This window comes from Vulpes vulpes, chromosome 7, assembly GCF_048418805.1.
Source record: "Vulpes vulpes isolate BD-2025 chromosome 7, VulVul3, whole genome shotgun sequence".
NCBI classification, from domain to species: Eukaryota; Metazoa; Chordata; class Mammalia; order Carnivora; family Canidae; genus Vulpes; species Vulpes vulpes.
Genome location: NC_132786.1, coordinates 65,766,257 through 65,832,415, shown reverse-complemented (window position 1 = coordinate 65,832,415; position 66,159 = coordinate 65,766,257). Strand labels below are relative to the sequence as shown.

The 66,159-nt window shown below is 51.7% G+C and overlaps 4 protein-coding genes across 11 annotated transcripts; 2 read left to right on the top strand and 2 right to left on the bottom strand.

Moving 5' to 3' along the window:
- Positions 1-6,517: 6,517 nt before the first annotated feature.
- On the bottom strand, positions 6,518-8,052 carry H2AC25 (H2A clustered histone 25). The gene has a single exon (XM_025988712.2). It carries the CDS (start codon positions 7,998-8,000, stop codon positions 7,608-7,610), a length of 393 nt encoding a protein of 130 aa, XP_025844497.2. The 5' UTR covers positions 8,001-8,052; the 3' UTR covers positions 6,518-7,607.
- Positions 8,053-8,287: 235 nt separating this feature from the next.
- LOC112911984 (histone H2B type 3-B) lies at positions 8,288-38,241 on the top strand. Of its 8 annotated transcripts, XM_072763950.1 has the most exons (6): positions 8,288-9,439; positions 9,581-9,861; positions 18,077-18,378; positions 19,389-19,528; positions 36,476-36,680; positions 36,774-38,241. In XM_072763950.1, exon 1 carries the CDS (start codon positions 8,309-8,311, stop codon positions 8,687-8,689), a length of 381 nt encoding a protein of 126 aa, XP_072620051.1. In that variant the 5' UTR covers positions 8,288-8,308; the 3' UTR covers positions 8,690-9,439; positions 9,581-9,861; positions 18,077-18,378; positions 19,389-19,528; positions 36,476-36,680; positions 36,774-38,241. The 8 variants fall into 8 exon arrangements, with proteins under 8 accessions (XP_072620051.1, XP_072620054.1, XP_072620053.1 ...); XM_072763953.1 differs by lacking the exons at positions 18,077-18,378; positions 19,389-19,528; positions 36,476-36,680; positions 36,774-38,241 and adding an exon at positions 10,954-11,314 and having other exon boundaries at positions 8,288-9,175; positions 9,292-9,439; XM_072763952.1 differs by lacking the exons at positions 18,077-18,378; positions 19,389-19,528; positions 36,476-36,680; positions 36,774-38,241 and adding an exon at positions 11,426-11,903.
- On the bottom strand, positions 12,556-16,162 carry LOC112911986 (histone H2B type 1-F/J/L-like). Its single transcript, XM_072762707.1, has 2 exons — positions 16,109-16,162; positions 12,556-13,174 (listed from the first exon to the last, which is right to left on the bottom strand). Exons 1-2 carry the CDS (start codon positions 16,160-16,162, stop codon positions 12,737-12,739), a joined length of 492 nt encoding a protein of 163 aa, XP_072618808.1. The 3' UTR covers positions 12,556-12,736.
- RNF187 (ring finger protein 187) lies at positions 30,385-45,335 on the top strand. Its single transcript, XM_072762706.1, has 7 exons — positions 30,385-30,429; positions 36,985-37,243; positions 37,594-38,067; positions 42,447-42,973; positions 44,184-44,276; positions 44,470-44,691; positions 45,064-45,335. The coding sequence occupies exons 1-7, from the start codon at positions 30,385-30,387 to the stop codon at positions 45,259-45,261; spliced, it is 1,818 nt and encodes a 605-aa protein (XP_072618807.1). The 3' UTR covers positions 45,262-45,335.
- The last annotated feature ends 20,824 nt before the right edge of the window (positions 45,336-66,159 follow it).

Genomic DNA, 66,159 nt, shown 5'->3' with positions numbered 1-66,159 from the left:
AGAAGGCAGTAGCAAAGCAGTCTTATAAAGCCATTAACACGAGCAAAGCATTTAGCCAGACTCCTGGTGTACTGATTTGTTAGAGTTGATGTAACAAATCCCGTACCCAGGGCAGCTTGGACCACAGGCATTTATTGTCTCCGGGTCCCGGAGGCTGGGAGTCTGCACTCCAGGCGTGGGCAGGGCTGGTTCCTCCTGAGGCCTCCCTCCCTGGACGTGTAGATGGCCATCTGCTCCCTGTGTCCTCACCTGGCCGTCCCTCTGCATGTCCCCATCCTACACCTCTTGCTGCAAGGACATGGATCCTATGGGATCAGGTCCACCCTAGTGACCTCAGACTTCCTTTAGACAGACCCACACTGTCAACTCTTTCCTGGGTCCCCAGCCTGCCAGAGGATGTCAGATTCACCAGCACCAGTCAGGGGAGCCAATTCCTTAAAATGCCTCTACCTCTGTATATTCTATTGCCTCTGTTTCTCTGGAGAAGCCCAGCTGATAAAACTTGGAATTACCTACCATTGTCTCTCATCTTTCACACCTGGTTGTAAATAGGCCAAGGTCTTTTCTGAGCTTATTATTATTACTATGATTATTACTATTTTGGTAATACTTTGGCCTGGGCAGCGAATAGCACCTACTTATGCTACTCACGCTCCATGTTAAAACGGACGAAGGGCTTGTTACACGAGAAGATGAGCAGGCTTCCTGCCATGGGATGTATGGACCCCTTTTGCCATCCATCGTTTCTTCTGTGATAATGCTGCCTAGAAACAGCTCCAAACCTCGGGCTCCGTGGCTGCTGGCTCCAGGCTGCCCTCCGACGCGCATCTTCTCTTACTGGGCTCAGGGAGCAGCAACTCCCTGGATGTGCAAGTGTCCCATGCAGGGCAGGAGGGAACGAACGACTGGCAGTAGCTCGCTGCACCTGAAGCTCTTGCTCCAGAAATGAGGTCCCATCCCTTCCACTCACCTGCCATCAGCCAGTGGGACACACAAACTGGCGGAGGCTTATGACAGGGGGTAACGATCTTCCCATCCCCCACTCAGTTCCTGAGCCGGAGGCCACAAGTCCAAGGTCAGGTGTCACAGGACCATGCTCCCTCCTCCGAAGGCTTTGGGGCAAATCTCTTCCTGCCTTTTCCAGCTCCGGGGCCTCAGGTGTCTCCTGGCTTGTGGCCACATCACCCCAGTCTCTACCTGCATGTTCACCTCCTTCTCATTGTGCGTCCACACCCCCTCTGCCTTCCTTCTACAACAGATGAGTGATTTGGGCCTAGGATAATCCAGGAGAAGCTCCTCCTCTCAGGATGCTGGATTTCCTCTCTTCACCCACACGGATTAATAGTCACAGGCTCTGGGATGAGGAAGAGATTATGTTGCTGAGTGGCAGTGTTAAGAGCCAGCCACACACTGCCACACCCAAGGTCAGCGCAGCAGGTGGCTGGGGGTGAGGCCTGGGGCTCTCCACAAGGGGACATTTGCTGAACTTCAAGCAGCACACAGAGATTTAGTGCAGGGCAAACCCACCTCCTCTCAGGGAGCGGAAACGAAGCAAACAGCACATTGGTGACCTTTCTTAAACTTGTATTGGTAAATGGAGTGACCCTGATGGGAAAGCTGTCCAGGTGGCCCAGCTGGCTCTGCCACAGAGAATGGCCACAGAAGAAAGGAATATTACCATTGGTGGTGGCTCCAAAGAACATGTGTCCTTACCCATTGTTGGTTGTGGAAACCGCAGAGGACCAGCCATGATCAGAGGACTCTATAGATCGGTCTGTATGCATAGGAGGGACACACACCTGTGTCACCCTGAGGAGAGAACAGTGGACAAGAAGAGCAGACAACACTTACTCCCTGCCCTGTCCCCCATGGCCACTGCCAGGCCTGTGCCCAGCTCACCCAGCTCTTCAATGATGGCCAATACTAATTTCCACCAAGAGCAAAACAAGCCCTGTGGAGTGTGGTTGCAGTCACACCCTGAATGCAAAAACCAAAACCAAAATAGCCAAATTCATGTGGTTTTTTTTGTTTGTTTTTTGTTTTTTTTTTTAAAGATTGTACTTATTTACAAGAGACACACAGAGAGAGGCAGAGGGAGAAGCAGCTCCCCACAGGGAGCCCGATGTGGGACTTGATCCCAGAACCCTGGGATCACCCTGAGCCTAAGGCAGATGCTTAGCCACTGAACCACCCAGGCGTCCCACCAAAATCATGTTTTGAGTAAAAAACAACAAAAAAACCCATCCTAAATCCAATGTGTTTGGCAAGGTCACTAAACATTTCTCCAGGCCTCAGAGGACATTGCGTGTCCCACTGGTTTAAGTCAGTTGTGACCCCATCTACATGGAGATGGCGTCACACCCCACAGGCTTGGGGCTCAGTCTCCTAAGAGCACCTCCATCTGCCCCCCATCAGCCGTCAACGGCAAGTCCAGGCCCAGGGGTAATTAGAATGTTCAGTTTCTACAAAGAGGAAATAAGGTTGTGTTACATTTTTACATATTTTGTTTGACATATTTGGCTATTTGGTTCTTAAGCACGCCCACCGGGACCCGCACGTACCCCGGTATGCAGGGAGGACGGAAACAACGTGGCCGGTGATGGGAGGTGCACCGAGTGGAGGGCAGGGGCGAGGGGAGAGCCCGCAGCTCCGGGGTCATCGCACGCCACACCGCTGCAGGCCAGAGCCAAGGCCCGGGTGGGCTGCCAGGGCGCAGAACACAGCAGGTGCCCCAGATTCTTAGCCAGGGCAGTAGTGGGGAGGCGGGGTGCCACGGGAGCCCCTCGGTCGCCCTAGGAGCCTGCGGGGCAGTGGCTTGCATTCTGGGTCCCCGATTTCCTTGCCTTGGTGACTCCTTCCCAAGCACACCTGGAGTTGGCCGTTCGCAGCCCCTGGGCGGTTTCCGGGCAGGGACCTGACAGCTAGAGCTGCTCCAGCCAGGCATGCACGGGCCTGTGAAGACGGCAGGTCACAGTGTCAGCCAAGTGTCGATCACGTGGACGCACACCTCGAGTCCTGCACACTGGTACGGTCGCTTGCCCGGCCGCACCTCTGTGAATGCACAGCTGTCCTTGGGCATCAGGGTGGATTGGGCTTGTCTTGCCGTGTGTGTGGGGGGGTGGGGGGTGGGGGGGGAATTGAGAGTCCCGCATAGCATCCCTCACCATGAGGGGTGGGGAGCAGAGCGGTGCCATGGGGAGCAGCCTGTCGGGCTTGCCTGCATAAGGGGGCCTCCAACTGCCCGATGGAGGGCATGCTGGAGGCTGATGCGCCCTCCAAGGTCACGATAGGCCTTGGCCGGGAGGGGCTCATAGGCCCATCAAGCCCAAACCAGGTGGTTTATTAAATCCATTTAAGACTCAGGGCAGGAGCAAGGTGGAAGAGATGGGGTGAGCTGCCAAATAGGACAGGGCTCTCTGTGGAGGAGATCCCATGCACACCTGTGTCCAGTCCCCCCAGGTGCCTCAAGCCTTCCTGCTGACGGTGGGGCCTCCCATGCATGTTTGAGTCCAGTCTCCACCCCAGAATGACCTCCTCATCTCAAGATCCTTTAGTTAGCCCACATACGATCACACTCACAAGTTCTAGGCATTAGGACAGGGCCATGTGTATTTGGGGTGGGGAGCACATTGCAGGTGGGAGCCAGAACTAGGATGTCTCCAGTGACCCGGAGAGGATCTGCACCCCGACACTCCCGATTTGCTGATGGTCTCCTGGTGGGCGTCCCTGGCTAGGGGAGGACCAGGAGGTGCTGCTGTGGGGGTGTGCCTGGGATGCAAGGGGCAGCCTGGCACTGGGAGAAAGGAGAGCTCCCAGGTGGAGTGGAGACATGGCTGCCATGGACCACATCAGGCCCCACTGATGGGCCGGCTGGAAGGAGAGCAGGAGGACAGAGGAAGCCTCTTGTTGCAGCACAGGACCTGTGTGCACCACAGCGTGGCTCTCACGGCTGCCCCATGTGGAGGTTTCCCCATCAGGGGACCTATGAGCCCCAGCATGGGGCATGAATCCTGGTGTGCAGGCTGACCCTCAGCGGTCCTGGGGACTTTTTTTCCCCCGGAAGGTGTAAGGAAGCCTGAATTGTCCTTGGAGAGACACTATATGTCAGAAGAAACAAGGTGCCCAGCCGCGGGAAGGAGGCCCCCAGACCAGTGCCTTCCCGGCTGACTCCACACTGACCCACCAGGTTAATCCACCACCCCCCACCTTCCAGCTGCCCCCCTAGGTCATCCCCCTCAGTGAACCCCCCCCCCAGCTGATCCCCAATACCCACGAGCCAGCTTCCAGCATGGTCGGCAGCCACCAGCTTTCCTGGGGAGGCTGGCTCCAACCACTGACCCTGAGACCCAGCACTTGGAACATTTTGGGCTGATCCATCATCCCTCAGGAGGAAACAGTCAAGACAGAACCCCAGAAGGGCTGCCCCCTCTGGGGCAAGCTGAGGACGGGGCAGTGGGTAAGAGAGGGTGTCCTGGAGGCCTGGGGGCAGTGTTGACAAGGAGGGGTGATCACAGCGCCAGGATGCTGAGTCCCCGGAGAGCACTGCAGCCAAGCCACCTGTGGGGAGGGAAGTGGGCACGGGGCGGGGGTTGGGGGGAGTGGGATTTTAAAGCTTTTGCTGGGCGGGCATGGGAGAAAAGCAGAGCCTTGGTGAGGCTTGGTCAGAAATGCAGGGAAACAGACCCTGCTGGGAGCACGAGGTCAATTGTGATGACCAGGCCTAGGAACTCCAGGCGACAGAGCCCCTCAGCGCAGCCCACACCTGACAGCCCTCAAGCTGGCTGGCCGGGTCCTCCTCAAGGCGTGTTCCCTAACGGCCTAATTCAGGGTCTAAGGGAACACAGGGGTTCAGGGAGTCCTTTATGCTTGCCCACTTGGGAGATTTTTTTTTTTTTTTAAATTTATTCATGAGAGACACAGAAAGAGAGAGGCAAAGACACAGGCAGATGGAGAAGCAGATTCCCCAGGGGGAGCCTGATGCGGACTCAGTCCCAGGACCCCGGGGATCATGACCTGAGCTTTATGGTATCATAAAGGTATGACTTTATTGACTGAGCCCACCAGGTGCCCCACTTGGGAAATTCTTAAACACGTTGGTAAAAAGATGAGACTGAACGGAGCAAGGAGGAGAGAGCAAATGTTGGGCTGGGGCAGGGTACAGACCCAGGCCCAGGGCAGGAGCCAGTCAGAGTGGCGGAGAGTTCTGGAAGCTGGGACCACTTTCCAGGCAATGGGCCTGGGTGGTTCTGCATTCTTGCTGTGGGGCTTTGTACCTGTTTGGCTCACCTCTCACAGGGATAGGGGCAGAACAGTGGCAATAATCCCAGGATAGGGGAGGGAGTGTGTCCTGCCACAGCAGTGTGCCCCCCTCCTCGCCCAGCCCCTGACAACTGAGGGAGCTGCCTCCACCTCTGTGGAGCTGCCCATTCCAGCTGTTTCTTATAAGGGGAGTCACCCCTACATGGCCTCTTTGTCAGGTTGTCTCACCAACGCATTTCTCAGGCTCAAACATGGCTGACGGGCACTCTGTTTGGACAAACCACACGTTTGTGTGTTCACCTGCGGGGACATCGGGGCTGCTCCCACCTTTGGGATGCATGGCATCGTGCTGCTCAGACTGTGACTGGCCCCTGCGTACACTCGGGGGGTAGACTTGCTGGGCCAGGTGGCACCTTCCCACTGAAGCCAGGGTCTGCTGGCCTTTGTCCCACAGTGGTGGGCTGGCTCTGATGTTTCTTCACCTTTCTGAACCAGGTAACTTCTGACAGATGATGAGATGGCAGGCCAGAGCTGTCCAGTGGAACCTTCCCAGTGGCGGAGCTGTTCTGTACCCGTGCCGTACCACGTACTGTCAGCTGGCCACCTGTGGCGACGGCGGCTGAAAACCTGTGTCCCTGCCTTCAGTGCTTAATCATGGAAAACCTAATGTCCCTTGGTGTTTGGTGCTCTGTATGGGGAACAGCTCAGCTGTGGAGACAACAAACGAAGGCTGCCTCTGAGGGCAGTGTCAGCCACCTCCCTGTCCCCCTCTCAGAGTCTCACTTGAGGAATGAGGGAATTGGGAGCTCTGCGGAGATACCCTGGCATCCCAAAGCCCCCTGCACCCTGGAAAGTGTTTCTTAAACACCACTGAGGGGGGTGAAGACATTTAATGACCTACATCAATACTGATGCTTAGACACAAATGTGGGCCGGAGTTGAAGACTGTCACTGGGAACCTAATGGCCAGCTTGATTTCCAGAGGCTCCATGGTCTCCTGGACAGTCCTTGTGGCTGCACAGAGATGGGGCTTGCTGGGTTGTACGCTCTGGACCTACCTCACTGTGGGGAGTCCTGTGCTCGGGTCCACGCGGACAGAGCATGCGTGCACATCCCTGGTGTGAACTACTTTCACAGCACTAGGATATTTTTTTAGGCCCAGCAGATGTGCGGTTAGCCCCAGATGGTGTCTGGGGAGCCCTGGTTTGAGTAGACCTAATTTTAGTAAGTCAAATACAAATTACATAATATTCCTGAATTCACTTACTGGCCTCTCTTTATTGCTATAAAATTAACAAAAACAATGACATTGATAACAGGAATAACAAACAGTTATCAGGCCTTTCTGTGGCATTGTTTTAAAGGAATTATCACGAATCAAACACTTAACCCCTCCTGCCCCATGAGGTGGGTGCTAATTCTCCAGACTTTGCCAGGACCCTGGGGACTGTCCCACTCCCCCTTTATTGCAGAATGTAGAGCTCATGAACAGGCGTCCTCCTAAATAGCCACACGTGTATTACATAATCCGATCCTCAGTGTTGACTTTCCATGCACTAAATTCACAAACCTAGTTTTCCTGACCAAACTCAATGGACAAAATTATCTTACTCTGATTTTAGCCATCCATCGGGTTAAGGGATTCGGATTTACGTGTGACCAACCCAGATTGAACAACTGAATGGCTTTGAACATTTTACTTACATTAAGATTTAAAAGTCTACGTTTTTTAAAAATAGGATTTTTAATAAAATGCTGCAAATGGTTTTCGAACACAAACCCTTTGCAAGACATTCACGCCCAGATTAGATCATAAACTCGGATGGACCTCATGTTTCTAGTTTGCAATGTCCACTGGCTGTCAAGCATCCTTATGTTTGAAAGTGTAAATGGTTAAGGTTAATGTAGGGCCCCCCCAAAAGCAGGTGCTCTGCATAAACTGCCCATCTGCGACACAGGTGAGCCCTCGTGGGAAGCGGACAGCCTGCATTGAAGTCTACAGGGGCCAGAGGATCACTCTAGGCATCCATCCAGAGGCAGTGATCTCCAGCCATGGCTGACCCTTCCCGAAACTACCCGGGGCGCGGGGGAGGGAGGAGGCTGGGTGGAAGGCCAAGGCCGCCCACGTGTCCCGCGCAAACCCGCACAGGCGCCCACCAGGTGCGCGAGCGCACCCAGGTCTTGCCCAGCTTCCCCGTGCGCCTCGCAGCAGGCGGCGGCGCCTGGACAGGCTCAGGCTGCGCGCTCAGTGCGGCTCTTTTGCGGAGACTGTGGGTGGCTCTTAAAAGAGCCTTTGGTGTCACGGGGCCCCCGGGGCGCACAGCCGTGGCCGGCCCGCCTCTGCGGCCTCACTTGCTCTTGGCCTTGTGGTGGCTCTCGGTCTTCTTGGGCAGCAGCACGGCCTGGATGTTGGGCAGGACGCCGCCCTGCGCGATGGTCACGCGGCCCAGCAGCTTGTTGAGCTCCTCGTCGTTGCGGATGGCCAGCTGCAGGTGGCGCGGGATGATGCGCGTCTTCTTGTTGTCGCGGGCCGCGTTGCCCGCCAGCTCCAGGATCTCGGCCGTCAGGTACTCCAGCACGGCCGCCAGGTACACCGGCGCGCCCGCCCCGACCCGCTCCGAGTAGTTACCCTTGCGGAGCAGGCGGTGCACGCGACCCACCGGGAACTGCAGCCCCGCCCGCGACGAGCGGGACTTGGCCTTGGCGCGCGCCTTGCCACCCTGCTTGCCTCGGCCAGACATCTCCGCGAGGGGCACGAAGAGAGAGGGAACCGGGAGAGAACGCCCACAGAAACCGCCCTGCCCGGCCCGCCGAGCGCTTATATATGGTCCGGGGGTAGTGGAGCGGCTTCGTCCCATTGGACAGCGCCGGTCACCAATCAGAAGCGCAGGCCGCCATCCCCTGATTTGCATGCGCCTGTTCCGGGGATGACGTTGAGCAGCATCCAAGCCTATCAGGAACGAGCAGCTTTGGATCCTTCATTTGCATACGGGATGTATAAATGCCGGCTGCACACCTCTGCTCGTTTTGTTCGGAGAGGTTTGCGACCATGCCTGATCCGTCTAAGTCGGCCCCCGCGCCCAAGAAAGGCTCCAAGAAGGCCGTCACCAAGGCGCAGAAGAAGGACGGCAAGAAGCGCAAGCGCAGCCGCAAGGAGAGCTACTCCATCTACGTGTACAAGGTGCTGAAGCAGGTGCACCCCGACACCGGCATCTCGTCCAAGGCCATGGGCATCATGAACTCGTTCGTCAACGACATCTTCGAGCGCATCGCCAGCGAGGCCTCCCGCCTGGCGCATTACAACAAGCGCTCGACCATCACGTCCCGCGAGGTGCAGACGGCCGTGCGCCTGCTGCTGCCCGGCGAGCTGGCCAAGCACGCGGTGTCCGAGGGCACCAAGGCCGTCACCAAGTACACCAGCTCCAAGTGAGGCGCACCGGCCACCCCGGAACACAAAGGCTCTTTTCAGAGCCACCCACACAATCGGAAAAAGGGTTTCGAACACGGTGAAGGGTTGTCCTGTGAACTCGTTTGGTTCCGGGACCCCAGGTGGTTCTCCTGGGTATGTGCGCGCGCCTGGGTGTCTGAGAACGGGATTAGGGGGTGCGGATCTGCGCTCACAGAGGTGTGCGGTGTTAGCAGGCCACCCACCCCCCCAGTGACCAGGGCTGTTGACGCACCGCCAGTCCAAGCGGGCGTCTCGCGCTCCACGTCCCTTGCTGACCTCCGAGTGCGCCTGCGCGCGGGAACCCCCCCCCCCCCGCCCTGGCCTGTTCGCGCGTGGACCGCCTGAGGCTCTCGCTTGCCTGCGCACGCAGTGCGCCCGTGGGGGAGGGGCGCGGGTCACCTTTCTCAGGAGGACATCTTGCCAGTTCCCCCTCCCACCTGCCACGTTCCTGATGAATGAAACCCGGAGGTGAGCACTTGGTCGCGGCGCAGCCCCGGGAGGCGGGGACGGGGGCGGGGGGCGGGACCTGCATCCGCCGAGACCCGCGTCCCCCCCCCGGACCAGAGATCTCCGTCCTCACGCAGTGAACATTTCCCGGAGGATATGTTAGTGGCTGGATCGTGCAACTGGCAAAATATAATCCGAAAGCAAGATGGAAGCGTTCCCTGAGTAGGAGGCAGATGTGCTAAGCCGACCCCTGCTGCGGCAGCTTTAGACTAAATGGGGCCGGGGGTAAGTCGGTTCTAGAGGAAAATTATTCCTTCTGTAATTCCTCTCATTCTGGGAGCGGGGAGGGAGCCCTCTCCTGTATCAGCCACATTGTTATTTTCTGGGAAGCGTTAGTGACGCAGAATTCTCTCTCTTTCTTTAAAGATTTTATTTATTTATTCATGAGAGACAGAGAGAGGCAGAGACAGGCAGAGGGAGAAGCAGGCTCCATGCACCGGGAGCCCGACGTGGGATTCGATCCTGGGTCTCCAGGATCACGCCCTGGGCTGAGGTCAGCGCTAAACCGCTGAGCCACCCGGGCTGCCACCCTCTCTCTTTGAAAGAATTTACGGCATTTATTTGGAAAGTGTCGCCTTGCCTTTGGCGCGAAGAGTCTTCAATTGCGAAAGGACGTCGCTTTGCCTTTTCCTTTGGTTTTGTTACGTGTAAGTCAGCGGTTTGCTAGCAATCACTGTCTTGAGCCGTTCTGAGACTCATGTATTGAGAGGCCATGTCCTCGTCCCAAGCGGGGGACAGAGCTCAATGAAAAAGGATAAATCCTCTCTCTGAAGGAAGCCGGTTGGGTGGTCGATGCCAGGCTAGGCAGGAGGTCTGGGCGGGAATGTCCCACGGAGCCCTCCCCACCGAGCCCTCCTTCCTTCGCCCAGCGGCTGGAAGCCCAGCCACCCATTCCTTTTCCCACCTGAGTCCAGTCTAAAGGGATGTAAAACCTCACACATTTTTCATCTAAAATATTTTTATCCTTAGTTCTGATAGTTACAAGGACGCAAATCCCAACAGGATGTTTTAAGAAAGCAAAATGGCCCACAACAATTTTTAAAGAGAATTTGGAATATTTTAAAAGTTCTTGATCTTTTATACATTTTCAAAGTCATTTTTATTGAGAGGTGGTTGACACACGATCACATCAATCTTTTCAAGGTATATATTGTAATAGCAATTTGATACCATAATCAATTCATAAAACATGATCAGATTTCCTCATTAACAGTGAGATGGTGTAGATGACCCTTTTTTTCTCTCGGAACTCATTCTCATTGCACTTGTCTCAGAATTTCACCCAAATGTAAGATATATTTTAACAGTGTCTTATCTACTACTTATCAAAAAAATTACAAAAATGTATGTAAATTGAAATTTAAAAATACTTGTAGGGGGGCAAAAAGTGTTTAAAAAATCATCTGAACAGTATGCGATCATGAAAACATACGTTTTGGTAGGTAGCAAAGATAGACAATTGTAAGTAATTGTCAATTAGAATTTTAGGGAGACCTAGGTCTTCAGTGAGATTGATGGTGGTTCTCTACCCTACTGGCTGTTTATGCATCCATGGGCACGGATGGTATTGTTATGATTACAGTGATAGCGGTGTGCATCATTGCTTTCCCTTTATTTTCTTTTTTAGATACATGCTCTGAAACAATATTTACCAAAAAGAAAAGCAAAACCAAACCCAAACAAACCCATAGATACGGAAATTTTGGCATGGGTATTTTACTCAATTCTTTCCTTTCTAGTTATAATCCCCAAATTTGGAAACAGTGATGTATCATCAAAATCAACGCCTTGAATCCTAAGAGATGTCTAATTCATATGGAACACCACAGAATCCAGTCTTCCACTTTGAAGCAGGGGCCTCCTGATGGGCCTGAGCCCCTAGCCTTGTACCCAGGTTGATCAGGAGTCAGTCTCTTCATGAGCACTTCTGGTTACAGGAATGTAGTCTCCCAGAGCCACCTAATTCTCTGCCTGGCTTAATTTCACTACAATGAGACTGGTCTCCAGCAATGTGTGACTGTGCTAGCAGTAGGCAACAATACTGTTTATTTAGTTCCAAAAATGAAATCAAGAAGCAAAATAAAGAGTTCCCAAATACAATAGTATGAACATGTTTCATTGTGGATGAAGCAAAATGTTAATTTCTCAGTCCTTTGGCTGTTCTGGCACACAGAGGTAAAAAAATAAAATAAAGACTGCCTCTGTTTACAGTATGGTGGAGGCTGCAGAGGCAGCCAGCAGCAGCCCCAGGCGCAGAACGGACCTGGCTGGCCCTCTCCGACCAAGGAACCCATTCAGGGAGATGCAGGGTGACACAGTCTCTGCTGTTGAGAATTTATCATCAGGAAGATGGAAGGACACTGAATGCTGAGCCCACCTCTGTAAATCTGCTGCGACAGAGGGACACGTGATTTACGATTGGCTGGAGGCTGCTGAAGGGGTGTGCTGCGCACTGGCAGTGCACAGGCTTGGAGAGTGAGGACCCAACACAGCTGCAGAAACCTCTGGGTTTGAGATAACGGGGAATCGCTCAGATCTGGAAGCCCTGAGGGATTTTGCAGGGATCCCATGTGAGCCTCTCCCCACCTCAGCTAAAAATCTCAAGTCAAATTTGCTAACTGCTCTGCGGTAAACCAAAGATGCAGAGGGAGGGGCTGTCCCTTTCATAAAAGCTACACAAGCAAAGAAAGAACTGACTATAAGTGGTGAAATGTTTTTGGAGATGGGGGAGTCCCTGAGGTACAGGACTGGCTCGGCCCAGCCCACCGCGGGCACCCAGGCGCACCCAAACCCAGGGAGGTCAGAACACTCTGGGTGGTGTTCTCAGAGATGTGGCAGTCTGAGGCACAGGGGGATGTGTTCAGGGTGATGGCAGCCTGGCCCAGCCTGTCAGGCCTGCCCTTGTGCAGCAGGCTGATTGCACCCACTTTGCATGTGCTTTACCTGTTTTTTTTTTCTTTCCTTAAAAGCCCTCCATTCCTTCCCTGAAAAAGGCTTTTGCCCTTTGGTGGGTTTATAATAAAATTATTCACGATTTTAGGGGGGGGAAAAAAGCAAACAACCATGTTCTAATAGGAAGAATTCTAGGGGACCAGGAGGATGGAGCCACTATGCTCCCACAGTCCTGCTCTTTTCAACAGAAGCGCGCAACGCCCGAGAATAGCTGCTTCAATTCATCCCCGGGTTAGGGGCTACGGCCACACGACAGCACTCAGGGCCTAGCGGAGGTGGCGCGCAGCGAACCTTGGTCTCACCCACGAAGGGACACGGGGCGGGGGGGGGGGGGGGGGGCTGGTGGGGAGGTCGCCCGAGGCCTTCCTGGAGGTGGTGTGCGTCCTCACCTCACCGGGCCCCGTCTCCGGGGTCTGGCTCGGGGAGACACCCCTGTACAGGAGCTCGGCTTCGGGCCAGGTCCCGCCGTCCGCTCCCCCAGGCCGTCACAACCAGCCCGGGTGGCACGCTCCTTTGTGAGCACAGGTGGCTCTGAAAAGAGCCTTTGTGTTCCGGGGTGGCCGGTGCGCCTCACTTGGAGCTGGTGTACTTGGTGACGGCCTTGGTGCCCTCGGACACCGCGTGCTTGGCCAGCTCGCCGGGCAGCAGCAGGCGCACGGCCGTCTGCACCTCGCGGGACGTGATGGTCGAGCGCTTGTTGTAATGCGCCAGGCGGGAGGCCTCGCTGGCGATGCGCTCGAAGATGTCGTTGACGAACGAGTTCATGATGCCCATGGCCTTGGACGAGATGCCGGTGTCGGGGTGCACCTGCTTCAGCACCTTGTACACGTAGATGGAGTAGCTCTCCTTGCGGCTGCGCTTGCGCTTCTTGCCGTCCTTCTTCTGCGCCTTGGTGACGGCCTTCTTGGAGCCTTTCTTGGGCGCGGGGGCCGATCGGGAGGGCTCGGCAGGGCAGGGAGGGGCGGAGGCGGCGGGGGTCGGGGAAACCGCGCGGCGGGGACACCGGCCCTGGAGGCGGCGCGGAGATGCTAGCAGCTTCGCTGGCAGCGATATTTATCTATCATCTCCATATTCAAATGAAGGCTCCAAACTCTGGGATCCGATTGGCCGGCCGGCCGCGCGCGTGGGCGGCTAGGGATTTATGTAAATAGCGGACGCCGGCTCTTCTTTCCTATTGGACGGTAATCCAACCAATCCGGAGGCGCTTGTGCGGCGCGCAGGGAGGTGGCTGGAGCATCTTTGTTAGAGCCGGGAGAGCTGGGGCCTTTGTTCAGCGTAGGTCCTGCGTGGGGCAAAATGCGAATAGGGACACGGATGCTGAAACAAGGGATTAGAAGCCGGTGTAATCCCGCGCCTGCATCTCCTTTGGGCGAGGGGCAGACACATTTCTGAGGCTGAGGGCTAGGTAGGAGAAGCTGAAGCTTATTGAGCAGAATGATGCTAACTTCTTTATTTTCCATCATCCCCCTCCCCCCCAGAGTTATATCAGAATTCGTGAGTAAATCCTAATAACTTTTTAGGAAACGCAAGATTGCGTTAAGGTACTCGGATTGGAAGTGCAGCATGGGAGCCAATTCTCAGCTGGAGGCAGGAAACAAGTGGGATTCAAGGGCAACAGTCGTCCTTGGTGTTGTGTTTCAGCTCTGACTACTCCCCTTTGAAGGGGCACATGATATCACCTACTCTACTGAAATAGCCTCGGCTACGGGCACCTGCCTGGCACAGAGGGTTGCCTGGCACAGGGTTGCACTCCACTCTTGGTTTCTGCTCAGGTGCTGATCTGGGGTCGTGACCCCAGGTCATGACCTCGGTTGGTGGGGTTGAGTCATCTGGCTCCTCGCTCAGCAGGGACTCTGCTTGAAGAATCTCTCCCTCTGCCCCTCCCTCCCCACTTGCAGGCATGCTTAGGCTCTATTTTAATCAATCAATCAATCAATATAAATACATAATACATACATACTTACTACACTTAAATAGTATTACTCTCTAACCAGGCATCAGAACACCGGCTCATTGATCTGTTATAGGAAAAGTGGAGGCCTATTAAAAATATTAAGAATTTATCAGTCAAAATTGATTCGAATCGGGAAGCACCTCATTTAACAGATAGGAGCTCCAAGGAGCTGCACAAAATGAAAATCTTATATAAGAAGAACTGAGCATGAACTGAGCTTCCAACAAAGCAAAGAAAGCGTTACTGAAAGGTCACCTTCCTTTACCTGGACAGCAAGAGCCCATCAGACCAATGACCTCACTAGTGCTGATGAGGGGACTCCTGACTGACTCCATTTCTGGGACAGCTGACACTTTGAGTAAATTAAGTCTTGGTGCTTAGCATAAGGCACTCCATTTTGGACCTGTTGTCTTGTTTTTATCAGAAGTCATCAGTTGCTTCCTCATTAAATTAATTCCTATAAACACAGGTTAAGTTTTCCTATATGTTAAATGACAAGAGAGAAAAAAAGGGGGTTAGACATTCACATTTCTCACTTGTTTCAGCATCACCTGGGAAGTTTGTTAGAAATGCAGAATCCTGGGGTATTAACTCAGACTCTATATTTTAAACAGCTCTGGTCTGGGGGTCCTTCCCCCGGCCACTTTAACCATCCAGGGCATTATCCAAGCAGACCAGGAGACTTGGTGATGCCCACAAGTCGAGATGGCTTTCAGCTTCAGAGAGTTAACAAGATGCCTTCAAGATACCAACACAAATGCCCTCCACATGCAAATATGTCTTCTGAGATCCCTGGGCCTCTTGGCATTGTGGGCGCCCTGAGAGGCTTTACACATACTCAGCATTAACCATTTTATGTTTACCTTAAAAATAGGTAGTTAACTTAACAAACATTTCGATAGAGCTCATTACAAGCCAGGAAACACTTAATAAATCCTTAATTCAATGTAGTGCCCATAACAGCCTTTTCAGGCATGCACTATTATCAACTCTGTTTTATAGATGATTAGTAAAAGGCTGAGGAAAACATGTCCCAAGTTAAACAGCCTGTCAGGCGGGGGTTGACCCTAGAAATCAGGCAGATTGGCACCAAGAACCAAGACAAGTGCAACCTAGAATTTTAAAATATTTGGATAGTGAATTTCATTTCATTTTGAACAAGGAAAGACCACCATTTATGATGTGGTGTGTAGAAGAAAAATATTAAAACACAAATGCGTTGCTCTGTGTTCAAGTTTCTGGCAAAAAAATCAGAGGGGCATCTAAGTGGCTCAGTGGTTGAGCGTCTGCCTCAGGCTCAGGGCATGATCTCAGGGTCCTGGAATCGAGTCCCACATCGGGCTTCCGTAGGGAGCCTGCTCCTCCCTCTGCCTATGTCTCTGCCTCTCTCTCTGTGTGTCTCTCATGAATAAATAAATAAAACCTTTTTTAAAAAGTCAGAAATCTTATAACTTCTAATGCCGTAGAAAGATGGAAGTGCTATAGATGAAATTGCACTCACTTCCACAATTGCTGACTCCATTAAAAAAAAAAAAAAAGAGTCTTTGAATACAAGAGCCTTAAGACAATAGAAGAGCTTGTTTCTGGATCATTTATCCAAAGCACTTTTGTGGACATCATTATTTTGTTCCCCGAGAGACTTAATGAGTAATATATAGAAATGATTCATCTTGCCTCCTGGCAGCCTTGGAAGATGTCTGAAGCCTGATCTTGCACAGGAGGTGCAGTCCAAGTAGGAATCACTTCCCTTTCACCTATGGATTTAGTTGGCACAAATTTCTCTGACATTCTCGAAACAACGTTCAGAAGCAGTCTTTCGGTGTCAGCTGAGGTTCGCTGGCAGCAGATGTGAATGCATTTGCGATGTTGGGGAGGGGACAGTTTACCTCCACCCTCCTAGGTTTCGATAGCTGGTTCCATGAAGTGAGTCGACAACAGGCAGAGTAACAGGAGAAAAGGTACATGAATTTACTAATTTTTAATATTACCTGCGTGGAGGCATCACAGGGGTGGAAAGTGAGGTTGGAGAGCTTATCCACCATCTTCACAGGGGAGGTGGGTGTGGGCCTCTGAGAGGCAGTGACCAGTTTGTAGGAAAGATGACTGGGCTCTTTGGAGACCAGATGGCAGGTGTGCTAGTTTGTAATAAAGTCTGTGGTTGTGGCCTGGACCTCTTTCTTGTCTCCTGTGATGATTCCGGGAGGGGATTGATGCCCATTAGGGACTTTTGGGAGGAACTGTCTTTAGGCAGATAAGGAGGGTTCAGAGAAAGGCTCTACCAGCCTGTGTTATTTTTCGAGCATCCTCAGGCCCAAGTAATCAGTATCCCAAAGGCATGTGCTTTGGGGTGGCACATCCTGAACATCTTCAGTCCCAGACATGTGGCTCAGAGAACCTGTGACCAAGGAGTGGGAGTTCTGGGGATGACGTGCTTTGAGTATGTAACAACACCAGTGACACGATTTGCAGGGTCTGGTGCAAAATGAGAATTTTGGCATCTTGGGCCAGGACTGTTGAGGATTTTAGGAGGGGTCCAGCAGAGCATTGGAGCAAGCATGGGACGCTTCTCAGGGCAGCCCTGGTGTTGGCCCACATTGCTGGCCCTTGAAGGTGGCCCAGGTGCCCCTAGGCCTGCAGGCCCCATGTAAGGGGTGGGGGGTTCCTAGCCACATGTGCCCCTCGCAGTCCCCTCACCCGCCCTGGTTCTCTGAACCCTGGGAATGCTGGTCCTCCCACCAGGTCCGGCTGGGGTTTCTTGGCTTCCTTGTGGTTTGGGAAGCCTTGGAGGAAGACTTGCAGTGGAATAGGAGGGGAACATTTGTAGAAATGGCCTTGAGTAAGAAGCTGTGTTTCTGTGTTGGTGCTAAGATTTGGGAATTGCTCTACCCCCACAGAGTGGCTGGAAAATCAGGACCTGACTCTCTTGGGTTGCTACCATGGAATGAATGTGTGTCTTCCCCAAATTTGTATTCAAAACCCTAATCCCCAGTGGCATGGTGTCAGGAGGCAGGGCTTTTGGGAGGAGAGTAGGGTTATGTGGGGTCCTGGTGCTGGGGGCCCCTGTGGTGGGATTAGTGTCCTTATAAGAAGAGGCAGGACAGCCCTTGCTTTTCTCCGTGTGTGTTCCATGTGAGGACATGGTGAGAAGGGAACCCTCTGCATGCCTGGGAGAGAGACCTCATCAGGAACCCAACTGACTGATCTTGGACTTTCAGCCCCTGGAACCAGGATGAGTAAATAGATGCCTGTTGGTCCAGTGGCCTGGTCGGTGCTGTTTGTCACAGCAGCCTGTGCTGACTGGGAGAGCTGGTTTGGGGTCAGGAACCACCGCATATTGGCAGATGGAACACAGGAGGGCAAGCTGAGATTTCCCAAGAAGAAATGGAGGGAGGAGGGAAGGGGAGGGAGGCAAAGTGATAAGAGAAAAACCCTCTACCATCCGGACTTACAAGTCCAGGTCCCATGTCTTTGTAGGTGGGCATGACTGCTCAGACCAAGCATGCACTGTGCACCTGCTTCATGGATGAGTGGCATAAAGAGAACTTTATTTCTGTCCTGAAGCTGTGGATCAATGCTCTCACTCCCAGCACTCCTGGATGTTAAAACGTTTGATTTCTGTCTGCATGTTAGTTTATGACCTTCGTGAAGGTCAAAGGACAAAGGAGTCCTTCTGACTTGCTGACTTGCGGCTCTGTGTGCAAGCTCTACGCCCTATGGATGCTGTCCACTTGCACTTACTTTCTCTGCACAACCCACACAGGTCAATGACCAAGTTGGCTCTCCCAGAATGGACTCTTAAACCAGTGGATCAGGAATCATGTGGTTGGCACTGGGGAGGAAATCTGCTGGTGGATCCCTGCCATCCTCTCCTTAGAGAAAAGTGACCATGTAGTAACCACTGGTTTTTTGCATGTATGACTTCCTTGTCTCCATTCTCTTCTGCTTCCCATGTGCAGGATTGCATGCTGCCTGAGTTGAATCCATCTGTGCTCAAATACACTCTTACGATGTTTAATATGCCTCAGTTTCTCTTTCCACGGTGCTAGTGTCAGAAATGGGACCCTCCCCCCACCTCCAGGAAGGCCCTGATGGCTGGCAGAGCAGCAGGCAACCAGGTGTGGGTCCCTGCTGAGCCCCTCTGACCCTGCTGCCCTCTTGCCACCTCTGCTGGCCATGGCTGAGGCCCACTCAGGTCCTGGTCTGAGCTTCCGGATGGGAAATGGCTGAAAATCAGATGGGCTCCGACGTGAGGCCTCAGGTGAGTCAGATTTTGTTTAAAGGCTGAAAAAAACAGTAAACGTCACCAAAGACAGTCTTCTTTCTTTTTTAAAGTTTTTATTTTAATCCCAGTTAGTTAGCACACAGTGTGATAATCGTGTCAGGTGCACAATGTAGTGAGTCAGCACTTCTACACGTCACCTGGTGCTCATGATGACAGGTGCCCTCCCTCATCCCCATCACCTGTTTCCCTATCCCCCTGCCCACCTCCCCTCAGGTGCCCATCATTGTGTTCTCTGTAGTTCAGAGTCTGTTTCTTGGTTTGTTTATCTCTCTCTTATTTGCCCTTTGCTCCTTTGTTTTGTTTCCTAAATTCCACCTATGAGTGAGGTCATATGGTATTTGTCTTTCTCCTACTGACTTATGTCAGTCACAGCATCACACACTCTAGCTCCATCCACGTTGTTGCAAATGGCAGGATCTCACCTTTTGTTTATGTCTAAGTAATATTCCCTTGTGTGTGTGTGCTTTCTTCATTCATCAGCCCATGGATGTCTGGGCCGAATAGTCTAGCTCTTGTTGATAACATTGCTTGGGGTGCAATGTGCCTTCACATCAGTATTTTTGTATCCTCGGGTAAATGCCCAGTAGTTCAACTGCTGCATTGTACGGTAGTTCAATTTTTAACTTTGTAGGAACTTTCATCCTGTTTTCAAGTGGCTGCACCAGTTCACATTCCCACCAACAGTGCAAGAGGGTTCCCCCTCCCCCACATCGCCACACCTGTTGTTTCTTGATTTGTTAATTTTAGCCATCCTGACAGGTTTGAGGTGGTATCTTGTGGTTTGGATGTGTATTTCCCTGGTTATGGGTGTTGTTGATCATCTTCTCATGTGCCTGTTGGCCACCTGGATCTGAAAGATAATCTTGAGACACAGAACTTTTATCCTGGATGAGCTTATCCATTATGAGGTGTCCCAGAGCAAAAGGGGTCTCAGTGAAGTACTCACCACAAACGCTAGACAGAAAATTATTTTTCCTCCTTTACAGCTTCTGGTGACCAGGATGAGGCTGCTGGGACACTCAGCTAATTCCAGAACCTGCTGATGAGGTCCCAGGAGCAAAGGTAGATGCTGGCCCAGGGTGAGAAGACTTACCAGATCTCTGTGATGCATGGTCCAGGAAGGAAGGTAAAATCTCACATTGTTCCTTACTTCCCAAACTCACATTGAGGAGAAAACATTTGTAAAAATTAGAACTCTGAATGGTGACTTATGGGTTTCCTTCTGGGTACCCAGGGGTTGTTGATCCTTTCTCTCCCCAGGGACAGCTGTTGCCTTATTTTTGGCTTCTGTTGTGCCCTGGGAACTTAGTTTGACAACTGGCAGGTTGGGGACCCCAAAAAATGGCCTCCCAGAAATGTGGTTTGTGTACCACTTGCAGCTGGGGTACTGCCCACTGTCCGCAGCTTCCATGAACATTGTCCAAATCTTCCTTTCGTTGGGAGTGGCAGTGCATATTGGGAGGGCAGCATATTTTGCCTATTTTCAGGGAACCATCTTCAATCCCAAGGGTTACTTAATATCAGCAAGAATATCTATTCTTTGGCTCACCTGGAACCTGACAAGATATTTATTTTTTAATTATTATTATTTTTAATAAATTTATTTATATTGGTGTTCAATTTGTCAACATACAGAATAACACCCAGTGCTCATCCCGTCAAGTGCCCACCTCAGTGCTCGCCACCCATTCACCCCCACCCCCGGCCCTCCTCCCCTTCCACCACCCCTAGTTCGTTTTCCAGAGTTAGGAGTCTTTCATGTTCTGTCTCCCTTTCTGATATTTCCCACTTGTTTTTTCTCCTTTCCCTTTATTCCCTTTCACTATTTTTTTATATTCCCCAAATGAATGAGACTATATAATGTTTGTCCTTCTCCGATTGACTTATTTCACTCAGCATAATACCCTCCAGTTCCATCCACGTCGAAGCAAATGCTGGGTATTTGTCATTTCTAATGGGTGAGTAATATTCCATTGTATACATAAACCACATCTTCTTTATCCATTCATCTTTCGATGGACACCGAGGCTCCTTCCACAGTTTGGCTATTGTGGCCATTGCTGATAGAAACATCGGGGTGCAGGTGTCCCGGCGTTTCATTGCATCTGTATCTTTGGGATAAGTCCCCAGCAGTGCAATTGCTGGGTCGTAGGGCAGGTCTATTTTTAACTCTTTGAGGAACCTCCACACAGTTTTCCAGAGTGGCTGTACCAGTTCACATTCCCACCAACAGTGCAGGAGGGATCCCTTTTCTCCGCATCCTCTCCAAATTTGTGGTTTCCTGCCATGTTAATTTTCCCCATTCTCACTGGTGTGAGGTGGTATCTCATTGTGGTTTTGATTTGTATTTCCCTGATGACAAGTGATGCAGAGCATTTTCTCATGTGCTTGTTGGCCATGTCTATGTCTTCCTCTGTGAGATTCCTGTTCATGTCTTTTGCCCATTTCATGACTGGATTGTTTGTTTCTTTGGTGTTGAGTTTAATAAGTTCTTTATAGATCTTGGAAACTAGCCCTTTATCTGATAGGTCATTTGCAAATATCTTCTCCCATTCTGTAGGTTGTCTTCTAGTTTTGTTGACTGTATCCTTTGCTGTGCAAGAGCTTCTTGTCTTGAGGAAGTCCCAATAGTTCATTTTTGCTTTTGTTTCTTTTGCCTTCGTGGATGTATCTTGCAAGAAGTTACTGTGGCCAAGTTCAAAAAGGGTGTTGACTGTGTTCTCCTCTAGGATTTTGATGGAATCTTGTCTCACATTTAGATCTTTAATCCATTTTGACTTTATCTTTGTGTATGGTGCAAGGGAGTGGTCTTGTTTCATTCTTCTGCATGTGGATGTCCAATTTTCCCAGGAGCATTTATGGAAGACACTGTCTTTTTTCCAGTGGATAGTCTTTCCTCATTTTTCGAATATTAGTTGACCATAAAGTTGAGGGTCCACTTCTGGATTCTCTATTCTGTTCCATTGATCTCTGAGTCTGTTTTTGTGCCAGTACCACACTGTCTTGATGACCACAGCTTTGTAGTACAACCTGAAATCTGGCATTGTGATGCCCCCAGCTATGGTTTTCTTTTTTTAAAATTCCCCTGGCGGGGATCCCTGGGTGGCGCAGCGGTTTGGCGCCTGCCTTTGGCCCAGGGCGCGATCCTGGAGATCCGGGATCGAATCCCACGTCGGGCTCCCGGTGCATGGAGCCTGCTTCTCCCTCTGCCTGTGTCTCTGCCTCTCTCTCTCTCTCTCTCTCACTGTGTGCCTATCATAAATAAATAAAAAATTTTAAAAAAATAAAATAAAATTCCCCTGGCTATTCGGGTCTTTTCTGATTCCACACAAATCTTAAAATAATTTGTTCTAACTCTCTGAAGAAAGTCCATGGTATTTTGATAGGGATTACATTAAACGTGTCAATTGCCCTGGGTAACTTTGACATTTTCACAATATTAATTCTGCCAATCCATGAGCATGGAATATTTTTCCATCTCTTTGTGTCTTCCTCAATTTCTTTCAGAAGTGTTTTATAGTTTTTAGGGTATAGATCCTTTACCTCTTTGGTTAGGTTTATTCCTAGGTATCTTATGCTTTTGGGTGCAATTGTAAATGGGATTGACTCCTTAATTTCTCTTTCTTCAGTCTCATTGTTAGTGTCTAGAAATGCCACTGACTGCTGGGCATTGATTTTGTATCCTGCCATGCTGCCAAATTGCTGTATGAGTTCTAGCAATCTTGGGGTGGAGGCTTTTGGATTTTCTACGTAGAGTATCATGTCATTGGCGATGAGGGAGAGTTTGACTTCTTTGCCAATTTGAATGCGTTTTATTTCTTTCTGTTTTCTGATTGCTGACTCTAGGACTTCCAGTAGTATGTTGAATAGCAGTGGTGAGAGTGGACATCCCTGTCTTGTTCCTGATCTTAGGGGAAAGGCTCCCAGTGCTTCCCCATTGAGAATGATATTTGCTGTGGTCTTTTCGTAAATGGCTTTTACGATGTTGCGGAATGTTCCCTCTATCCGTACACTCTGAAGAGTTTTGATCAGGAATGGATGCTGTATTTTGTCAAATGCTTTCTCTGCATCTAATGAGAGGATCCTATGGTTCTTGTTTTTTCTCTTGCTGATATAATGAATCACATTGATTGTTTTACAAGTGTTGAACCAGCCTTGTGTCTCGGGGATAAATCCTACTTGGTCATGGTGAATAATCTTCTTAATGTATTGTTGGATCCTATTGGCTAGTATCTTGTTGAGAATTTTTGCATCCATGTTCATCAGGGATATTGGTCTATAATTCTCCTTTTTGGTGGGGTCTTTGTCTGGTTTTCGAATTAAGGTGATGCTGGCCTCATAGAACGAATTTGGAAGTACTCCATCTCTTTCTATCTTTCCAAACAGCTTTAGTAGAATAGGTATGGTTTCTTTTTTAAACGTTTGATAGAATTCCCCTGGGAAGCCATCTGGCCCTGGACTCTTGTGTCTTGGGAGGTTTTTGATGACTGCTTCAATATCCTCCCTGGTTATTGGCCTGTTCAGGTTTTCTATTTCTTCCTGTTCCAGTTTTGGTAGTCTGTGGCTTTCCAGAAATGCGTCCATTTCTTCTAGATTGCCTAATTTATTGGCGTATAGCTGTTCATAATATGTTTTTAAAATCGTTTGTATTTTCTTGGTGTTGGTAGTGATCTCTCCTTTCTCATTCATGATTTTATTGAGTCTTCTCTCTCTTCTTGTTAATAAGGCTGGCTAATGGTTTATCTATCTTATTAATTCTTTCAAAGAACCAGCCCCTGGTTTTGTTGATCTGTTCCACAGCTCTTCTGGTCTCGATTTCGTTGAGTTCTGATCGAATCTTTATTAACTCTCTTCTTCTGCTGGGCGTAGGATCTATTTGCTGTTTTTTCTCTAGCTCTTTTATGTGTAAGGTTAGCTTTTGTATTTGAGTTCTTTCCAGTTTTGGATGGATGCTTGTATTGCGATGTATTTCCCCCTCAGGACTGCTTTAGCTGTATCCCAAAGATTTTGAATGGTTGTATCTTTATTCTCATTAGTTTCCACGAATCTTTTTATTTCTTCCTTAATTTTCTGGTTGACCCTTTCATCTTTTAGCAGGATGGTCCTTAACCTCCACGTGTTTGAAGTCCTTCCAAACTTCTTGTTGTGATTTAGTTCTAATTTCAAAGCATTATGGTCTGAGAATAAGCAGGGGACGATCCCAATCTTTTGGTATCGGTTAGGACCTGATTTGTGACCCAGTATGTGGTCTATTCTGGAGAAAGTTCCATGTACACTTGAGAAGAATGTGTATTCAGTTGAGTTTGGATGTAAAGTTCTGTAGATATCTGTGAAATCTATCTGGTCCAGTGTATCATTTAAAGCTCTTTTTCCTTTGGAGATGTTGTGCTTCGAATACCTATCGAGTGTAGGAAGTGCTAGATTGAAGTCACCTAGTATAAGTGTATTATTATGTAAGTATGTCTTAACTTTGGTTATTAATTGATTGATATATTTGGCAGCTCCCACATTCAGGGTATATATATTGAGGATTGTTAGGTCCTCTTGTTGGATAGATCCTTTAAGTATGATATAGCTGACATGATATTTAAAAAGATTTTTCTTTTTCACATGGCTCTGTGGTCCCAGGTTGGCCAAACTGGAAGCTGATATTTGGAGTCTGGGAGGAATTTTTGTTTAGGACGTCTCTCTGTTAAGTTAAAATAAAACCACATACCCAGAGAGAAAGAAGATCATCTGGAGGCCTTTTTTTTTTTTAAATGTTTGTATATATTGCAAATGATCACAATAAGTCTAGATATCATCTGTCACCGCACAGTTACAATTTTTTTTTTTCTTGTGATGAGAACTTACAACAACTCTCTTAGCAACTTTCAAATATGCTCTACTGGGACGCCTGGGTAGCTCAGTGGTTTAGCACCTGCCTTCGGCCCAGGGCATGATCCCGGAGTCCTGGGATCGAGTCCCATGTCAGGCTCCCTGCATGGTGCCTGTCTCTCCCTCTGCCCGCGTCTCCGCCTCTCTCTCTCTGTGTCTCTCATGAACAAACAAAATCTTAAAAAAAAAAAAAAAAAAAACAAATATGCTCTACTGTGTTGTTAACTGTAGTTCATCATATTATATATTGTCTCCATGATTTATTTTATAACTGGCTTAAAAAGTTGTTTTGGGTTTTTTGTTTTTTTGTTTTTTGTTTTTACAGATTTATTTATTTTAGAGAGTGCACTAGTGAGGGGGGGGGGGGGAAGCAGACCCCCTGCTGAGCAGGGATTTTTTTCCCAACAAGGGGCTCTATCCCAGGACCCTGAGCTCATGACCTGATCTGAACCCAGGAGTTGGACACTTAGCTCAGAGTGATGTTCCTGTTTAAATGACTCTTTGATCCTTGGAGCATCAGAGTGGGAGAGAAGAGGTGGATGGTCAGAGATAGTAAAATTTGGAATATGAATTAGATTTAGATGTAAAATATTTACAAATTTGGTCATTACTGTGGGGGTTTTAGTTTCCATAATAAAGGTCCTAAAAGCAGCAAGGAAGAATAATCAAAAGTTGGCTTTGGTAACATCTAGATGACCTTCCTGCCATTGATCCTTTTTCTTCCCATTTTAGTCCATTGCTAGCTGGGCTAACCTTTAAATGCCTTCCTTTATTGTTATATAACTGTACAGGCAAATGCAAAGATTTTCAAATTTGACCTTGTTCAGTTTTTCCAAATGTATTTTACTACTACCTAGTCTAAACCCTTATGCCAGCCTGGGAAATCTTTGTCAAGCAAATAGTTGAAATAGTGAGACTAGTTGAATTCTCATTGGGAGGATAGGACTATAGAGAAATGAACTTTAGGGGCACCTGGCTGGCTCAGTTGTTTGGGTGACCAACTCTTGATTCAGGCTCAAGTCACAATCTTGGGCTCCTGAGATCAAGTCCTGCATTGGGCTTGAGCTCAGCTTGGAGTCTATTTGTCTGGAGGCCTTTTAGGGAAGGATTTGCTGAAATGTTCCAAAGACTCACAGCTGTAAATCCTGAACATAGGGGTCTGTTGCTTCCCATTGTAGTTGGGGATCTCCCTGACATCAACAAGCAAACTGAGGATAGTGCAGTTGCTTGCATGGCTGGGGCAGCCCCTTGATGTCACTCAGGCTGTAACACACCTCTTTGGGGGACTAAAAGCCACTCTCCTTATCTGACAAATCTTTGCAAAACCAGAAATACAGCTCTAGAAACAATTCAGGAACCACCTGCCTTTATGATTCCCGAATGTCCTCTGTTCGTCTCAAGAAGCCTGCAGATGCAGACGCTGTAAAAGATCAGGACTTTGGAAGCAGAACTGTCCTGCTCTGAAGGAAAAATTAAAATAATCATTACCCTAGAGTTCTGATAATAGGCAAACACACCCCAAACTCCTAGGAGGAAACTTCCTTTCTGTCTTCTGTCCCTTGAGATGACAGTCTTACCTTGTCCTTGAAACAGAGACACCCCAGGAGGTTATCCAAACGCTGCCTACAGAAGCCCAGAGACTCAAAGGGAAAGAGGGGAAGGGAGCTGTTTAAAAAACATAAAAAATAGTGAAAGGGAATAAAGGTGTAAGGAGAAAAAATGAGTGGAAATATCAGAAAGGGAGACAGAACATGAAAGACTCCTAACTCTGGGAAACGAACTAGGGGGTGGGGGAAGGGGAGGTGGGGGGGGGTGATGGGCACTGAGTGGGGCACTTGACGGGATGAGCACCGGGTGTTATTCTATATGTTGGCATATTGAACACCAATAAACAATAAATTTATAAAAAAAATAAAACACAAACCGTTATAAACATTCTCTTGCCCCAAACCAAGTCCACAGCTGCCCTGAGATTACTTGTCTAGGGCAAATATAAACCTTGGAAGTCTCTCCCGCAGGTGTTAGTGTAAAGCATTGGCAATCTGCCCTCCGAGCCCACAAGCCCAACATCTGCCAGAAACACCTGTTCCCTTATCAACTAGTGAGTTTACATGATCCTACCTACTTCATAGTTAAAATTTTAAGTTGAAAACCATAAGATCTGTTTGTATATGCGTGTGCGTTTATGTACATCTGTGTATGCATGTTACAAATATGTGATGGATCTCTACTTCTGGAGAGTGGTGCCAAAGTCAGTTTATAAGCCGCTCTGGTTAATGGGCCGAAAAGCAAACAAGCGTTGATAGAGATGAAGTACACTCTCAAAAATATACAAACTAAGCCATGTATTTTTCAACTTCATGCGATCCAGGATCATCATTGGTAATTACAAGCCAGCTTAAATTTTATTGCTTTCACTTAAAAAGGCATTTCTTTAGAGTTGACAGCATTAAATATGATACTTTTACTCTACCTCGGTTTACTAAATATGCTCATGTTATTTCTTTTACAGAATTTAGATAATGGGGAGCTGCTGAATATCTTGTAAGGTTGTCATGGCTAATCCAACCATAATGCTTAAGAGCAAGTGGATGCAAATAAGACAAAGCTTTATAAATGAGCTTTTCAACACTTATTACACTTTATGGTACATCTACTTAAAAATAGCTTCCAAGTCTTTTTTAGCAGTCAGAAACCTTACAGTGATACTGAGATAAGTTGAATGATGGGCGTTCACTGAAAATCCAGATCATTTCTAAATATGAGAAACCACAGGGCAACCCTGGGTGGCGAAGCGGTTTAGCGCCGCCTTCAGCCTAGGGCGTGATCCTGGAAACCCGGGATCAAGTCCCATGTTGAGCTCCTTGCAAGGAGCCTGCTTCTCCCTCTGCTTGTCTTTGCCTCTCTCCTTCTCTGTGTGTCTCATGAATAAATAAGTAAAATCTTTTTTTTTTTTTTAAAGAGAAACCACAGAGATGTGAATTACTGAACATAGATTTGTCCACTTCTGGCTTCTCCTTACAGAGGGATGAAGGCTGTTTGGGTCTCGTAGTAAACATGTTTGGTGCCACATGGGAAAGCTGATATGAGGAGAATACATGTCTACTAACTATGAAACAGGGATGCCTGGGCGGCTCAGCGGTTGAGCATCTGCCTTCGGCTCAGGGCATGACCCTGGGGTCCTGGGATCGTGTCCCACATTGGGCTCCCTATGGGGAGCCTGCTTCTCCCTCTGCCTATGTCTCTTCCTCATTCTGTGTCTCTCGTGAATAAATACATAAAATCTTTTTTTTTTAAATGTCAGAAAAGGACAAAGAGAATGAGCAATTTAAAAAAATGTGAGCCCAGAATAGTGGCCTGGGGATATCAGGGAGGATCAGAAAAAACAAACAAAACCCCAACACAAGACACCTTCTGGAAGGGAGAGTGGTGCTCCTGCCCTGCATTCTGACTGGGCCTCTCAGGCTGGGGTCTGGGGGGGTTGATTGTGAAAACAAGACAGCAGGCCTCAGGTGTAGTCCCTTATGCCCAGCCCCAGGTCACCAAACTGAGACTTAAAGATAGGCCACACAGGTCCCTCTCCAGAGGAAGATGTCCTTGCAATGTCCTGCTTTCTGGCCCAGGATGACTTCCTAGTTCCCACCCCATTGTCCTCTGAGTCCTTGATCTTCTAGGGCTCTTTGCTAGACTGGATACCCCCCAGTTCCAATCAGTGTTTTCTCAAGTAAATTCTTTTTTCTTTTTCCTAAGATTTTATTTATTTATTCATGAGAGACACCGGCACAGGGAGAAGCAGGCTCCCTATGGGGAGCCCGATGTGGGACTCAATCCTAGGACCCCAGGATCATGCCTGGAGCCACCCAGGTGTCCCTGCTCAAGTAAATTCTTAACATTTTCAGTAGGCCTCAATTTACCTTTTAACAGAGGACAAATAGAAAACAGAACACACGTGTGTCAATTCACAAAACTTGAGATTTTATGAGAATGATTTTCCATACTTTATATATATTTATACATTTGAGTTTTTGGTAGATGTGGTCTGGATCAGGGAAAGCTGTGGAGGGATGGGCAGGAGGGGTAGGAAAGGGAGATGGGGGCATGGGAGGGGACCTGGGGGTGCGGGGTCGTGAGGATGGGTGGTGGATGGGTGGGGGGGTCTAGGAGGGGAGGGTGGAGGGTGGGAGGGGTCATAAGGGAGATTGGGTGGGGGAGGCCAGGAGGGTGCAGGGAGGGGTCTGGGCATGCCCCAACTTCCCCCACAAGACCTCCCTGGGGACCCCAGGCCCCCACGGCTCCATCCTAGGTCCCCCCTTCCATCCTGGACAGCCACATAGCCCATGTCACCCACTGCCTGGGAATCACAAGAGGATCCAAAGACGGGGTGAAAACATTACGGGGCAAAGGTGAATAACATACAAACAATTCCAAGCTCAGAAACCAAACTGGGTGGGGGGGGGGGTGCAGCAAAGGCAATGGCATCAAGGGAAGATTCGGAAAGCACCAGAAGGCGCCTTGGCCAATCCAGGAGGAGGAAGTTTGCACTCATCGATGGAGATGGGCTGTTCCAATGAATCTCCTGCTCCGGGGAGGGGTGGGGGGCTCCCGGGACTGCATGAACCGGGGGGCCGTGAGGGGGTCCTCCACCCCCCACCTCTGCGCCTCTTGCCCCACCTGCACACCTGCCCCCAACCTCTGCGCCTCCCGCCCCGCCTGCACTTCTGAGGCCTGTGCCAGGTAGCCCTGCAGCCCACACCTCTGCACCCCTGCATCGTCGCCCAGCGGGTCCCTGTCCCTCCAGGGGCCCCCAGCACGTGCCGCACCCATGGGTGGCCAGCAGGAGAGGGTCACCCAGGTTGGAACTCTCTTCTGAGAGCCACTGGTGGCACCAATTAAGTGACTTGTATGGTTTTCCCGACGATCTTGGCTCCTCTTTCATCGTCTTTGGAGAGATGGAGCTTCTCAGACACATTGGGGAGTGAGTGCCGACGGAGGTTCAGGATTGGAATTCTGGATGCTAGGTCAGCCTGGACTGAGCACCGGGCTGCCACCAGGTGGCCCTCAGAGGCTCGGGTTGTGTCCTGCATCCATGGTCAGCCCTCTGCTGGAACACCCAGTAAATTCTCATACTGAACAGAGAACCTTCTGTCACTTCTCCGCGGTGGGAACGGTCTCCCCAAGTGGCTTTTCAGGGGCACTGGGAACACAGGGGCCCGGTGGCTGTCGGTTACTGCCTTGGTTGCCTTCGGGTCCCTGCTGCCATCCCACCTGTATGGGCCCGGCAGGTACCTGCCAGCATCCTCTGCCCCCTTTGGGCCTGGACGGCCTGCCCGCCTGTAGAGCCCCCATGGTTTCTTCCCCCTTAGGCAGGCAGGCTTTCCTTTCCATTGGTTGCTTGGCCACTGTTCCCACCCGTGATTCTAACACCACCAGCAGCTCTAGCTTTCCTGGTACCTCTTCACGGGAAACTCCAGTTCTTTCCCAAGGAAACCAATGCTCTGTTGATTCCAACTTGCCTCTGTCTGCAGGTTGATACTCATTTTCTTTCAATGGCTTGTTTCTTCCCCACAACCAGTCACTGTCTTTACAGGTAAGTGGTTTTAATGCCTTTTGCAACTTCCTCCGATCACACAAAGGGGCTGCATTCTGCTGCCACAGCCAGAAAGGTAGAAAAACCTGTCCTCTGGCCTCCCTGCCACCTCGTGTTCAGAGCCTGCTCACAACCCCCTCCTGTGTGAGCCCTGCCTATCCCCATGGCCCTTGGACATCTGCCCAAAATCCTGAGCTAGAAGCCAGTTGTGGTCTCTGCTGACTCTTGCTGGGCCTCTCCTTGCTGCTTGAACATACAGGGGTCTTACTGCTGTCACTCAGGTGTGCCCAGGCCAGCAGAGGCAGAGGAAGGTGCCCAACGCACACGTAGGGCCACACAGTGGAGCAGCTCCGGGCCCAGGAGGCAGAGGGCTGGGGAAGTGTAGGCAAGGCCTTCCCTGTGGTTTCTACCAGGATGGTGAAAGCAGGCAGAGCTGGCCAGGTGGCGGGTGGCCAGCTTGGTATGTCAGGGGCTCTGGGGAGCACGGCTGCCCCACCATCCGGCACCTGTCTGCGGCGATGTGGGCCGAAGTGGCAGCCGGTGAGCATGTGGGCTCTGCGTGGGTGAGTGTGCAGGCAGAAGGCATGGTCCTGGATTTAGGTTTCCAGTCTGGAGAACTGGCCAGCCCCACCCAGCAGTCCTTGCAGATGTCAGGGCACCAGGCTGTGGGCACTCGGGGCGCTGTGATTCCTGGTACCTGCCGTGTTCTTCCTTCCAGGGCTCCCTGTCCTCCTTCTCCCGCACTTGGGGGCTACTTCTGGGGGTTTCCAGGGTCTAGTCCACCCTGGGTCTCCCTCTTCTCTTCACGCTTGTCCAGGAGTCCTTGTGCTCTGGGAAGGTGACCCAGGAGGTCAAGCCTGTGCTGGACGGTGGTGGTAAGAGATGGGTGGTCTGGGGCATGCAGCCCAGGGCCTGGTTCTTGAGGAACAGATCAGAACTGGAGGCCTGTGCTCGTGACCCACCACTCCTTGGGTCTCCCGGTCTACAGCTGAGCTGTCCACCTGCGTGTCCCTCAGGTGTGCTGTCTCTGGAGATATAACTATTATCCACATGGGTCAGCCTGTGATCCTTGGAGTAAGAATCCCCCTTTCCCAAATGGAGCTGGGAAGGAAGTATGTTGGTATTCTTGCCCGCCATCAGGGCTGGAGTGTGACAGCAGCTGATACTGTTCCCCCCAAATCCCCCCGCCCAGCCCCAGGACCTTGGAGTGACTATGCTTGGTAAGTGGATCCTGAAACAGGTGATGAAGGTAAAACGAGCTCACTATGGTAGGTCCTAACCTACAGGACTGGTGTCCTTGTGAGATCAGGATGCAGATGCGCATAGGGATGGCAGGTGAGGACACTGGGAGCAGAGGGCCATCTACATGCCGAGGGAGGGAGGCTTCAAGAGGAATGAGCCCTGCCCATGCCCAGAGTGCAGACTCCTAGCCGCCGGGAACTGGAGACAATAAATGTCTGTTTTGACCTACACAGGCCATTGTATTTGTGTGTGAGACAAAATTTTAGGAGTTTTAGAAGAAATTTGGCAGGTGGATCTGAGTCTGGAGGAGGAGCGAGGTCCAAGGCAGCCCCTTTTGAGCTTCAGTCCATATGCTTGTCAGCATGCAGGTTACAGCAGTGACGTGCCCCGAGAGGCATGGGAGCTCTGTGCTCCTACCCCCTTGCCTAGCCCTTGTGTCTCTTCCATCCAGCTGTCCCCAAGTCACACTTTTTTAAATAATAAACCAGGAAGCTAGCAAGTGAAATATTCCCCTGAGCTCTGTGAACCACTCCAGCAAATGACTGGAGCCCGAGGAGGGGGCCGTGGGAGCCTCTGCCCATTGGTCAGAAGCACATGTGACACTTGGACTTGCCATTTGGAATGGGGATGGCCTTGGGGGACTAGCCCTGAACCTGTGGAGTCCATATAGACAGCGTCAGAATTGAGTGTGCGGTAGGAGCTCCAGCTGGTGTTGCAGCCTTGCTTGAAGTCAGGGAAGCCACACATTCTCAGAAACGTGTGTCACTGTCATGTGAGACTCAGGGGGACCCGGGAGGAAGCACTGTCCCAGGCTATCCTCTCTCCTCCATCGACATAGCCTTGCCAATCCTGACATCATACAGTTTCTCTATTTTTGTTGCTCTTATCAAGGTACAAGCTGGTTTCTCATTGTCGCATAAATCTGCATTTCTCTGGTGACCTCAGTACCGGAGCAAGCATGACCATCTGCACCCACTTCCTTTAGAGTATCCTAGTCTGCAAACCGAAGTCCTGCCCTTGGCTTATTTTTTCACTCTTGTTCCCATCTTGTTGATTTGCAAGAGTTTCTGGCATTCTCTCCATGTTAATCCCTTCTCAAGGATTTGGCCTGAGATTTGCCTTTCATCTGTCTCCAGTTTGTCAACTTTGTCAAAGTATCCTCAATGGGACAGACTTTTATTATTCTTTCTCACTGAGGCATATTCGACAGAAACATTGTCGGTCTCGGTGTACAACATCGTGCTTCAGTGTTTGGATAGACTGCGAAATGATGACCACGGGATGTCTGGCTAACACCCATCTGCCCATATGGTGACAGACTTTATCTTCTTGTGATGAGAACTTTGAAAATCTATTCTCTTAGCAACTTTCAGATACTCAATATAGAATCACTAAGAGGATGAATGTCCTTAATTCTCCTGTCATTTGTTCCAGTTTTTGCCTTCATTCTGTGCTTTCCTAGTTTGCTGAAGTTATTCTGTGCCTCTGGGTAACAAGCATACCATCCTACATTTTTGTCTGTGAATTTCATGGTATTTGGTCCTGTGACCAGTGACTGCTTCATCTTGAGTTATATCCACTTAGGACAGGACCTTTACATCACTAAGTTTTCTCTGTATCTCAGTACTGGCTTCTTCCTTGTTAAAAAAAAAAAAATCACAATTAATGCAGAACTTCATTCCTCCTCCATTAGGTGAATATAATCATAGATTTATTTATTTTTTTAATTTTTTATTTATTTATGATAGTCACACACAGAGAGAGAGAGAGAGGCAGAGACATAGGCAGAGGGAGAAGCAGGCTCCATGCACCGGGAGCCCGATGTGGGATTCGATCCCGGGTCTCCAGGATCGCGCCCTGGGCCAAAGGCAGGTGCTAAACCGCTGCGCCACCCAGGGTTCCCTATAATCATAGATTTAAAGAGTTTCCATTGTAATGTGTTGCTTTATTTTTTCTGCTTAATGATTTCTGCATTTATACCTATTTTATTCTTCATGTTTACTTTGGTGTACTCTTCCTTCAAGACTGAGTTGGATGGTATGTTCAGTGTCCACAACAAATTACCACAAAGCAGGTGCCTTGAAGTAGCACATGTTGACTGTCATGGTTCTGGAGGCCTGCAGTCTGAGATCAGGGTGGTGCTGCAGGTTCCTTGTGCATGTTCTGTGCCTCTTGTAGCGTCTCCTGGCTGCCATCACAGCAAGCTCTGTCTCCACCATCATGTGGCCTCCCCACCCCCCCCACCCCCCCCCGGTGTTTGGTCCAAGTTCCCCTCTTATAAGGACACCAGTTATTGGCTTAGGGCCACATGAGTCCAGTAGGACACCATCTTAACCTGGTTGTATCTACCAAGAACTTCTTTCCAAGTGAGGTCACAATGACAGGTTCCAGGGGTAAGACTTCTACATTTCAGGTTATCTTTTTGTTGGATACAACAAACCCATAACAAATGGGTAGTTCCTCCCTCTGCCCCATGTATGTGTTTAAAGAAACATTTCCTTTTAAGTAAAGCTCATCTGGGTTCCACATGTTAACATGCAGTAACTTCAGTATAAATTACTTCTAGGTGCTTCCAGTATCTCTCACTCTCTACAATTTTTTTAAAAAAGATCTTATCTATTTATTTGATAGAGAGTGAGAGGGCACAAGCAGGGGGAGCAGCAGAGGGAGAGGGAGAAGCAGGGTCCTGCTAAGAGGGAGCCTGATGCAGGACTCAGACCTGAGCTGAAGGCAGATGCTCCACTCACTGAGCCACCAAGGCTCTCCTTCTCCCATGTTTTTATCTTAAGCTCTGGCAACAAAGAATTTAAGGTAAAACTTGGTTAAAAAAATATCAAAGAAGGACATCACATTCTAGCACAATGAACACTATAATCTTCAGCACAGAGGCACCTCATTCCATCATGAAATATACCAGCTGCTCAAAATTCGGTGGAATGGGTAAATCCACATTGTTGCAGATTTGAACACCTGTTGCTCAGACACATATATCAGATACAAAGTAAGCTTAGAAATCCAAGGGCTGAATGATGCAGCAAAGGGCCTCTAGCTTTTAGAACTGCAGCTAGCAAGCAGGGAACTCACTTCATTTGTGCACATGAGGAGTTTTACCATCTGTTTAGTCATGTGAAACAGCTCGTTAAATTCCCAGATACCATGTTCTGCGTCCCTACTGTGGTGAAGTTACAAGTCACCAACCAAAGGTTAGTGGCAAATTCTATATATTTGGACACTAGATAATATATGGCTAGATAATATTTCAGTTAAAAACAAAATCATATTGGAGTTAAAAAATATTTAGATTCCAGGGCACTTGGGTGGCTGAGTCAGCTAAACACCTGCATTGGGCTTAGCGCGTGATCCCAGCGGGGAGCCTGCTTCTCCCTCCCCCTCTGCCTGCTGCTCCCCTGCTTGTGCTGTCAAATAAATAATCTTTTAAAAATATTTAGATTCTAATAAAAAGAAATACTACCTATAGGAGTGCACGTGATTGGGCTTACCTGAGCTTATCAGTGAATGCAACTTTATTATTTATTTATTTATTTATTTTTTATTTTTTTGAATGCAACTTTAAACACACACAGGAAATGAGTTTTCAAGTGGATGCTTCTGAAAACTTAAGAGAATTCTGGAGCATGACTCCCACAGATAATACCATGATTGCAATTTACATTGGTTACCTACGCACCTTTTTCTTTTATCAGTACTTGCAATTTGTTTGATTGCTAATAAATTCCTATCCTCATTTTTCCCTCTTTGATCCCAGTGTGGGGCAATAATTATTCTTGAAGTAGAAAGATCCAAAGGGAAATAAGGCAATATCTATTTAAGGTAGTCTTCCACTTTTGTGGAGGCCATCACCTGGATGGCCTTGATTTTCAGTGTCTCTTCTGAACCCAGAGAAACATTCTGCTTGGGATGAGCACTGGGTGTTATACTTATATGTTGCCAAACTGAAATTAAATTAAAAAAACATTAAATTTTATGTACACTTAAAAAAAGAAACATTTTGCTTACTTGATTATCAGTTTATTATAAAAGAATATAACTCAGGAGCAGCCAGAAGATTTTACCCACTTACTGAGGGCACTTGAGATGCTCTAGACGCTGTGGAAATAGAGAGGACATGGAGGTTATATACCAAGCAGCAAAACCACAGGAATAAACAGCTGTCCACTCACAGGATTGGTGGTTCATTGGCAGTTATAGAGCTCTTCTGAAGAGCACATAATCTGAGTACTGACAGCCCAGTGACACAGACTACAAGGACAAGAGGAAGGGGCTCCAATATCCAACAGACAATTATGTCCTAGTGGCCACTTTGGGTTCCATCCCTGGGATGGTGAAGCCATGTGAGGGAGCTAGGAGGGGCTCAGGGTTCTCGTCACTCCAGGGCCCGCGATGGAGAAGGGGCGACGGGGGTCCCTTCTGCCCCAAAGGAGGTTCCCTCCTCGTGTCCCATCTCTTTGCACAGGGGGCAGAGAGTGGATGGCTTCTCCCCTTGGGGATGTGCGTTTCTCCAGCGTCTGGGTCTCCCAAAGTGTAAGCGGCTTCCAGTGGGGGACTTTCCCCAAAGGATCTGGGCCAGGGAGGCCAGTGGCCAGGCTGTAGGGCTGCTGGCCTGTGTCCTCCCATTGCTCCTATCTCTCCAGCCCTTTCCTCCTCCAAATCTCTGCTAGAAGGCACAGAAGAGGCTACCTCTAGATGAGGCAGGGGAGCTTCTGAAGTTGTCTTCTGACATGTGGGGCGGATTGTGTGAGGAATGGTTGGCCATTCCAAGCCGGCCAGCCACACATTCTGGGTTCAAACTGGTATGGGCACTTAGCACTTCCTGGGAGCCTTCCTCGGCTCACCATGGCCATTTTATTATAATTTATGGGTTTTGTTTCATGCTGTCCGGTAGGGTGATGGAATTGTGACCTCTTGCCCATCTAGAGGCAAGAGACACTAACAATCCTTTGGGGCTAGAGGTGTCCCTGCTGAACCCTGAAAGTTGCCCTGAAGAGCCTGGGACCCAGAGATGTCTCTATGGAACCCTCCACTGTAGTTTCTGATCAGACAAGCAACCCTAACCTGTAAACCTCTTTGGCCTGGCAAGCCTCCCCAAGATGGACCCCAGTCCACTGATGTGTATCCTTGGAAGAGGGGGAACCCTATTTCCTGTTCTAAGATAGCATCTAGTTTGGCAAACCACCGCTTCTTTCTCCTTCCCAAACTCCCCGCCCCACCCCAGGCCAATGATTAGGTCTCCCCACCAATGCCTGAAGGGGCAATGGAGGCAATCCCTTTGTCCTCAGGCAAAATACAGAATCAAATATAAGTGATCAGAGATTTCAGACTTGAAAATTATGGTGTCTCCATGCACAGGGTTTGGGAAGATGCATAGGAGGTGCCTCAAGGGACAAGGCAGCCAGACTACCTGGACACGAGAAGTCGGCTTGCAGGGGATGCCACCCTCAGAACAGTGCAGACCCCTAGGGAAGGGCTGAAAGTTTCTTCTTAAACCCGGGTGCCTTCTGGGAAGCTGCACAGGACCTCCCCAGGCTCCCAAAGCCAAGGTCTATTACAAAGGGTAAGTGGGGGAAGAGTGGGGTTGGGTGAGGGTGAGAGGGAGAGAGAGGGAGGGAGGGAGACAGAGAGCCCACCGCAAGCTCCGGATCCACAGGGCCTCTTGCCAGAGAATGCAGGGGTTCCGATGCCCACCCAAGGACCCGGACTGAGAGCTCAACAGGGGACTTCAAAGGAGACCCACTGAAGACCTGACTGGGCAGGAACACACAGCCTGCCCAGCGGCCGCGGGGGAGCCCAGGGCTGCGGCAGAGGGGCGCACGGTGACGAACCCCCAATCCCGAGGGCCCGGGCCCCACCGACCACAGCCGGCGGACGTCCCCGGTCGCCCTCGGAAGAACTCGGAGCCACCGTCTTACAAGCAGGCGTGTCGTGGCAGCCGCACGTCCGCTCCGCGCTGTTCCCCCCCGCCGCTGGCGCCCCAGCTCCGCCCGCGCCCCTGCCTCCGGGGCGCGGTTCTCGCCCTTTCCCGGGCCGCGGGAAGCCGCTGCGCAGTGGTGCGCGGAGAGCGCGGGCGGCCCCAGGGCTCTCCGGTCTCGGCCGTTGGAAACTTCGGCCTCGCCTCGGGTTCGCGTCTACCGCCCCCCCGCCCCGCCCCCCCGCGGCCCGCAGCTCCCCTCCGTGCGCCCCCGCGCCCGCCCGCAGCCTGCTGCATCAAGAATGTATCCTGACAGTGAAAAATTAATTTCCGATTCCTTTTCCGCAGGCCTACTGTGGGGTTTGCCCCGAGTCAGATTTCTGTTTTAAAGTAAATTGTGACGGGCACCGAGGGGGGCACTTGACGGGATGAGCACTGGGTGTTATTCTGTATGTTGGCAAATTGAACACCAATAAAAAATTATTTTATTAAAAAAAATAAATTGTCCCCCAGACGTGAGGTGGACCTCAGGACCGCGGGGGCAGCGCTCCTCCAACAGCCTGCCGCCTCCGGGCAGCCCCTCCAGCCGAGCGGACAGGGCCTCTCCCCGGCTCCAGACGGTCCCCGGGCTCTGGACGGTCCCCGGGCTCCAGATGGTCCCCGGGCTCTGGACGGTCCCCGAGCTCTGGACGGTCCCCGGGCTCTGGACGGTCCCCGGGCTCCGGACAGTCCCCGGCTCCGGACAGTCCCCGGGCTCTGGACGGTCTGGGTTTGGAGGATCCCCGGCTCCGAACGGTCCCCGAGCTATGGACAGTCTGGGCTCTGGAGGATCCCCGGCTCCGGACGGTCCCCGAGCTATGGACAGTCTGGGCTCTGGAGGATCCCCGGCTCCGGACGGTCCCCGAGCTATGGACAGTCTGGGCTCTGGAGGATCCCCGGTCCGGACGGTCCCCGAGCTATGGACAGTCTGGGCTCTGGAGGATCCCCGGCTGTGGACGGTCCCCGGCTCCCGGACAGTCCCCGGCTCCAGACGGTCTGGGCTCTGGAGGATCGCCGGCTCCGCATGGTCCCCCGGCTCCGGACAGTCCCTGGGCTCCGGATGGTCTGGGCTCTGGACAGGCCGGCTCACAAACAGATTCCTTTACTTATGTTCTCATGGTCTATTTTTGTTGTTGCTTAAAAAACAAACTACTTTGGCACACTCTTACGGACAATGCTGTTTTTTTTTTCATCACTGCCAATTTAGTCCCAACACATTTCATGTTAATCCATTGAGAACATGACCCCAAGAGAACGGAAGGTGGTTCAGAACCCAGCCAGCTGAATTGGGACCTCTGCCCTTTGGTGGGTAGGTGTGTGTGTGGGGGGATCCAAGACCCCCCAAGCCCAGCAACTGTCCTGCTGTCCTGGGGGTGTTTATGGAATGTCATTCTGAGCAATACTCCAGATCATCACTCTGCTTCTGCCTCTGACCTGGAAGTGGGAGTCTTCCAAATTCTGGATGGTTCTAGAGGAAGATGAGGGAGAACCCACAGAGCTGCTTTGCCCTGTCATACAGCAACCCTGAATCTCTCACCTGGAGGGTGCAGAGGGAGGGGGACAAATACCAGGTGATACCTTTGAGCCTGTCTTGGGGAGTCAGGATCCCATACAACACAATTCGAATTCTGCTACTAGGATTGTTAAATTTTAGAGCATGCAGTTGATGTCACAGAGAGAATTGCTTGATGGCGAAAAGCCCACGTTGGAATTCGGAGCAGATCTAGGGGCTATGAAGCAACATTTGCTACTCCTTATTTCCAGAAGTCTCTAATGCACACATTCTCTTTCTCTTTTTAATGTATCAGTTTCAGAGGTAGAATTCTGCAATGTATCAGTTGCAAATAATACCCAGTGCTCATCACATCCTGTACTCTCCTTAATGCCTGTCACCCAGGTACCCCATCACTCACCCATCTCCCCTCCAGCGACCCTCAGTTTGTTTCCCAGAATTAAGAGTCTCTTATGGTTTGTCTCTCAATTTTCATCTGATTTTATTTTTCCTTCCCTTCTCCTATGTTCATCTGTTTTCTTTCTTAAATTCCACATGAGTGAAATCATGGTATTTGTCTTTCTCTGACTTATTTCACTTAACATAATACACTATAGTTTCACCCAAGTCATTACAAATGACAGGATTTCATTCTTTTTGATGGCTGAGTAATATCCCACTGTGTATATAGACCACATCTTCTTTATCCAGTCATCTGTTGGACATCTGGGCTCTTTCCATTGTTTGGCTGTTGTGGACATTGCTGCTATAAACATTGGGATGCAACTCATGCACACATTTTCGGATGGATGACTACTACAACTTGTTCATTCTCTATTAATGGAAATTTGAGGTTTTTGGTTTTTTCCCCAAATAGTGATGTGGCAAACATTTCTCAAAACCAAGCCAAATCAGGAAAGGTTTAATTTCCATTTGGGTTTATTTTAATAGAACATATTTTGGAAAAAGAAATTGCAAAGGTTATTAAAATTCTGAAGGTCCTGACTACATATTGCTACCTTGTCTCCCAGAAGCAATATTCGCAAAATCCAGGTTTTTTTTTTTTTGGGGGGGGGGTGTCTGCTAACTTAATGGTGAAGAAAAATCTTATTTTATGTTCCTATTTCTTAACTTGGCCAGAGTGTATTTTTCCCCCACATCTTTGATCTGAACAAAAGATTCATAACAGCTGTGATTTGGTTTCAAAAAGGAAAGAAAACATTATAGAAACCTAATAGAAGAGTGCTCGCTTTGGCAGCACATATAGAAACCTAAAAGAAGAGGAAAGGAAGCTACACATAGATGAAGGTGATAGTAGGCAACAAATGCGAATAAGACAGAACTACATCAAGTCAGGTACCAGGACATCCAACCTCACTAGCTGAGGAAGCCCGCTGGAGAAGCCAGGCTGGAGTCCACACTGAGAGCCCTGGGTGGCATGTCCTCCCCTGAGGTAAGACTTCTAACTGACCATCTCCAAAGGGCTATGTTTATAGGGCAAATGTCAGGGTCTGAAGCTAGACATCTGTTCCCCTAGGAAGAGCGAGCTGCATTTTCACTGCAACATGTACTATATTTTCAAGGATCCTGGGCTAGGTGTGTCTGCCTACCCTCCTGGAACCCATCCTGGGGGGCCAGCCCTGCCTGCAGCAGGACAGGATGCAAGACAAGATTTGAGGCACTATGTGTCCAGACCAGAAGGGCCAGTCCTGACCTGGAGGCCAGATGACATATTTTAAATAACCATCTCTCAAGATCATGCACACAGCCTGAGTCTCACAAACCACATCTTAGCCTGCCTGTGCATGTGCAGGTGCAGGTGGTCAGTCCCGCTGAGCAGATCACAGAAACCTCTATTCATACACAACAATCTATTCAGTAATTGTTTTTTTCTGTGAACTGACACATCCTTTTGGGGGGGGTGCTATTTCTCTATTATATTTTTCCTGTACCAAATTTTATGAACTTTTGTATGTTTGTAGTTCAAACTTTGCAAGTTTGGCTTTTGACCTTTCCTGTTCCTATTTACTGTTCTACTCACTGAATATCATGGAATTTGTTGAACTCCTTCCTTCCTCTCTCTGTTCTCTTCACTAGGTTTTTTTGTTTAGGGTTTTATTTATTTATTTATTTATTCATGAGAGATGGAGAGAAAGAGAGGCAGAGACACAGGCAGAGGGAGAAGCCCCATGCAGGGAGCCCAATGCGGGACTCCATCCCAGGACATGGGGATCATGCTCTGAGCGGGAGGCAGAAGCTCAAACGCTGAGCCACCCAGGCATCTCATCTCCATTAGGTTCTTAGTTTACCCAATTAATTGGGTGCGCTGGGTTTGAAGCCCTCTTCTGACCATTATGGAACAGAACTAACCTTACTTCGCTAGTTACACTTTCCATGCATTCTCAGGTCTATGTCAAATTTTAATAACACAAAACTGGAAGCAATGTAACCCAATCTGCATCTGTATGGAATAACAAACATTTTTTAACACTTAAAAATTATGTAGTGCTAAATTACAGTAATTTTTTATTTCAACTGCATGCTTGCTTGTTTTGAAAATAACTGTGGAGGCTGAGAAAATTAGGGCCATTCCAGTTTAACATTGGCACAAGCACATTGTAGCTTTGGTAGCCGTCTCAGACTACTGAGACCAGGCTACTGTGACCAGGTACTGAACTCTACCTTACCCCCGCTACAGAAAAAAAAAAAAAAAAAAAAAAAAAAAAGCCCACAAAGCGCACCCTTATCAGAATAAGGAAGCAAGAGCTTGTGAGACCTCTTTACTGGAGATTCTCACACCCCCACCATTACTGAAACATCCTACCTTACCCCTAGGCCAGCCCATAAAACCCAGCTGTAACCCACCTGGGGTCCAAGCCCCTGCTCCGCTGTGTCGGGTGTACTTGGACCCAAGCTGGAGCTTGTTAATAAACCCTCGGGTACTTGCATCGGTGTCGGCTCCTTGGTGGTTTTCTCGGATTCGCAATGTTGGGTACAACACAACCAACCAGATTGCTCCTCTCTCCAGATTTTTCCCTCTAAAGAAATGCTAACAAATGTCTGGGATCATGGAGCTTTGGGTCTCAGGGGACATATTCATTCCCTGCCTCCGGATTCCTCCGCTAGGGACGCGCGGGACAGTGGGCTGGAGCCTGTTCTCCCGGGGACAGGAGCGGTCCCGTGCGGGACGGTTCACGCGAGGAGGCGCGTGCAGAGCGGATGCAGCAGGAGAGGGAACACTCGGGGAACCGCATGCAGAGAGGATGCACCGGCGCGGGCCCAGGCGGGGCGGCGCGTGCAGAGGGGTTGCACACGCGGGGGTCCCGCGTCAGCCGTTTGCAGCCCAGCCCCAGCCCGGCCCCAACCCAGCGTGGGCGGGGAGCTCGCAGCTCAGGTCCTAGCAGCTTACAAGACACTTTTATAATGAAATTTCGTAAAAGAAATATGGGCAGCCCGGCTGGCTCAGCGGTTTAGCGCCTGCCTTTGGCCCACGGCCTGATCCTGGAGACCCGGGGTCGGGTCCCACGTCGGGCTCCCTGCATGGAGCCCGCTTCTCCCTCTGCCTCTCTCTCGCTCTCTCCCCTCCCCGTCCCCGCCGTGTCTCTCATGAATAAATACGTAAAATCTTAAATAAAAATAAAACAGCTTCCCTCTCGTCCAGGTGTCATTTCCGGGGTGAGCGATAACCCTGGGGAGATCCCAGCCTGTGAGAAGGCGGGACGGCGCTGCCAGGACCCTGGAGAGCGGCGCGCACCCCTGCCAGGACCCTGTGCGGAGGCGCGGCCGGCCGGGCTCCGCGGGCGTGAGGCACACCGCTGCCAGGACCCTGAGCGGAGGCGCGGCCGGCCGGGCTCCGCGGGCGTGAGGCACACCGCTGCCAGGACCCTGCGTGGCGCGCCCCTCCGTCACCGCCCCGCGCGTCCCCGTCGCCGTCCTCGTCCCCGCCTGCGCCGTGCGGCCGCGCTCTCCAGCCCCTTCCCGCGTCCGCGCCCGCCGCCGGGCCCCCGCCGCCGCCGCCCTGGCGCTCCCCGCGGGCCCAGCCGAGGCCGCCTGCGCCCTGTGCCAGCGCGCGCCCCGAGAGCCGGTGCGCGCCGACTGCGGCCACCGCTTCTGCCGGGCGTGCGTGCTGCGCTTTTGGGCCGAGGAGGACGGGCCCTTCCCGTGCCCCGAGTGCGCCGACGACTGCTGGCAGCGCGCGGTGGAGCCCGGCCGCCCGCCCCTCAGCCGCCGGCTGCTGGCGCTCGAGGAGGCGGCCGCGGCACCCGCGCGCGACGGCCCGGCCTCCGAGGCGGCCCTGCAGCTGCTGTGCCGCGCCGACGCGGGCCCGCCGTGCGCCGCCTGCCGCATGGCCGCGGGGCCCGAGCCGCCCGAGTGGGAGCCGCGCTGGAGGAAGGCGCTGCGCGGCAAGGTGCGCCCGGACGGGGCCGCGTTTCCCTCCGCCTCCGCCCCGGACGGTGTCCGTGCCCCCCTCACCCTGGGATGGTGCCCGGCTCCCCCTCCTACGGGTGCGCCCAGCCTGCTCCGCTCCCTGTCCCCTGCCCTGCCTCCCATTCCCCGCCCTCCGCTGGCTTCCCTCGCCCGTTCCGAGCCTGGGTCCCCGTCTCCAGATGGTGCCCTGCCTCCCCATCCGGAACCAGGCCCCCTCTCCCGGAGGGACGGTATCCTGCCTCCCCTCCCAGTCTTCAGAACGGTGTCCGGGCCTCCATCCAAGCCCGCCCCGCCCGGTCGGAAGGTGCCAGGCCCTCTCTCCAACCAGGGTCCCTTCCCCCAGGACGTGCTTTGTTCCCCCTCGCCCATCCCCGGGCTGGGCTCTGTCCCCCCTCCCCACCTCCTGGACATCGCCCCCTCGCCTTGTCCCGCACCCCTGAAGGGCGTCCTGTGCGTGCTCCCGTCCCTGGGCCGTTCTCCTCCCCAACCTCACACACGCAGCCCCTGCTCCATTTCCGGGCGGCTCTACCACTACCCCCGTCGAGGTGGGCGTTCATCCGTCGGCCCCGCCTCCGCGTGTGACGTCACCCCGCAGCAGCCCCACCCCTGCGGGCTGGACCGGGCCGCCAGCGTGGGCCGCAAGCGTGGGCTGGCAGCTGCTGTGGTCCAGGTGCCCCCTCCCTTCACCCAGCTGCTTCCCCACTCCACCCTGAAAGCTTGGCTGTCGCAGTCGACCAGTGCATGGGGCACCTGACCCTAGGTAGAAACCCGCAGTGGAAGAGTCTGGCTGTAGCTGGGGCCTGGGGACACCCCCTAAAGGTGGGTCACATTATGTCATTAAAGACAGCCTGGGGTCCCCTGAGCACCCTGGGGGTGGATTGGAGCTGGGCTATGCTGCTGGGGGAACCTACAGGTGTAGGGTCTGGGGACCCTAGGTGACAGGAACGCTAGGGAGCCCACAGGATAGTCTCATATCCAGTTGCCTGGTTGTATTCCTAGCAGGTGCATTTGTCAGGCTTCTTTCTGCAGAGAGCTTAATGGGCCTGCAGAGACCCCCTCTGGTACCTGCAGCCCCTTTCTGTGGAGTCTGACAGGTCAAGAAAGATCACACACTGAGCCTGTCCCCGGACTGGCTGGGGGGACCCTGGGCCTTCTGACTGCGACCATCAGTGACCCCCGTGTCTTTCTAGGAGAACAAGGGGTCGGTGGAGATCATGAGAAAAGACCTGAACGATGCACGGGACCTGCATGGCCAGGCCGAGTCTGCTGCGGCTATGTGGAAGGCAAGTGGCGTAGGCCTGGGGCGCACCCAAGGAGAGGATGTGGGTGTGGGCCCTGACCCGGATCGGTGGGGGTGCGGCTGGGTGCCGCACACTGCAGCAAATCTCCCTCCCCGGGGTGGGTAGCAGTGGGGCGGGAGGCCCCAGGGTGGATCCCGGGGCACAGGTGTCCCTGCCGTCTGCTTCCTGCCTGCAGGGACATGTGATGGACCGCCGGAAGAAAGCCCTCACCGACTACAAGAAGCTGCGGGCCTTCTTTGCCGAGGAAGAGGAGCGTTTTCTGCAGGAGGCGGATAAAGACGAGGGGTCCTTGGAGGATGAGGACTCAGACCCGGCTGAGCGCTTTGGGTCCCTGCTGCAGGCTGTGTCGGAGCTGGAGCATAGGCACCGCAACCTGGGCCTCAGCATGCTGCTCCAGGTGGGCACCCCCTTACTGCAGACCCCAAGGGAGGGCGAGGAGGCAGCTCACTAGGGCACAGGGCTTCCCACCAGCCAGGCAGCTCCTGCTCAAGGTTGGATGGGAGGACTGACTCTGGGACTCTGGCCTGTAAACACCCCTTGTCTATGGCAGGTCTGGCAGCCCCTGCCCTTTTGTCTTCAGGTCCCTGGGGTGCTGTTCCAATTCTGGAACGGCTGAGTAATCAGCTCCCAGGGGTGGAGTGGCTGCACTGAGGCTCCAGTCTGGGGGAGATGCCAGAAGCTGGGGGCGCCTCAAGGCCTGGGTCTCTCCTCCCCGCTCCTTCCCCTCCCCCTGCAGTGAGCTCCTGCCCCCCCCCCTTGCTGGCTCCAGGCCCCAGAAGCTGCACCCACCGTGGCCTGGCCCGCCATTGCTGCCTCCTGGATCCACAGCATCCTTTACCTTCGAGGGTCTGCTCCTAGGTGTACACGCAGGATGCATACCACAGGTGCCCACCATGGGTTGTGCCAGAGAGTATCCCTGTTCCCTCTTCCTCTGGGCGTTCATGTTCCCCAGGCTCCACACATGTGACCCTAGGAGACTTATAGCAGGGGCACCGTTCACCCCAGTGTATCATGACTCTTCATAAAGCTCTTGTCGCTGCCGCCGAGTCTCATTGGCCTGGGGTCTCCGTGGCCGGCGGTGTCTTGGGCAGCCTGGGTCGTCCACCCCATTGAAAAGCCACCCACCATGGGGCCGTTCCACTGGATGTGCAGACCTGCTAGGGGTACATATGAGGTGTATGTGCAGGGAAAGAGGCTCAGGGCATCAGGGTGGGGAGGGCAGGCAGGCAGGTGGCTCAGACCTGCTTCTGGCTTCAGCCCCCAACAGCATGGGTCCCACAGAGCCTATACCTTTAGCGCCAGCTCTGTCTTCAGGAACTTTGTGGGGTCCGTGTCTGGGGCACTGTATCCTTGAAGCTGTCACCCCTCTGCCTCCCAGTGTCCACATGGCTGTGCCCATTTCTCTGCGCCACCTGCCCCTGGGTGACCTGGACCTGCCTCAACCTCACCCTCCTTTCCCCGACCCCTGCCACCTGCCTGTCCTTGGCTGACCCGAGTGTTTTTCCTGGGGCATAGGAACCGTTCAGGGCGCTAGTCACCCCCAGGCCTGGATGAGGTGTCTCATCTCCCTCTGTTCCTGGCTTTCTCTGCTTCAGTTTCCTTCCGTAGATGAATGTAGTAGGAACACGACTTGTGGGAGCAGCACAATGTAAATTTGTGCAAGTGACAGTGAGGCAGTGGGGACGAGGGATCCCGGAATGTTGACTCAGAGCCATTAAAGACAGTGGAGGCTGGGTGTCCTATGAGATGGCTCGGAGTTAGGATCAGCAGGTGCATTTCCAGAGGAGGCCTCCCATCACCGTCCCTGTGCGGCCATCTGGTTTCTGTGATGTTGGGGGTGGCAAGCCCGGCACTGGTCTGCAGTCAGGGAGCCCAGTAAAGAGGGCTTGCTATAGCCAGTTTGCCTGGCGCCCCTCCTTTCTGTCTCCTCCACAGCCCAGCCAGTGTCCAGGGAGGCTCTGTGTCCATGCTGGGGCCTAAAGGGGGCCCCCCTGATGGGCCCCGTGCCTCTGCTATGACGTCAGGGGGAGACCTGCTTAGGTCTAGTCCAGCTGCCCACCTAGTTTGTGCTTGGAGACCTGCTGGAAGGCCTGACTGTGCTCTGTGGGCAGAGCCTAAGACCATGGCCATGAAATCCTGATAAATAATCCTGACTCCTCTGAACAGGGGCAGTGCTAGAGGTGATCCTGTTCTAGACCCTGGTGGGGGAGAGGAGGGCGGGCACCAGAGGTAGCCACCTGCCCTGAGCCTAGCAGGCCAGGAACATTCCAGTGCAGATGGCCCTTGACTCTGCCAGGCCCACTGTCCCCTCAGTAGCTCCTCTGGGCGCTGGGGGTGAAGGCTCCCAGCTGGCCCTCACATGCCCCTCTGCTGCGGGTCCCTAGTCCCTGTGAAATAGTACTGCTCTTCCGGGGGCCAGCACTGCCAGCTAGCTTCATCACCTTCCAGCCTGCACACAAACTGCACTGTACAGGAGCCGTGTGGTGGGCTGCACAAGCTCTGCCTGAGGATGCAGGTGCACGTGCTTCCCTGTGGCTTTCTGCCTGACTGGGCATGCGGCCTGCTGCATGTTCCAGCTGGGCGCAGGAGCACGACATGGTGGCAAACCAGGCTGGGCTCTGCCTGGAGGAGGAGCAACAAGCCGGGGGCCTCTCTGGCTCCTTCATTCAGGGCCTGTTGCATTTCCCTCCACCTCCTGTTACTGTCCCAGTGCAGGTGGCAGGGACCCGTGGCCTGTTTCGGGGTTCCCAGTCCAGGGGAGCAGGGCATCACCTGGAGGGTCCTTTCACAGGGAGTGGAGGAGCTATGTGGTCACACGGTGGAGCACAGTGGCACAGGGAGAGATGCCCCCCTGCCTTGTGGTTCTCAGATGCTAGGGTACGGCCGGTGACCTGACCCTCCACCAGCCTTAGGCCGCAAATGAGAAACCCAGGGGCTGGGAGTCAAGATGTGGTGAGGGGCTGTGGACTAAAGAGTCAGGCCAGCTGGGAGGTCAGCGGGGGAACCCCATGCCAAGGACCCCGCCCCTAAGTAGCTCCCAGAGCCTGTGGAAGGTGCTGTGCTCACCGTGATGGTTTATCTGGGGGAGGAGAGGGGTTAGCATGAGCTGAAGGGGGAGGTAGGAGGCAGAGTCCAGGAAAGGTGCCAGGCATGGAGTTGGAACAGTGTTGCTTTCCTGGGGTTGGCATATGACCCCACCTGTGGAGCATGGCCCACCAGGAAAGCCCTGGGGCCTTGGGGTGCAGAGCCCTGATGGGGTCCATGGCGTCTACACTGCAGACTCTGCACTGACCTTAGGAGATCTAGCAGAGGACCAAAGAAAGCCCCGCCCCACCTCACATGGGCAGAGCACCTGGAGTGGCTTCTGGCTCTTGGGACCCCAGGGCTCCAGTTCAGAGGTCACCTCCCAGCAGTAATTCCTTGATGGACCCTGTGCTCCTCTGTGACACTGTGCTCCAGCCCCACTCTGATGTGACACAGATGCCAGCATGGTTCTGGGGGGTGGTGTGCCCAGGACTGGGACTGACCCTTGTTGAGAGGTTGGATGGGACCAGGGTCCCTGTTACGGGTGGGGCCAGATGGGGCCAAGTGCCACTGGGTGCCAGCGTGGGAGGCTGGGCTGTGGAGCTGGTTCTGCTGATATGTGCACACATGGTGCCCTGACCAGATGTGCTTGCCCGAGGCTGGTGGAGATGTCCCTGGAGAGGCCAATCTGGGGGTGCCATGGTGGATGGAAGCACAGCTCCTCGCAGGCGGCAGGTCAAGGGACTGGGATTGCTGGGGCCCAGCTCTGCAGACCTGTGTGCTCACCCCACACCCAATGCATCCATGGTGGGTGTGCAAGCCATGGTGGGGCAGGGTCACATCACTTTCATGCCTTGGGCAGGCAGGCTGGGGCCACCAGCTCTTGGAGAGGTTCCCTCAGGCTTCCAAAGAATGCCCCTGAGCGGCCCCCCACCCCCACCCCCGGCCCCTGCACTGCTGCTGGGTTCTGCAGCACCAGCTGCCAGATGTCCTGGGATTTAGGTCATAACGATTGGTGACCCAGTGACCCCACCAGCAGGTGTTGCATTCCCAAGATGTCCTCTCCAGGGCACAGGGCAATGCACGCATGGGTGTTCTATGCACCGTCCTGGTGGGGGGCAGGTGAGGGCAGGGCAGACACCAGTGCTCCTCACTGGGGATGGAGGCCATGGAGTAGTCCACAGCCCTGGTGACACAGAGGAGTGGCTTAGGGCACTGTGGTGAGTCACGAAAATAAAGTGACGTATAAGACCAAGCCCTGTTTGCCTAGATTTCAAATGCATGCATACACGACAATTTGTGGTTGCATGAACACTCCAGACAGACCATTGGAAGCTGTTGTCGGTGGCAGACAGACAGAATGAGGACAAGAGGAATAAGAGTGAAGCAGGAGAAAAGGAACCAAGGGGACACAGTAGGAAAGGGAAATGGGGGTCCCTAGCTCAGAACTGCGCACCAGGGAAGACAGTGGGGGTCAGGGCAGTTTAGGGCACACTGGGGTTTCTGTAACCTGGGGCTAGTTAGGCATGTAATGGGCACACTGTGTGTGTGGGTGGGTGGGTGGGTGTAAGGAGCCTGGTCCCTGGAGAAGGTGGGTGGCTTCCATAAATGAACAAAGAATACTGGTTCCAGTGAACGAGTCTGGTGGCTCAGTGCTGCAGCTTCCTTGCTGCTCTGGCTTCACACCATTCAGATTTCCGGGGACCATCCTCTGGACTCCCCACTGTGACATTCTTTGGGAGGCTCTGTGCACTCCCACTTTGGAAGGATTTTTCTTTTTCCTTCTTCTCGTCTTTAGACTCTAGCCAGGCAGGGGCCCCCAGCGGCTGCTGCGTCCAGAAGCCCCCTGCCCTGGGCCTCCCTCCCCAGGCTGTCCCCAGTGTGGCATGAGCCCAGTGGCTATTCCCAGAGCATCCGAAGACCTGCAGCAGTGCCTGCCTAGCATTTTCTCAGGCAAGGCCCCAGACAAACTTGGCTACAGAAAGTGAGGTTCTTTTGGGCAGAAGAAAGCAGAAAAGCAGCTCTGCAGGCACCAGGGTCCCTGTGTTGGGGCTCATCAAAGTTGAGGCACTTCATTTCTTAACGCTGAAGACCTCATTTAAATGAGACCAAGACTAAGTAGCCTCCCCCCCCCCCCCCCCGCCCCACACACACACCAGGTCCATTATGAAGAGGGACATGCTAGTGAACCACTCTAGTCAACAAGTATGAAATCATTTAGAATGAAGAAATGTCGGTTAAAACATCAGCACAACAGATAACTGACTAGGTCAACTAGTCGGAAAGGATGCGGCGGCCACCTTCAAAGTCTAGTTTCTATGGGGCACTTCGCAAGTGGGAGCGCAAATTTAAATACAAGGCCACGGAAGACGGGCGCGTTGGCTACAGGTACAGACGGCGGACAGCGAGATCTTGGGAATGTTCTCGGTCCCATCGCGAACCCCGGAGTTTGTCCTGTGACCAGGGATGGTGTCTTCCTCCGCCCAGACGACCTCTCCGGGTTGCCTCGCGCACAGACTTCTTTTTTTCCCCTTGGTTTTAGGGACTTTATTTTGAGGGCTAGGCCCGGAGTGCCACCCCTTAGCTCCCGAGGCCGAGCCGGGCGCGGGGCGTCCCTGGCCCTCGCGCCCCCGCCGTGGCACGGCGACCAGCAGAAAGGCGGCCTCCCCACGGGGGCCAGGACAGGGCACGCCGAGGGCGGCGTCCGGGAGGCTCCGGGTTGGCTTCCAAAGCCCGAGCTCACTCACCACCGGAGGGACCCGGCTCCGGGGCTGTATGCAAATTAAGCGGCTGCCCAGGTCTCGTCTGATTGGAAGGGCTGCAGGGCGGAGCAGCCAATGGGGCTCCCGGACTGCGCGGGGCCCGCGCCCCATTGGTGAGCGCAGCATGCAGCGGGCGCTCCCGGTATATATATTCTCTCGCCGGCGCCCGGCTCGCGTTAGTGCGGCCGCGGGGAGCAGGGAGGCGGGTGTGCGCCCGGGTGAGGGTGTACTGGTCCTTCCGCTACGGCCAGGAGCCCAGCCTGCAGCCCGCCATCCGCGGCCGCCGGGGGCCCAGCCTGCAGCTCGCTTTTCGCTCTGGATGCTCAGCCTGCGCGCGGGGCGGAGACCTGCGCAACATCCAGGCAGTGCCGCTGCTAGAGGTCTCCCAGCCTCATCCCCTCCTGTCCTGCCTTTGTGCAGCCAAAGTCTGAGGGCCAGGGCTGGCGCAAGAGCTAACAACCGCCCTGGGCCCGGACTTCTTGTCTCGGAGCAGGAGCCGCGGCTCGCTGAGCTCCCCATCCCACCCTTACCCCCACCCCGGGTACAAGCCCTACGGCAGGCTCCGGAATCCACCCTGGTCTTCCACGGCCGCCGCCCCTCTTCAACAAGACTCCTCCGGGGCTTCCTCTACTTGGGAACTTTGCCGGTCCCGTAAAACTTACGTGACATGTTTGTCGTTTTTTGTCCTGTGACTGTCTCTGGCAGTTTCATTTTGAGACGCAGCCAGGGACTCCGGAGGAGTGCTTCCAGTTACTCTCTTCCTGTGCTTTCGCCTGGTTGTGTCAGCGTCAGGCGGAGAGTCCCGCGCGGGGGGGAGTCCGGGTCTTCCCACGTGGCCATGGCCTGGACCGCTCTGGCACAAATGGTCCTAGCGGTGAGACCTACTCTACTCTCCGAGGGGCGAGGGCGAGGGGCCCAGGCCACCTGTGCCGTCAGTCGGCGCGCCCTGGCTGGCGGGAGGCCGGCCCATGCAACCCCGAAAATGTGTGAGTTTCCAGGATACATTTTGGTGCCCAAGGGCCACCCCTGGTTTTAGCAGGATGCAGAAATTGCAGGTGACCTTCCTCTGGACTGCCGACCGTCAGGCCGGGTCACACACAGTCTGAGCTCTTCCAGAATCTTCTAGTCACATGGGCCACGGACTGGCCAGTTCTGGATGGAGACAGAGGCTGGGAAATCTATGGGTGCCTGTTGGCTCAGTTCTATAAGAAACCTAGGTCCACAGGTCAACTTGCCAGCCCCCAAAAAGCGGTTTTAAAAGAACCCAAATTGTTCTGGGGCCTTGCTTCTGCCTGGTGCTCCTGGGCGCCTTATGTCCTGGTTGCTGCTATGCCTTCTGCACCTTGCAGGCAGATGCCCAGACCCTAAACTTCCTGAGAAGTTTGTGCTGACCTGTGTGTCTCACCTGCAGGCAGCCAGACTGCCTTGAGTAGGTAGGTTTCAGCTGACTTTCTTTTCTCTTGCAACAATTTCTTCATTTTTTTAGTCTGCATTTTTTTTTCTCCCAGTTGCCACTGGTTCTGCTTTTGTTGCATTCTGTGTTTGTTTCTAGAACTATATAGTCCATTGCTGCCAGAACACCACTGCAAGTGTTCATGCATTTAAGAAGAGGCTATTGCAGCTTGGAGGCGTTACATGACCCATCAGAGCCGCAGAGCCTAATGGGTGACGTGCATCAACTAAGCCCGTCTGTCCATGGTGGGTGAGTCCTGGGCAGTGCTACGTGTTTGTCACCCTCAGGGATCCCACTGATAATTGCCTTACATGATAGGGTCATGGGACCATGGGCTCTCATCCATCGGAAATGGAATCGAATCCTCACAGGAGATCTTGGCAGAGACCAGACTCTCTGGGAAGGTATCTGGTCTGGATCCAGGGGATAAGAAGGCCCTGCCTGCCACACATGTGTATAGAATCCCAGATGTCTGTGTCTGTCTTCAAACGCCTCATGCCCTGTGAGTCTGGGGGGAAGCACTTTGTAGACACACAGAGGCCCAGTGATGCATCCCGAGTCCCACTTTGTGGTGGGCCGGGTTCCCAAGAAGACGGGTTGGTTGGAAAGGCTCAGGGCAGGCACAGGCCAGGAGATTGCTGTGAATGACAGCTCCTGCTAGGGCAAAATGCCTCACGGGGAACCCAGACACCCAGTCACAGCATGTAGAGAACCTGGACATGTGTGAGATTGGAGCCTGAAGGCATCTACCTTGATGGAACAGGGACTCAGGGGCCATCCTGCAAATGTCCCCACATTGAACTGTAGAGTAAGGGATTGCCATAGTGTGTGTGTGTGTGTGTGTGTGTGTGTGTGTGTCTTAATTGGGGTGAAACTCATATAACATAAAGTTAATCACTTCACTTTTAAACAATTCAAAGACAGTCTATGGAAGACGAAAAAAATATTTTCAAACTGTGTTTTGAATATCCCAAACATACAAAGAAGTCATACAACTCAATAGCAGAAACAGAAACAAACACACAAACAACCTCCCCCCCACCAGTAACCCAATTAAAAAAATGGGCAGAGGACCCAAATAGATGTTTTCAACAGAAGACATCCAGATGGCCAGCAGACACATGAGAAGATGCTCTATATCCCTCACCATCAGGGAAATACAAATCAAAACCACAATGAGGTGCCATATCACACCTGTCAGGATGGCTAAAATTAACACGTTGGGAGATGACAGGTGTTGGTGAGGATGTGGAGAAAAGGGAAACTCTTACCTGCTGGTGGGAATGCAGGCTGGTGCAGGCACTGTGGAAAACAGTGTGGAGGGTCCCCAAGGGGTTACAAATAGAGCTACCCTATGACCTAGCAATGGCAGTTTGGGGAATAGATCCAAAGGTAACAAAAACAGTAACAGGAAAGGCTATCTGCACCCCGTGTTCCTGGCACCATTGTTTATAATGGCCAAGATGAGGAAGCAGCCCAGGTGCCCATGGATGGAGAATGGATAAAGGAGAATGGTGTGTGCATACACACACACACACACACACACACACACACACACACACACACACACAATGGGATCGTATTCAGCCACAGGGAGACCTCGAGTGCATTACACTAAGTGAGGTAAGTTATGCAAAGACAAATGCCATATGATCTCACTTATGTGTGGGATGTGACAGAAGAGAAAAAAAAAAAAGACTCCAACTCAGAAAGAGATCAGACTTGTGGTTCCCAGGGGTGGGGTCTGGGGCCGGGTTGGGACGAAGGTGTGATGTGCCCTGTGGTGACTGTGGCTGACACCCATGTGGGAAGATTCAGGCAAGTTAGCTCCCAAGAGGTCCAGTCACGAAGAGAGACATCTTTCCCTTATTATTACTCTTTCTACTGCCTCTATAGGAGCAGGTATCTGTGGCTGAACATGTGTAAATGAAGCCATCATGCCCTGGGCCTTCAACTGACACAGTGATATATCTCTCGACAACCCTGAAGGAAGTATTTTAGGAAATACACAATGATGTGTCGCACAAGAAGGAAAGATGGCTTGTGTCCTGAGGACATTTGTGTACTATTTGAAATAAAGGGGGAAGCATGTGGAAAAGGTTTAGGAACACGGTGACCTGGAATTAGAACTGTCACACCTTTCTCTAAGGCTGAAAGTAGGTCTCCATTGAATATTAAGCTAATTTCTGGATGTAAATAAGTCTCCCTCTGTGGCCCCTGTCTTGGCTTGCAGGCGACCTTCACCTGGGCGAGCGCTCACAGGATGTCTTTTTTGTTGGAGCGTGGGAGAGAAGAAAGGAGAGTGGGCTCTCTGGTCCATGCCCCTCTTCATAAGGATACCAATCCTGCATAGGGACCCCATCCCATAACCTCATCCACCCTTCATGCCCTCCTGAAGGCCCCACATCCTGAGCCATGCTGCTGAGGGTTAGGGCTGCAGCTGTGGGTCCTGTGGGGACACATCCAGTTCTGCACCCTGGCTTTAGGATGTCCACCTGCTCCTGTGTTTCAGACTTTGCACCACGTGGTCTCCTGGGGTTGGTGCACAGCTGCTAGGGTGGATGAGTGCTGGACCTCACAGACCTGCCCTGGAAGGGGGGTGGGAATCACCAAGTGCCTCGTGTGCTGTGAAGAATCCAAGGCTCCCCGTGTCTGGGGGTGGAAAGAGCCCTCTGCATGTCACCGCATGTGGGCCTGGGAGGCAGGAGGCTGCGGCCCAGCCACAGAGGGGTCCTGGTGACATGGGCCCCGTGCCCCACCTGGGCTCAGCACCCTGAAGCCTTCTCAGGAGGCCTGCACATTTCCAACCCCCATGAGCTGACAGCATGGCCCCCACCCCATCCACCCTGCTGTGTATAATCTCCCTGAGAACTGCATGCTCCATGGCTTCCAGGAACCCCCTGATGCCAAACCCTCTATCAGGCCCTACAGCTGCCCCAAAGCCTGGGTCCTTAAAATCTGCAGACCGGTGTCCTGCAGAGGACGTCCCAAGTGGGAATGTTATCAGTCAGTAGCATTTGCGTGGATGGGGCCTCACCGCTCCTTCAGGGACCAATCAGAGGAAACCCTGTTCCCAGAGGAGGAGACATTCCCAGGAGCTGAGTCGCTAGTGAGTGCAGTGTGTTCATGGAAAACCCGGAGCTTTCTATTTGATCTCAGGGGCTCAGCTGTGTTCTCCTTAAGGGTGGAGTGGTTTGCTGTCAATGCCAACGTGCCCGGATGGCACCCTCAGGCCCACCTGAAAGCCAGTGATGACAACAGCACAACCACTGCCAGAGACATGGTCTCCACAGTCGGTCAGCATGTGCCAGTGTGGCCAACATCCTGGTTTCGTCCTACTCGGGTGAGATCCTGGTGTGACTTGGGCTCAGCCCCTTCCCCAAGTGTCCTGTGCTGGCATTGTCATTCAGGCTGAGGCAGAGCCACCAGACGTGCCAGTTGGTCCTTGCTCCTGGCCCTAAGATGAGGATGTCTGCCCTGGCCTTGTGGAAGGGAGAGGGAGCAGCATGTGCATGGGGGCAGCTCCTTGCACCCAACATCCCCACACCCTAGGAGGCCTTCAGCGTGTGTAAGGACCCGCCTGGGGCCAGGCTCTGTGTCCTGCCTCTGTGGGACCAGTCTGCTGGTCTGGAGGGGCCGCAGCAGGAGGTGCGCACAGTGTACCAAGTGTAAGACCTGGAATCCAGATGCACATGAGTCTGTGGAGGCACATGCATGTGTCAGCCTGCGTGGGACGCCATGACGGACTCAGGGCGTGAACACAGCACATGTTCCTCCAAGTTCAGGAGGCCAGTGTCCATGACCAAGGTGTGGCCAACACAGGGTTTGGGGGACCTGCCCCAGCATATTCTCAGAGCGGCACACAGGGTGGTAATGTGGGTGGAGCTCTGAGGGTCCCCGAGGACATTGACCCCATCACAGGGCTCCACCATCAGGACCCTGTCTCCTCCAGAGCCACCACAATCCCATGGCAGTTAGGTTTCAACACGTAGGTGTTTGGAACTACAGACATTCTGTCCTACATGTTTATGTACACAGGTGCGAGTGTACTCTTGAACTCACGCGCCCATGCATGTTGGATCCTTTCAACCGATCCACTAGTGCTGCTCACGGAGCCAAGCGGGCAGCCGTGGCCGGCATAGGGGACTGGCAGGAGGAGAGCAAGTTTGCCTGACATGGAGGTCACAGGAGGGTGAGCCCAGGGATGGGGGTGCAGGACCGTTCAGAGCACCAGGCGGAAAGCACCCACAAGAGGCAGGTGCTAGGTGTCAGCTTCACTTCCCCCAGCAGCCACGCTCAGGACTCTGCCACCTGACCCCTGTGACCCACACTCAGCACTCTGCCACCTGACCCCTGTGACCCATGCTCAACACTACGACACCTGCCCCACGTGACCCACCCTCAGCATTGTGACACCTGCCCCGTAGGAACCACCCTCAGCACTCCGCAACACCTGACCCCTGTGACCCACCCTTAGCACTCCGACATCGGCCCCATGTGACCCATGCTCTGCACTCTGACACCTGCCTCATGTTTCTCACCCTTCTTGCTGCGATACCAGCCCTATGTGCCCCCCCACTCAGTACTCTGAAACTGGTTGCTTGTGACCCCCCTCCAGGCAAGGCCCTGGGACACCAGATTGGTGTCTTCCAGGTCACTCTGTTTTGAGCGGAGCTGGAGTAGGCATCACTCTCACAGCTCAAAAGGGACCACCTCCAATTCAGATGCCAATTGCACAGGGAGCAGTTCCTCTGGGGACCCAAAACTACTGCCTGAGTTGACTGCAGGTCAGCAGTCCCCATGGCCCCCACCCCGGATTCCATCACGTGCTGGAGCAGCTCGTGGATTCCAGGGACACAGTCATGGGCGCATACCAGTTTCTTACACAATGAAGGACGTGATGCAGGACACTCATGAGCAGTCATGTGGACAAGCATGCGGGCCAGGTCTGGGAGGCCCGGAGCATGAGAGCGTCCTTCCCTGTGGACTCGGGGTGCTCCTCCCTCCCTGCACTGGGAGGTGTGAACCCAGAAGCTCTCCAAATGCCCTGCTCCTGGGATTCCTGTGGGAGCTTTATCAAGGAGGCATGAAGGATAAGGAACCTGCCCTTGGGGTGGATGTGGGGCTGGAAGTTCCAGGCTTCTGGTCCAGCTTCACCCTCCTGGTGACCAGCCGTCACCCCGGAGCCTACCCAGAGTGGCCTGCTTAGAGTGTGGGGTGCTGCTGTTGCCAGGGCCTTCCCAGGGGGCCAGGAGCTCCCTCACATGCTCTGGCCACCTAGGGGCTGCACAGGTCAGCTGCCCAGGATGTGGGGCACAGGCCAGTGCTCACTCCATACTGCTTCACAGCAGGGCAGAGAGGAAGACGGAAGGTCCCTGTAGGGATGCCACTGACAGAAAACCTAGTCTGCTGTGACCTCCAGGATAAGCCCGGAACTTTGCACAAAATTCTGGGATGTTGTTGGCATGTCCCTATGCCAAGGGCTCACCAGGCCTCGTGGAACTTGGAAGCAGAGCCCTGGACACACACAGAGACAAATATCCCATCCCAGACTTTCCCAGCAGGTCTGTGCTGTCCCAGGTCATGTGGGACCATGAGGGCCGAGCGGAGCATTGTCTAGGGTCCCCCGAGATGGTAGCACTAACACGCTGATCCTCAATCTAGCCTTGGGATATGTATGTTGCCTCTAAGAGTGTGTTGCTCTTAGAGGTCCTCCCAAGAAACAGAGCCAGTAGGATGTGTGTTACTAAATATAAATATAGAAATGTGATTTATATACAATATATTACCAGAAATAGAAATATATAGAGAGAGATTAATTGTATCTTGAGGGACTGGCTCATTCAGTTGTGGGGCTGGTTAAGTCTGAATTCAGCACAAACTAATGGGCTGAAGCCCCAGGAAGAGCTGATGTTGGGACTTGAATCCAAAGAGCATCTGAGGCCGAATTCCCTCTTTCTCAGGAACCTCAGTCTTTGCTCCTGTAGCCTTCGACTGACTGGGTGAGGCCCACCCACGTTATGGAGGGTAATCTGCTTTACTCAGAGTCTAGTGATTTAGACATTAGTCTAAAAAAACCCCAACAACATAACAGATCTCAGCAGCAATATCTAGACTGGGGTTGGGCTTAATTTCTGGGCACTGTGTTGTGGCCAAGCCGACACATGAAATTAGCTATCACAAGGAGTCAAGGAGGTTATAAGGCCTCAGTTGTCGGAAAGCTGGGAAGAGGATGGAAGACAACTAAGGCAAGGGCTGTGCCCAGACTTCCATCGTTGCGAGGTTCTATTGTCTACCCATTGGAAGGAAACAAACAAGTACATTTAGAAAGAATGGGAAGAGCTAAGACCTAGAATCCAAGGGACATGTCACAACAGACCATGTCTGGACCAGGAGCCCAGAAACGAGGTGGAGGCCCCAGCCTGTCCTTGCAGGGGCTGGTGCTGCTCCATGGACAGAGGTGCCCAAGTCTTTTCCAGGATCGTCTCCTGTGTGCCCCAGTGTACCATACTCTGCCACACTTGCTCGGACAGTGGGCCACACCCAACCTTGCATGGCAGTGATGGCAGGCCAGCCTCCTGGGGGATCCCGAGGTCCACCATTTGTTTAGGGGTGCACGGCATGGTGGGACACAGAGCTGGCCATCCAGCCCGCACACTCCATCCCGTCATCCTGAGCGTCACCGCCCCCTCAGGGGGCCTTCAGGAGACCTACTTGTGCACAGACCCCTCCCCTGCCCCTGCCTCCCATAGACCCAGTGGGCATCATCCTCGCTGTCGTCCTTGGACCTCCCAAGGGACGTCAGGGAGGATGTGGAGGGTGGGCCAGCACTGAGCTGGCCTGAAGACTCAGGACATGGGATACAGGTGCTCAGCCTCCTCTGGGCAGAAGACACAGCCCCACGGAGGGGCCCTTGGGGTCTGAGGGTCAGGGCGAGGAAGGGGCATTTGGTTCCTCAGGCGCACAGCCTGCCCCATGTGCCAGAAGTGGGGAGAAGGTGCGCTGAGGCTGCAGGATTCAGGAAGTGTCATTATAGTTGATTAGCTGACAAAGCAGTGGGAACATGCCAGCCTTGGTCAGAACCTGCGGCACCTCAGGGAGCCCCTTCCGGCCCTGCGGGAGATCCTATGGGATTTCAAGCTCTCTCGAGGCTCTCTTATGCTCTATTCCGCCTGGCAGATTTTGGGGTCACCTCTGGCAGGTGTGTGCCCAGCTGCTGCCAGCAAGGCTTCCCCTGACCTCCCCGCTGAAAATCAGCCCCTCCCCCTTCCACGGTATTTTCATAGCAGTTACCACCAGAGAACACCTTATTTATGAACAAACTCAATGGTGAAAATTCCCCACTTATAGAATAGGGGGTTGGGCTTCAAGGATTTTATTTTTTGTCCTGTTCTGTTTGCTGCTCTGTCCCTGGTGCCTGCCATGCTGAAGAGGCTTCATGTACGCAGCACAAAAACGTCATAGTCGTAATTGAAGTGTTCGAGATCCATCTCCTTTACCGATGCGGATGCCAAGGTCCAGGAAGTCATATACTTAGGGTGGGCTCAGGACTCCTGTTTAATGGATCCTGTTTAGGAGGACACCCAGCTTCATCCCTTTGGCCACACATATGGTGGGAAATAGGCCTCTGAGATTGGGGGGATCTCCATGCCCACAGCCCACTGCCCCCCAGCTCCTTTCCAGCACACTTCTCGGTCTTGGAAAAGTGGGGACAGTGCTAGCATTCTTTCTGAGCTGTTGTAGGGGAAGCTGCTTTGTGAGGGTCCAGTATGTCTTTGCAGGGTGTGGCTTTAGGACAGGCTTCTGGGGGGCAGGGGGCATCGTAATGCATGGGCAGGAAGTCCCACACTTCACATTGTTAGCAAGGGCTGGAGAGGAAATGACAGGCAGGATTCCACTACAAAACTGTGAAGTCACTCCACTTGCCAGCTAAGGATGAAAAGACAGCCTACCCTATATATTAGATGTGCATCGCAGTGGATGAGGTAACTTTCTGTCACGCTGCTGATGAGTCCTGGGTGGCCGTGCCAGGGAGGACAGAATTATTTCCAAAGCATGAGCGGGACAAAAGCTGTCTTTTGGACCTTGGTTGGGAGCCCAAGGAGAATTGGCGGCAGTGACTTACTTGCTGGCCTGCACCTGTCTGCTCAGTGGCTCCTGCCTGAAGAAACTGTCCCAGGCTTACTGGGCTGATGGCCTCAGAGGCCACCCTGTCACTCACATGCACACACACGTGTGGCGTGCCGATCCCATCTCCATGGACTCATGTTCGATTTGCCTAAAAATGTTGTTTTTAATCTTTGCAAGTTACCAGGGCCATGCATTCTCAAGAAACTCAGTATCATTTCACATGACCTTCAACCTTACTGCTGCGTGTGTATGATTTACATTATGAGTACACCCACAGTCACAGGAAAGCAGGACAGATGGCCACAGTATGTGTTTGAGAAATCAAGACATTGTAAGAAGCTAGAAACAATGATATAGTATCACTTCACGTGTTTGTTCCAGGGCTGTGCTCTAAATAACCGGGAAGCAGAAGGCGGTTTTAGATTTCCTGCCTACAGAGAGGAGCAACCATGCAAATGAGGTGTGCTAACTCATTGAGCAGGAAAACCCTGCATGCATGGCTCAGGGAGGCGACCTCAAAGCAGGTGAAGCACGCACAAGACCCTCCGGTGCTCGCTGATCCTGCACAGGGCGTGCGTGAGCCAGATGGAGCAGGGGCCCAAGCCAGGGAGGACCTAGTGCTCTTGGGCCACAGTGCTTGCGGGCTCCCCTCCGCCCTGCACACCTTGGGGCGGGAGAATCCTCATCTGCCTCCTGCTGGTCTCCCCGCAGTGGGGGGAAGGAGATGGGGTGGACTGTGAGGTCGCCTGGCAGCAGGCCGGGGACAAGCAATTAAGTCCCACCATGCGGTCTCCAGGGGCCTATGCACCTCTCTGTGTCCAGAAGAGGCTGCTGGCTTTTTCCTGTCTGCAGGAATGTGGGGAAAGGTCCCTGTGGAGAGTAAAAATAGCTACCTATTGATAACAGGAGGGGTAAAGGAAGGCTGTTTCTGGAATAGAGAAGGGCCTGGGCGCATGTCCATATGCTTCCTAAGTGATGGGAGTGCACTGGAATCCCACTGTCCAGACAACAAGGGACCCTGCAGCTCTGTCTCTCACTGGGGTGAGCCACACCCTCCCCTCGTTCCCAGAGGCCAAGGGATGTCTGCAGAACCCACTGTGTGGGCCCTTGCGAAGGCACACTGCCGGTTCCCGGAGCCTTCTGAGGTCTTATTAGCTTCTCACCCAGAGTGGGGCTCGGCCTGCAAGCAGGCCTGGCCTCCTGCAGCCATGCGCCACTGAGGGATGGTGCTCCTAACCTAAGAGGAGCCCTTCACAAATGACTCCCAGGATCCCTGGGTGGCTCAGCGGTTGAGTGTCTGCCTTTGGCCCAGGGCATGATCCTGGAGTCCTGGGATCGAGTCCCACATCAGGCTCCCTGCATGGAGCCTGCTTCTCCCTCTGCCTATGTCTCTGCCCCTCTGTCTCTGTCTCTCTCTCTCTCTCTCTCTCTCTGTGTCTCTCATGAATAAATAAATAAAATCTTTTAAAAAAAATGAGGACCCCACCAGGTTTTCAGGCAGGAGAGATGGCAAATTGTTGCAGTAGAGACACATGGCATGCTGACTCCCTTCTCTCCTGTACTCCTGGTTAGGGACGGATGTGGCCAGAGCCAGCGTCAGACCCCCCCCCCCCCCCGCCCCCGCAGCTGCGGGCAGTTGGATGACCAGCACCTTTGCTTTGATGGATCAGTGAACCCCAGGCCTGGTGCCACTGGATCGCACTTCTGGTTTGTAGAATCTGTAAGTATTACCTGGAGAAAGAAGCTTGTTTGCGATGGAGTCAGGAAGAGCCCGGGCTATGTTACCTCCTACCTGGAATTCCTTTGAGGTCTGTATCCTGAGTTCTGTGATGAGTTCCAGTCCTTGTGACTTTTGTTTGCTAGCCCATCAATTATTCACCAACCAAGTGAGTTGACTTTGTTGACTTACCGCCCTGCAAAACATGTCATGGTGTTGATCCCTGAGTCCACTTACTGGCTCGTCCTTAGTTTGTTTCTTTCTCACAGAAAAGAATTGCCATAAGAAGTCCAACTCTCCCTCTTTGCAGATGACATGATATTGTACCTAGAAAACCCAAAAGACTACACCTCAAGATTGCTAGAACTCATACAGCAATTTGGCAGTGTGGCAGGATACAAAATCAATGCCTAGAAATCAGTGGCATTTCTAGACGCTAACAATGAGACTGAAGAAAGAGAAATTAAGGAGTCTATCCCATTTACAATTGCACCCCAAAGCATAAGATACCTAGGAATAAACCTAACCAAAGAGGTAAAGGATCTCTACCCTAAAAACTATAGAACACTTCTGAAAGAAATTGAGGAAGACACAAAGAGAGGGAAAAATATTCCATGCTCATGGATTGGCAGAATTAATATTGTGAAAATGTCAATGTTACCCAGGGCAATTTACACGTTTAATGCAATCCCTATCAAAATACCATGGACTCTCTTCAGAGAGTTGGAACAAATCATCTTAAGATTTGTGTGGAATCAGAAAGGACCCCAAATAGCCAGAGGAATATTAAAAAAGAAAACCAGGGGATCCCTGGGTGGCTCAGTGGTTTAGCACCTACCTTTGGCCCAAGGCGCGATGCTGGCGTCCCCAGATATTGTCCCACATCGGGCTCCTTGCATGGGGCCTCCTTCTCCCTCTGCCTGTGTCTCTGCCTTTCTCTCTCTCTCTCCCATTCTCTCTCTCTCTCTCTCTCTCTCTCTCTCTCTCTCTGTCTCTGATGAAAAAATGAATAAAATCATTAAAAAAATAAAAGAAGAAAAAAGAAAACCATATCTGGGGGCATCACAATGCCAGATTTCAGGTTTTACTACAAAGCTGTGGTCATCAAGACAGTGTGGTACTGGCACAAAAACAGACAATGTACTGGCACAAAAACAGATCAATGGAATGAATAGAGAACCCAGAAGTGGACCCTCAACTCTATGGTCAACTAATATTCGACAAAGCAGGAAGACTATCCACTGGAAAAAAGACAGTCTCTTCAATAAATGGTGTTGGGAAAATTGCACATCCACATGCAGAAGAATGAAACTAGACCACTCTCTTGCACCATACACAAAGATACACTCAAAATGGATGAAAGATCTAAATGTGAGACAAGATTCCATCAAAATTCTAGAGGAGAACACAGGCAACACCCTTTTTGAACTCGGCCACAGTAACTTCTTGCAAGATACATCATGAAGGCAAAGGAAACAAAAGCAAAAATGAACTATTGGGACTTCATCAAGATAAGAAGCTTTTGCACAGCAAAGGATACAGTCAACAAAACTCAAAGACAACCTACAGAATGGAAGAAGATATTTGCAAATGACATATCAGATAAAGGGCTAGTTTCCAAGATCTATAAAGAACTTATTAAACTCAACACCAAAGAAACAAACAATCCAATCATGAAATGGGCAAAAGACACGAACAGAAATCTCACAGAGGAAGACATAGACATGGCCAACATGCACATGAGAAAATGCTCCGCATCACTTGCCATCAGGGAAATACAAATCAAAACCACAATGAGATACCACCTCACACCAGTGAGAATGGGGAAAATTAACAAGGCAGGAAACCACAAATGTTGGAGAGGATTGGAGAAAGGGGAACCCTCTTGCACTGTTGGTGGGAATGTGAACTGGTGCAGCCACTCTGGAAAACTGTGTGGAGGTTCCTCAAAGAGTTAAAAATAGACCTGCCCTACGACCGGCAATTGCACTGTTGGGGATTTACCCTGAAGATACAGATGCAGTGAAATGCTGGGACACCTGCACCCCGATGTTTCTAGCAGCAATATCCACAATAGCCATTAGAAACGACAAATACCCACCATTTGCTTCAACGTGGATGGAACTGGAGGGTATTATGCTGAGTGAAATAAGTCAATCTGCTCAGCGCAGAGTCTGCTTGAGGAATCTCTTCCACAGCTGTTCCCTCCCTAAAATAAAGAAATCTTTAAAAAACCCAAAAATCAAGTAGGGATTTACAGTGATAGGCGGGGAGAGGGAGAGGATGGAAATTACTGCATGAGGTCAGTGTTCGCCTATGTGCCAACCTCACTGACGATGTCATCATCATGCCCAGGATCCTGCCTGTGGGGAGGGATTCTTATTTAAGTATTTCCATTTCACCATCCCCCAAACTCTTTGCAGAAGAACGAAAGCCATGGAAGCACAGAGTAGTCTTCATTCTGTACGTCATCATCTGCAGACCAGGGGTTAATACTTGTCATCATGCACACCTTTGCGGTGTCCCTGGCTTTTCCCATGTCATTTACCTGGTATCACTCAGCTGTGCCCTTCTGTGTACACTGGATGGAATGAGTGAGTGGACATGCTGCCTCTTTCTCTTTGGGCAATTTGTGTTCAGGTACTCCAGAGAAGCAGAACCAATAGGAAATTATCTATCTATTATCTATCTATCTATCTATCTATCTATCTATCTATCTATCTATCTATCATCTATCTATCTATCTATCCATCTATCATCTATGTATCCATCTACCTACCTACCTACCTATCATCTCATGCCTGTGACAATAAAGAAAGAAATCTCATTGAAAATAACATCCTCCATGAAGGGGAAGCTCTCACACATTACCACTCCTCATACCTTACATAGTCCCCAGGGAAGAAGGAAGACTTTTTGGCCAGATAGCAGCAACCTGCCCTCATCTGAAGCCAAAAAGAAGCCACCACGTCCTCAATGACCTGTAGCCAATGAGAAGCCACCTCCACTTTGAACTTTCATTTCCTCCAATGAGCATTTGTTCAACCCCTCTTCCCCCATGTAACAGGTACTTTACTCCCACTTTGTGTGTCCTGAATTGCAATTCCTCTGCTGTTTCCAAATGAACTCATTTGCTGCCTTACAAATGTTAGTGTTTAGTTTTTGAGGTTGACATTTCTTTTTTTTTTTAATTAATTTTTATTGGTGTTCAATTTACCAACATACAGAAAAACACCCAGTGCTCATCCCGTCAAGTGTCCGCCTCAGTGCCCGTCACCCATTCTCCTCCAACACCCGCCCTCCTCCCCTTCCACCACCCCTAGTTCATTTCCCAGAGTTAGGAGTCTTTATGTTCTGTCTCCCTTCCTGATATTTCCCAACATTTTTTTCCCTTCCTTTATATTCCCTTTCACTATTATTTATATTCCCCAAATGAATGAGAACATACACTGTTTGTCCTTCTCCGATTGACTCACTTCACTCAGCATAATACCCTCCAGTTCCATCCACATTGAAGCAAATGGTGGGTATTTGTCGTTTCTAATGGCTGAGTAATATTCCATTGCATACATAAACCACATCTTCTTGATCCATTCATCTTTCAATGGACACCGAGGCTCTTTCCACAGTTTGGCTATTGTGGCCATTACTGCTAGAAACATCGGGGTGCAGGTGTCCCGGCGTTTCATTGCATCTGAATCTTTGGGGTAAATCCCCAACAGTGCAATTGCTGGGTCGTAGGGCAGGTCTATTTTTAACTCTTTGAGGAACCTCCACACACTTTTCCAGAGTGGCTGCACCAGTTCACATTCCCACCAACAGTGCAAGAGGGTTCCCCTTTCTCCAATCCTCTCCAACATTTGTGGTTTCCTGCTTTGTTAATTTTCCCCATTCTCACTGGTGTGAGGTGGTATCTCATTGTGGTTTTGATTTGTATTTCCCTGATGACAAGTGATGCAGAGCATTTTCTCATGTGCATGTTGGCCATGCCCACGTCTTCCTCTGTGAGATTTCTGTTTGTGTCTTTTGCCCATTTCATGATTGGATTGTTTGTTTCTTTGGTGTTGAGTTTAATAAGTTCTTTATAGATCTTGGAAACTAGCCCTTTATCTGATATGTCATTTGCAAATATCTTCTCCCATTCTGTAGGTTGTCTTTGAGTTTTGTTGACTGTATCCTTTGCTGTGCAAAAGCTTCTTATCTTGATGAAGTCCCAATAGTTCATTTTTGCTTTTGTTTCTTTTGCCTTTGTGGATGTATCTTGCAAGAAGTTACTGTGGCCGAGTTCAAAAAGGGTGTTGGCCTGTGTTCTCTTCTATGATTTTGATGGACTCTTGTGTCACATTTAGATCTTTCATCCATTTTGAGTTTATCTTTGTGTATGGTGAAAGAGAGTGGTCCAGTTTCATTCTTCTGCATGTGGATGTGCAATTTTCCCAACACCATTTATTGAAGAGACTGTCTTTCTTCCAGTAGATAGTCTTTCCTCCTTTATCGAATATTAGATGACCATACATTTCAGGGTCCACTTCTGGGTTCTCTATTCTGTTCCATTGATCTATGTGTCTGTTTTTGTGCCAGTACCACACTGTCTTGATGACCACAGCTTTGTAGTACAACCTGAAATCTGGCATTGTGATGCCCCCAGCTATGGTTTTCTTTTTTAAAGTTCCCCTGGCTATTCGGGGTCTTTTCTGATTCCACACAAATCTTAAAATAATTTGTTCTAACTCTCTGAAGAAAGTCCATGGTATTTTGATAGGGATTGCATTAAATGTG

Bases quoted from the DNA above. Each gene is read 5' to 3' on its own strand.
- RNF187 (XM_072762706.1), top strand. From the start codon at position 30,385: ATGTGGGCCGAAGTGGCAGCCGGTGAGCATGTGGGCTCTGCGTGG. The intron at 42,974-44,183 runs GTGCGCCCGGAC...GTGTCTTTCTAG, and splicing joins GGAAGGCGCTGCGCGGCAAG to GAGAACAAGGGGTCGGTGGA. The intron at 44,277-44,469 runs GCAAGTGGCGTA...TCCTGCCTGCAG, and splicing joins CTGCTGCGGCTATGTGGAAG to GGACATGTGATGGACCGCCG.
- LOC112911984 (XM_072763950.1), top strand. From the start codon at position 8,309: ATGCCTGATCCGTCTAAGTCGGCCCCCGCGCCCAAGAAAGGCTCCAAG.
- H2AC25 (XM_025988712.2), bottom strand. From the start codon at position 8,000: ATGTCTGGCCGAGGCAAGCAGGGTGGCAAGGCGCGCGCCAAGGCCAAG.
- LOC112911986 (XM_072762707.1), bottom strand. From the start codon at position 16,162: ATGGTGGATAAGCTCTCCAACCTCACTTTCCACCCCTGTGATGCCTCC. The intron at 13,175-16,108 runs GTAATATTAAAA...CGCCGCCTCCAG, and splicing joins CCTGTGATGCCTCCACGCAG to GGCCGGTGTCCCCGCCGCGC.